This window comes from Microtus pennsylvanicus, chromosome 5 (assembly GCF_037038515.1).
Source record: "Microtus pennsylvanicus isolate mMicPen1 chromosome 5, mMicPen1.hap1, whole genome shotgun sequence".
Lineage (NCBI taxonomy): Eukaryota > Metazoa > Chordata > Mammalia > Rodentia > Cricetidae > Microtus > Microtus pennsylvanicus.
In genome coordinates this window covers 118556520-118618661 of record NC_134583.1, presented here as the reverse complement: position 1 = coordinate 118618661, position 62142 = coordinate 118556520, and the positions used below count along the sequence as shown (strand labels likewise).

At 37.9% G+C, this 62142-nt stretch overlaps 1 protein-coding gene across 3 annotated transcripts; it reads right to left on the bottom strand.

Annotated features, from left to right (window-relative positions):
* Positions 1 to 13765: 13765 nt before the first annotated feature.
* Positions 13766 to 61507, bottom strand: LOC142850437 (cytochrome P450 2C26-like). 3 transcript variants are annotated; one of them, XM_075973986.1, is made up of 9 exons: positions 61332 to 61507; positions 59470 to 59632; positions 59143 to 59292; positions 54300 to 54460; positions 52648 to 52824; positions 30965 to 31106; positions 29742 to 29929; positions 25729 to 25870; positions 13766 to 15268 (listed from the first exon to the last, which is right to left on the bottom strand). In XM_075973986.1, the coding sequence occupies exons 1-9, from the start codon at positions 61497 to 61499 to the stop codon at positions 15087 to 15089; spliced, it is 1473 nt and encodes a 490-aa protein (XP_075830101.1). In that variant the 5' UTR covers positions 61500 to 61507; the 3' UTR covers positions 13766 to 15086. The 3 variants fall into 3 exon arrangements, with proteins under 3 accessions (XP_075830101.1, XP_075830102.1, XP_075830103.1); XM_075973987.1 differs by having other exon boundaries at positions 52648 to 52743; XM_075973988.1 differs by lacking the exon at positions 59470 to 59632.
* Positions 61508 to 62142: the final 635 nt, after the last annotated feature.

Here is a 62142-nt window from a genome sequence, read left to right as displayed (position 1 = left end):
TGGGGCATCCATCTTTAGCCTACAGGACCATTGTATCTAGCACACTTTTCCATTAAGCAGGAAATTTGAAAATCTGTTTTATTACAATGTCAAATCCACCAGTGTTTTTCTTCTGTGTTTTACAGAATGTCTGGCAGCAGACAATTTCACAAAGCAAGAATCCCAAAGACTGTCTCCACTTCTTTAGGAAGATTTAAAAGTCATTTTTTTTTGTGGTAATGAAAGTCCATTCAAGCAACTCAGTCCAAAACAGTTTCTTGCCCAAATGGCTCACAAACTCCATTAGGGGCCTATTAAAGGCCCATCATTGTCTTGAAGTAGATTAGTGCTGCCAGGAGCAGATGTGTCTCATTGTCATAAAAAGTCCTAAGTTTTTAAAACATTTTAAATGCCATATTCTGTAGTCTTTGAAAGGTTTTTTTCTTTTTATTTATTTATTAAAGATTTCTGCCTCCTCCCTGTCACCACCTCCCATTTCCCTCCCCCTCCTCCGATCAAGTCCCCCTCCCTCGTCAGCCCAAAGAGCAATCAGGGTTCCCTGCCCTGTGGGAAGTCCAAGGACCACCCACCTCCATCCAGGTCTAGTATGGTAAGCATCCAAATTGCCTAGGCTCCCAAAAAGTTAGTACATGCAGTAGGATCAAAATCCCATTGCCATTGTTCTTGAGTTCTCATAGTCCTCATTGTCCACTATGTTCAGCGAGTCATGTTTTATCCCATGCTTTTTCAGACCCAGGCCAGCTGGTCTTGGTGAGTTCCTGATAGAACATCCTCATTGTCTCAGTGTGTGGGTGCACCCCTCGCAGTCCTGAGTTCCTTGCTCATGCTCTCTGTCCATCTGCTCCTGATTTGAACCTTGAGATTTCAGTCTGGTGCTCCAATATGGGTCTCTGTCTCTGTCTCCTTTCATTGCCTGATGAAGGTTAATATTCAGAAGGATGCCTATATGTTTTTCTTTGGGTTCACCTTCTTATTTAGCTTCTCTAGGATCATGAATTACAGGCTCAATGTCCTTTATTTATGGCTAGAAACCAAATATGAGTGAGTACATCCCATGTTCCTCTTTTTGGGTCTGGCTTACCTCACTCAGGATAGTGTTTTCTACTTCCGTCCATTTGTATGCAAAATTTTAAGAAGAAATATCCATCTGAAATACATCTTTGTACATCTGGAAAACCCAGCTAACATAACTACAAGCTTGACTATTATAAATGACTATCTATTAGCCTGAATTTCTTTTTTTTTAATATTTATTTATTATGTACACAATATTCTGTCTGTGTGTATGCCTGAAAGCCAGAAGAGGGCACCAGACCTCATTACAGATGGTTGTTAGCCACCATGTGGTTGCTGGGAATTGAACTCAGGACCTTTGGAAGAGCAGGCAATGCTCTTAACCTCTGAGCCATCTCTCCAGCCCCCAGCCTGAATTTCTTAATTATAAATTACAGTTTAAATGAGCTGCATTATTACAATACATTGATAAAGAGCAGAAATATACATATAACAAAATTGACCTTAAATTTGTATCAATAAACCAAGATCCATACCAATGCAAAGTATTGATCTCTATATCATATCCCTCTCTAAATGAAAACACATATCTATAAACAATTATTTAAGGAATTTGGGCATACTTCTCTTCAATCTGCTTCCTGCTTTTTGTTGGGTAAAGTATGTTTGGGGGTGTACATTTCAATGTTTTAGAGGGTCTTGTTCCATCAAACTACAGTTTCTCATCCTTTGTGGAAACAAAAGCAGAACCTCCTTTCCAAAGAAATACATCCTTAGACCAAAATTTTGGAATTAAGATACCTCTCAAATATATATGTTGGTTTAGCTTTAGCAGTCCATACAATGAAATATCTCTGTGTACTTAGCTCTTTCATAGTCAAAAAATAAAGAAAACACAATAATATACACAATCCAGACTCTCTGTGTATATTCAATCTTTATGTGTCTTATTGTTCTTTATTCCTTTAATCTATAACTGTCTGCACTGTCTCTGAAAGACTTTGTTTCATTTTTTAAATGTTTTACTTCTTTTATAACTCTCTATACTTTTTCTTCTCTCTCCCAAGTCTATGCACATTTACCCAATATTGTGACCCATTTAGAGAACTTTTTCATCTGAATCTCTCTTTTTTCTTTTTTAATCTTTTAAAAAACATTTTATTATAAAAAAGTTCTTTAAATTTTATTATACATACCCTATCAAATTCCCACTCTCTTTCCTCCTTCCATTCTCTCCATTTACTCCCCCACCTCCATCCACTCCTAAGAGAGGGAAAGGAACATTGCTTTATGGAAGGTCTAAGGTCTTCCCTACTATATTTAGACTAAGCAAAGCATTCATCCATAAAGAATAGGTTCCCTAAAGCCAGGACAAGCGGTAGGGATAAAACCTGAAGCCATTGCCATTGTCCCTTCAGTCTGCCCCAGAAATGCAACTGTCTACAACATTCAGAGGGACTATTTTGGTCCTATGCTTCTTCCTTCCTTGTCCAGTTGATGTTAGTGAGCACCCATTAGCTCAGGTACTGATTCAGTGGGTGTACTTATTAGGGTTTTGGTCAAATTCTCATTTCTCCCACTCTTCAACTGGACTTTAAGAACTCAGTTCAGGGCTGCAATGCAGGTCTCTGATTCTGCTTTCATCAGTTGCTGGATAAAGGTTCTATGGTAATATTTAAGATATTCATCAGTCTGAATACAGGGCAGGGCCAGTTTAGGAACCTTCTCCTTTATTGCTTAGGGTCTTAACTGTGGTCATCCTTGTGGATTACTGGGAATTTCTCTAGAACCAGGTTTCTTGCTAACTCCATAATGGTTCCCTCAATCAGGATAATCTCTTTATTTGCTCTCATCTCCATCCTTCCTCCATCTTAACTATCCCAATTTCTCAAGTTCTAATCACCACTTTCCTTCACCCTTCCTCTTGCCTTTTTACCCTCCTTTTTTCCCCCAACCCCTATGCTCCAATTTTGGCTTGATCTTGTCTATTTTAAATTTCCAGGTGGATATATTTATATTTTTCTTAGGTTTCACCTTGTTACTTAGCTTCTCTAGGATCATGAAGTATAGGCTCAATATCCTTTGTTTATAGCTAGTAAGCACTTATGAGTGAGTAGATACCATATTCAACATTTTGGTTCTGGATTACATCACTCAGGGTGGTGATTTCTAGTTTGATCATTTGCATGCAAAAGTCAAGATGTCATAGTTTCTTACCACTGAGTAGTACTCTAATGTGTAATTAAATGTGCCATATTTTTTTATCCATTCTTTTGTTGAGGGGCATCTAGGTTGTTTCCAGGTACTGGCTATTACAAATAATACTGTTATGAAGAGAGATGAACATATGTATTTGTAGTATGATTGAGCATCTTTTGGGTATACCCAAGAATGTTACTGCTGGATCCTGAGGTAGGTTGATTTCCAATTTTCTGAGAAACCACCATACTGATTTCCAAAGTGGTTGTACAAATTTATAATTCTACCAGAAAAGAATGAGTATTTCCCTTAGTCCACATCCTCTCCAGCATAGGCTATCATTGGTGGTTTTCATCTTAGCCATTCTGACAGGTGTATGATGGTGTCTTAGAATTGTTTTGATTTGCATTTTCCTGATGGTTAAGGATGTTAAACATTTCCTTAAGTGTCTTTTGGGCATTTTGATTCTTCCTTTGAGAATTTTCTGTTTAGTTTTGTATTCCATTTTATCAATTGGGTTATTTTAAATATTGATTCTCTAATTTTTTGAGTTCTTTATGTATTTCTGTCTGATGTGATGATGGTGTAGGCTGCCTTTTCTTATTCTTTGTCCTTTGCTTTAGAAAAGCTTCTCAGTTTTAGGAGGTCCCATTTATTTATTCTTGTTCCCAGTGTCTGTGCTACTGGGTTTATATTTAGAACATGGCCTCCTGTGCCCATGCATTGAAGGCTACTTCTCACTTTCTCTTCTATCAGGTTTAGTGCAGTCAGATTTATATTGAGGTCTTTAATCCATTTGGGCTTGAGTTATACACTGGGATAGATATTGACCTATTTTTATTCTTTTACAGGTTGACATCCAGTTATGAAAGCACCATTTGTTAAAAATGTTTTCTTTCTTTCCATTGCATAATTTTAGCTTCTTTGTCAAAAATCAAGTGTTCATAGGTGTGTGGATTAATATCTGCGTGTTTAATTTGATTTCATTGATCAACCTCTCTGATTTCATCCTAATACCAAGCATTTTCCACTACTGTAGCTCTGTAATGTAGCTTGATATCCATTCTGGATGAATGGTGATGCCTCCAGAAGTTCCTTCATTGTACAGGATTGTTTTAGCTATCCTGCAGATTTTTGTTTTCCATTATGAAGTTGAGTATTGTTCGTTCAAGGTTTGTAAATAAATGTTATGGGATTTTAATGGGGTATTTCATTGAATGAAGAGATAGCTTTTGGTATGATTGCCATTTTTATTATGTTGATCTTATCTATCCAAGAACAAGCAGAATCTTTTCATTTTCTGATATCCTCTTCAGTTTTTTTCAAAGACTTAAAGTTTTTGTTAAATAGGTCTTTCACATTTTTGGTTAGTGTTAGCCCAAGATATTTTATGTTATTTGTGGCTATTATGATAGGTGATGTTTCTCTGATTTCTTCTCAGCCCCCTGATCATATGTATATAGGAGGGCTACTGATTTTTTTTAGTTGATCTTGTATCCTGCCACATTACTGAATGTATTTATCAGCTGTAGAAATTTCCTAGTAGAGTTTTTGAGGTCGCTTATATATACTATTATATCATCTGCAAATCATGAATGTTTGACTTCTTCCTTTCCAATTCAAAGCCCCTTGGTCTCCTTTTGTTGTCTTATTGCTATAGCCAGAGCTTGAAGAACTATGTTGAATAGATATGGAGAGAATTAACAGGCTTGTCTTGTTCCTGATTTTAGTGGAATTGCTTTGAGCTTCTCTCTATTTAATTTGCTGTTGGTTATCAGCTTGCTGTATATTGTTTTTATTATGTTTAGATATGGAAGTAGCGGCACTAATCAAAACAAATCAAAGTCTGAACTAAAAGAGTATCAGAAAAATTTCAAATCATAAAATTATCTCTCCCCACTTCTTTTCCCCTTCTGTGTTTCTGTCTCCGTCTCTGTCTTTCTCTCTTGCTGTCCTCTCTCGCTCTTTTCCCTTCTCCCCTTCCCTTATATAACCCACTTAAATATCCAACCTCACTCTTCATGGCATACTTATTCATGTCTCTGTCTCTTGCCCACTGTGTGGCTCCCTGTCCAGGACCAGTCACCTTCAGAGACCTGTGGTGTGGTCTCATGGCATGCCTCTCCATCTGTTTCTCCTTGTGGGTTTTGATGCACCTTGTAGCCCACTGCAGCCATTGGAGAACTGTGATATCCCTGCTTGAGACTGGCCAATCTCCGGACCCACTACCCGCCACTCGGGAACCTGTAGCATTTTACTTAATTCATTACAGGAGGTCCCTCTGTCTATGTGTTGCTTTTATTGGTTTATGAATAAAGAAACTGGCTTGGCCTGATAGGGTACAACAGAGCTAGGTTTGGGAAACTAAACTGAATGCCGGGAGAAGGGAGCCAGAGTCAGAGAAATGCCATGTATCCCTGCAAGACACAGATGCTGGAACTTTACCTGCTAAGCCACAGCCACATGGAAATACACAGATTAAAGGAGATGGGATAGTTTAGGATATAAGAGTTAGCCAGAAATACACTTTAGCTATTAGCCAAACAGTGTTGCAAATAATATGGTTTCTGTGTGATTATTTCAGGGCTGAGCAGCTGGAAACAAAAATATGGCCCTTTACAACAATTATTATTATGCTTAGTTTTATTTTCAAGCTCTTGCTTGTTCATTGACTGATTGATTGATTGATTTATATTTAGTGTGTGTGTGTGTGTGTGTGTGTGTGTGCATGCTATGGCACACGTGTAGAGATCAGGTGACAGGGAAGAAGTACAAAGATCCAGTGACCCTTCTCACCAAGTACATCAGCTGGGTTTTCCATCCTAAAATTAGGGCTTAGGTAAAGAATCAGAGTTATCATATGTCAGTAGTCTGCAGTTAAGGAGGAGATCTCACTTCTGACATATGACATGCCCCTGTCAAGTCATCTACCATGTCATACATCTCTCTCCAAGAAAATTTTCTCCTCTGGATGTCACATGACTTAGGCTTTCTCTTCTCCCAGCAAAATATTCTTGGAGGAATTCAGTACATTGATATCTCTTCTCTTGATAATCTCATATGCAGTACAAAAGGCACAAGTGTCTTTGTGTATCTTCATCACTGCCAGGTCATTTACAAGTCCCTAATTTCTGTTTCAGTGCCTCAGTCTTGAGTTGAGATGATATAGTAATCTACTTTTTTTGATCATTTCTATATCATATCCCTTTTTATCTCTAGAAGGATTAACCATTTATAACCAAACCCTTTTAAAAGAAAACATACATTTATAAGCAAGATTTGGGAATTTGGGCATAGTTTTTTTAAGCTATTTTCTGCTGATTGGGAGTGTTGGCAATCTTTTGGGAATCCTGAAAAAATTCAGAATTATGATTAAAGCTTAATTATTGTAGTTTGTGAGACTGTATCATCTCATTCAGTTGCCTTGAAACTGTTCTGGATGTTGGATCACCTGGACCATTCCTTCCATTGGAGATCTCAGAAGATATTGCTTGATCAAACCATACTAACCTGGAAGGAACCCACAGCTTCTAATCTTCTGTGGAAAGAAAAGCAAAACCTCTTTTCCAAAACAGCATATTCTTAAACCTAAATTTTGAAGTAAAGATACCTTTATGTTGGTTTTGCTTAGCAGCTCCCACAATGAAATGTCTTTCTATAGTTAGCCCATTGAACAGTCAAAAAATTGAACAGAAAAATAGTATACACAATCTAGCCTCTCTGTGTATTTTTCTTCTTTCATGGGTTATTATATTTTTTGTTAATTTATTTCTTCTTTAATTAATATTTTATTTAATTACTCTTTTAATCTATGACTGTTCCTCTTCTCTCTCAAGTTTATACCATTTATTAAATGTAGTATGATATATTTAGAGGTTTATTTTTGTATGAATCTGTCTTTATTGGATATCTATAATCACTTTCTGACAAGGAGATTTTGTAAATTGCTAAGCAGGCATAGCTAGTACCAAAGTGGAGCCTTTGACAGCTGACTTCCCCCACTCAGATTTCCAACATGGCAGAGGTTTGTCTACTGCCAGTTCTTATTTCCATGTTTACCGCCCCCACTCTGAGAATCAGTGGGTCCATGCAGCCACCATGCAGCTTGCAGCATGCTGCCCCAAAAACCATTTAAGTACTCTATAGTAGGTCCTCCAAAATGTTATTTCCATTCTGTCCGCACAGACCAGAAAGTTGTTTCTTAAAGGAACCACACATCTGCTCTTTGCCAATGTTGAGAGCCTGTCCGAAAAAAATGAGGCTACAGTGATGCCATTTCTGACTCTGTTTTTGTGTACCTAGAATTCTTTTTTTTTTAAAGTTTTTCAGACTTATGTGTATGTAAGTGATCTGCAAGGGCACCATATGTAGTTGAAAGTTTATCTCCTGCCTGTCTGTTTCTGAATAACTATTCAGAGGCTTATGTTAGTTACAAACTGTTTGGTCTCTTAGCTCAGGCTTATTATTAACTAGCTCTTACATCTTAGATTAACCCATTTCTATTATTCTATATTTTACCATGAGTTTTATAGCTTGTTAACACACATCTAGTTTCCCCGGTGATTATTGCTATCTCTCAGACTCTGTCTACTCCCTTAGACTTCCTACTTGGCTCTATTCTGTCTGGCTATTGGCCAAATCAGCTTTTTTTTATTAACCAATGGTAATAAATTCACAGCATACAGAAAGACTTACCACATCAACTAACTTATTGAATGCTATTAAAGACAATTAAGCCAAGCAAGTTACGAGTCATCTTATAAATTACCATGTTTTAATGTGTTCAGCACTTTCATCTTAATCACTAATGTAGTTAATTACTGGAATAAGCATAGTCTCCTCTGCATGTTTATTTTTTATTTTATTTTACTTATTATTTTTCAGCTGGACTGGAACTGAATGAGCATGTGATCAAACCAGACTCTCTGAACGTGGCTGACAATGGGAGCTGACTGAGAAGCCATTGATAATGACACTGGGGGGGGGCTTGTTTCTACTGCATGCATTGGCATTTTGGGACCCTAGTCTGTTTGGATGCACACCTTCCTAGGCCTCGATGGAGGTGGTAGGCTAGAACTTCTCACAGGGCAGAGTACCCTGCCTTCTCTTAAGACTGGAAGAGGAGGGAGGAGGGTGAGTTGGGGAGTGGGACGGGAATGGGAGGAAGTGGAAATTTTTAATGGAAAAATAAATAAATAATAAAAAACTTGAAATATCAAAAAAAGAAAACTTGAAATTTCATTGTAGTATCCATTGCACATTGTAAAATTATGTAAGGCATACTAATGTACCTTTATAATAAACACTAAACTCAATTCTGAGATACTTTCTGACTTGACCCTTTCTCTAGCCTATGCCTCCCATTCATCCCTCTTTTCTCTAGATGGTTTTACTTCTATTTTCATTTTAAATTCTTTTTCCATTTCACATACCAACTACAGTTCTCCCTTCCTCCCCTCCTCCAGCACATGCCCTACCTTGCCCTCACCTCACTCCATTCACTCCCAAGAAGGGGTAAGCCTTCCTATGGAGAGAAAACCAAGCCTGGTTTATCAAAATGAGGCAGGACCAAGTTCCACTCCACTCTCCCCCCTCCTTCCCCTGCATCAAGGCAGAGCAAGACATCCTACTATAAGGAATGGCATCTAGAAAACCAGCTCAAGCATCAGGGATAGATCCTGGTCCCACCATCAGGGACCTCACAAACATACCAAGCCTCACAACCATTACTCACTTGCAGAGGTCCTAGTTCAGTCCTGTGCAGGCTCATCAAGTGTCAGTCAAGAGTCCATGAGATTCCACGAGTTTACATAAGCAGTCTCTGGGAGTTTCCCTGTCATGGTCTTGACCTGTATTCCTTATATAATCCTTCCCCTCTCTTCATCTGGACTTCTGAAGCTCAGCCCACTGCTTGGCTGTGGATTTCTGCATCTGCTTCCATCAGTTACTGGATGGAGGTTCTATGATGACTATTATGGTAGTCACCAATGTAATTAGTGGAGAAAGTGAGTTCAGGCATCCTCTCCACTATTGCTAAAAAATCTTAGTTAAGGTTATCCTTGTGGATTCCTAGGAATTTCCCAGGTAATAGGTTTCTTCTTAACTCCATAATGGCTCCCTCTATCAAGATATCTCTTTCATTGTTCTTCCTCTCTGTCCCTCCTCCAATTCACACATCTCATTCCCTCATGCTCCCAGATTCCATTCCTCCCTGAGCTTACCCAGAAAATCTCATCTACTTCTACTTCCTAGGATAGCCATGTGTCTCCTTTAGGGTCCTCTTTGTTACCTAGCTTCTCAGGGACTGTGGATTGTATCTGATATCCATTCAAGAAAACAGTATAGAGCAGTGGCTGATCCAGCTGTCGCTGTCTTGTTATTCTTCCAAGGGTGATGAAGATCAACCACAAGGCATGCTCCAGGTCAGAATACCCAAGAGAGCATGTACAACCTTTCTTCTGCATTTTATCCAGTCTCATCTTCATAAAAAACCATGCCGATGACAAGTCATCCCAAAATACATTGGCCAAACAGATCAAGCTCCACCACTGTTTTTGGCTATTAAAGAGGGCTCTAATTCAACATCAGTTATATACAGTAAGAATTATCAAGTATTATCCAGATGAAAGAACAAAAATGAACAAAAATGAAACTACAACAAAAACAACATTAAGCAAGAAATACATTCTAAATGTCCAGACCATAAGTAACACTCCAATAGCTGTCCTATTCTGAAGAATCCAAGTCTTGTATCTAATATGCCTTTAGCTAAGGTACAAGAGAATTGTAACAATAACTATCTAGTCTTCAACTCCATCAAAGATCTGAGAAGGAAAATAATATTACCTGAATAGGCAGGAAGTCCAAGCAAGTGACTACCAAAAAATATAGGAAATAACAGAATGAGTAGCCTCCTGAATAGACAACAAATGTTTCTCTCTAACATTAAGGCATATAGCTTAGGCTATAGGACTAGAATATTTCATTATTGTATTCAGCCTCACCAGTGTCAGCACAGACTTTTCTTCTGGAGGAGATAAGAACACACTAGAGGAACAGATAAGTAATCAGTCAGTGACTCACAGCTCCTGAAGCAGGGGAATCTACAATGGACCTTTGGAGGTTGTTTTCTTCAGGGTGATGAATGCACTCAGTTTATTATTGTTAATCTTAGGGTACTGGGTCAGGGTTAGCCTCTACCATTATGGTTCTCTACCATTTGGTTTCTCTTTAGGGTAAATTCAAAATTTCTCAATTTTAACATTAACCAATGCAATTTTGGTAAGATATTAATCTAGTTCTGTTGAGTACTACTATTATCATAGTCTCAATCTCAAGATTTTAAATTTCCTTCAATTGTTTAATATGATTAGACTTAAAAGTGGTTCTCATGGTTCTTAAAGCATCTCTGTCCCATCTATATTATTGTAGGAGTTGTGGGCCACTTCCCGCCGCCCTGCTCCCACACGGCTAGCTTTACCTGAAATAACTACACGGAAACTGTATTCTTTTAAACACTGTCTGGCCCATTAGTTCCAGCCTCTCACTGGCTTATTCTCACATCTTGATTAACCCATTTCTAATAATCTGTGTAGCACCCTGTGGCTTACCAGGAAGGATTCTAGCCTACATCCGTCTGGGGTTGGAGAATCATGGCGACTGACTGACTCGGCTTCTTTCTCCCAGCATTCTGTTCTGTCTACTCCGCCTACCTAATTTTCTGTCCTATTAAAGGGCCAAGGCAGTTTCTTTATTTAACCAATGAAATCAACACAAAACAGATGACTCTCCTCCATCAGTATATCTCTATCCCTCTGGAATGAGTGCTAATGCTTCTAACCCAGAATTATATTTTCCACCAAAAACCTTCAGAATGAGTCAAAAGCATGAATATATTGCCTTTTTTATAATGTGTATTAAGCACAAATTACACATAGTTGGACTGATAAAGTATCTAAAATTTTTATCTCTTTTTGTAAACTTAAAAAACAAATCTTAAGAGAGGGCAAGACCCTCCCCCTTACATCCAGGCTTAAAAAGGTATGCATCCAAAGAAAAAAGGATCCCAAAAAGTCAGTACATGCAGTAGAGACAAGTCCCAGTGCCATTATCATTGGCCCCTCTGTCTGCCCCAAATGTCAACCACATTCAGAGGGTCCAGTTTGATCCCATGCTCATTCATTCCCAGTCCAGCTGGAGTTGTTGAGCTCCCATTAGCTCAGGTACACTGTCTCAGTGGGTGAACCAACCCATCATGGTCCTGACTTTTTTGCTCATATTCTCCCTCCTTGTGGTCTTCAACTGGACCTTGGGATCTCAGTTCAATGCTCTGATGTGGGTCTCTGTCTTTGTCTCCATCCACAGGGCTGGGTGCCTTGTCCTCTTTTAGGATTGGAGGGTGGTGGAGGAGAGGGTGTGGGGGGATTAGGAGGGAAGTGGGAAGAGGAGAGGAAGTGGGAATTTTGATTGTTATTATTTATAAAGTAAAAAATAAATCTTAAAGAAGAGAAAAAAATCTTGCATCCTTTAGGAAATCAACCTTAATCCACCTCTCAAAGGTCAAATGGACTCCAGATAAGTTATCCTGTCAACCAACAGTCTATCTTTTCACACCTATTGTCTATGCTTGTTGATGGGATCTCTTCCTCCTTCCTCTGCTTATGGAATTACCCTTCCCCAAGTAACAAAACTCTGAGACTAGAGGTTTCAAATGCACATCTAGGATAAAAATATTCCCTAAACTCCTTAACTTCACATTCCATCACTCCTATGTATCTGTTCCAGCAGATTTTACATTAGTTAAAGGCTACAAACATCTCAAATGCTGCCTGCTCTTACCAGGCACTGATGGTACCACAGAACCTGGGCAGTGAGTGAAACAGCCTGCTCTTTCTGACCTTGGTGAGCATTCCAGCTTTCTTGGATTCCCAAGGATATTGATGCCCCCAGATAACAGGAAACAGTCTAAACAATAAGGTGTCCCCACTCCTACCTGACCAATCACCCCTTCCTATTTACTTACCTCTTATAATAAAATATGAATGAAAGTTTTTCAACCAAGAACTAACCATATTCTAGAACCATGGAGCTCCAAACATTGTCTCCACTAAAGGCCAATGTGGCATGTCATTACCAAAGTCCAATGGTACACAAAATACCTAAAGGCCAATGGGACCCAAAATAAATATAGGCCAAATTTACAAGTTTCCATTATCACCAGTGTTTTGTGTTTTCCTCTATCTATCTATCTATCTATCTATCTATCTATCTATCTATCTATATATATATATATATATATATAAAATCTTTCTCTCTCTCTCTATCCTTTGATATTATTACCTGTTCTGAGGTCGTCATTTTCACGTTGTTTTCCCAATAAATATCTTGTTTATGTCAATTGCACGGTGTGATTTTCTGGCATTCATTGACTCTATAATTGATAGGATAACCTTTAGATAAAAATTCCGTATGCATTTATTGTACACATTTATTATATACATGTTCCTAATAATAAATACAATTGCCATAGTCTGTATACTGATACTTGTATGTATATTTACAAGTAATATTATATGTTTTTACAGATGTAATTAAATTTTTGTGCATGTGTTTGTATATACAGTTTTGAGCAGGCATCTGAATAAGCCCTAGAATAGTGTTGGAAGTGTATCAGTGTTGTTGTAGGCAATTGTGAGCCTCCATATGTGAGTACTGAAAACCATGTTGCAGCCCCTTTCAAAAGCAGTAACCCCTTTATCTCCTTATTTGTCTCTCTTGTCCAATTTATTATACATTTTCTTAAAATTAAACTATGTAAAAGATTATTCTGTGTTGTTTTAAGTATCTTGAAATATTTAGTGTCATATGTTTTAAAAGAAAAATTTAATTGAACAAAATATAAGTATCTTCATCCAGTATTACAGAAACCCTTATTTTAAAACATTCTATCTGTGCATAGATTGCACAAGTTGAATGAACATTTGCTTCTGCACTGACACTGATGTATATATAGACGTATGTCTGCATTCACCACTGCTATAGTGGCTAAGAAGGAACAGACAAAATGGCTTTCTTTGGAATTGATGGGAAAGCTTATGAGTGATGTCATTTGCCATGAGACATAAAAAAATAACAGCAGATGGAAATTGATATTTTAGTGGTAAGCCCACCAGGAAGAATCACTCTGAGGGGAAAACATCCTGTGAAGTGACAGACAGAAACAAATGATTTTAAAGAGTTTATAACCTCGTGCTTTATAAGACTACATCTCTAATAGATAACAAAATGACTGCTCCTTTCTTGGCATCTGTAAGGTACAGCTCACAAATTAGGGAGCTGACTGAGAAAAATGTTCCATCCTTGCTATGTGATGAGTTATTTATATTTATTTCATGTGAGTTATTGGAATAACTCTGTTTTTATCATTTACCTAAGAATTGAAATGTGACAATCAAATGTTGCTCTTGGATCACTTGATAGATTCTGTTGGGTAAATATATCTGTAAAGAACAAAGAAGAACTGAAGAATTCAACATAAGAGAATAAAAAAGGATCCACCAAGAGAATTTATAGGTATCTTTTCCCCCAAAATATTACGGTAGAAGTCTTAGTTGATTTATTTCATACACTGGGCAGTTTAGGAGTTTGATCTCTCTAGGTTATGATTGTTATTTCTCATTTAATAACTTCCAGTGCTGTTGGGAGAGAATATAGCCACTAAAATAATAAAAATGATGCTTCCTCTTACTGTTATTCTTGCTATAGAGAAGACGGAAGCTTAGAGATATGATAAGCAATATGGAATTGAAATACATGCCCAGGATTAAACATGAAGAAACAAGTCAAACACATATTTAAAATGTTTGTATTTTGTATAAGAGCAAAGCATAAAATGACCTTACTCTTCCTGTATATTATACCTCTTTCTCTACAGCTTTCTGCTGATTCTGTTCACTGTGTATCTCTTTCAAATGCAAGTGCTTCCAGTAATTGTAAGGGATCCCCAGCTAAAGAGTGTTCTCACCCCATCCTCTTCAAAAATTTCTTTTCATATGTGTGTTTTGGGGAAGAGTATAGGCCTGTGTGTGTGCATGGTAACAAACTTCTTGTACAAATAGTGAGTATTTGCCTCTTTGTGTGTTGTGTATGTAAGTGTGTACACCTGCAAGTTCATGTGGATGTCTGCGTTCAGTCTTTGGTGTTGTAACAGGGTATCCCAGTGAGACTCAGAGCTGGGCAATCGTACTAGATGAGTTGGCTCTATCCAGGGATGCTTTTGACTAAATCTCCCATTGTAGTATAAATAGTAATCACCACGTTTTCTGACCTTTAAGTTTTGTTTTGAATATAAAAGTATGTACTTGAACCGTGTATGACAAGAACATTGCTGTCTGAGCCATCTCAACAGTATTCCCACTTTACATTCTGAAAATTTCTTGTTATATATTCCAGCAGGAACTTTGGAAATACCTTTTTCTTTCACCTCTTATTAAAACTGATGGAAAGTCTGTTGGAATCAGAAATACAAATTTAATAAGTGTTGTCAAGGACGTACAAGAGACAGAAACATGATTGTGAATTATTATATAGTTGGACACTATACATTTTAAGTGGAAGCCATGTTAATTACAGGTTTAGCTACATGTGAGTACAAGGGATAGTCACAGTGCTACAGAGAATACGAAATGACAAATATCTTTGACGATGACTTCAGAGACTTTAAAATGAAGACCTGATGATTTCCATGGGAAATTAGAGAGCAGAAGCTGTGAGAATGTGGAAGGATGCTGTATGCCTTCCAGGAAAGTGTTAAATACAAGGTTTGAGGGTGATTTCTGAGAAGAACACAGCAGAAACCAGGCATCTGATCTTCATTAGACAGGAATGAAGCAGAGCTGGAAAAAGGGAGGTAATACAGCAAATCCATTGACCTGTAGGGTATCATTGATATCTTTTGGGGGAACCAGAGATTTCAGCTTGAAGTTCTGTAAAATGGTGGTCAGGAACAGAAACAGCTCCATGCGGGCCAGACCTTCTCCTAAACACACTCGTTTTCCTGTAGGGGAAAAAAGTCAAAAAAGGTAACTATGCATTGAAGGTGAGTGAGTATGGGATGCAGTATGTTTGGAACTAGCATAAGAACTAATGTAAGTGCTGAGTTATTGGACGGTTGGTTAGCTGTAGGGGTGGGTTAGAGGACAAATGTATAAGCAAATAAATAAAGATGGTGTGTCAGGAGCAGTGTATTCCAGAGTCAAATCAGTATATATAAGCAAGTCCTATGGGTCTCTGCAAAGGAAGTCCAGTGGAGATAGTATGTAACTTGTCAGGAAACAGTGGATCTGGGCATAGAAGAATAGTGACATATTTGCTAGGCCTGTGTGCACTTTTCTCTTTCATTATATTGATGAATCTTTTGGTGATTTTTAGTTTCTCTTTGGCAGTCACACATGCAACAGCTCTAATTTTCCCTAGAAACTCCATTCTTTCTCAAATGGTTTCCTCTAAGTTTCATCAGGGGCTTAACACTTCTCAATGTTCTTATTTGGAAATATTAACTGCAGTGCCTTATTGTGGAAACTTTCCTGACTCAGTAGAGGCAGGAAAAATTAACTGGATATGCCTCATAATTGTTTTCAGGGAAGGGTAGATAGCAATACACTGAAGAAAGGAACTCAGAACGTTAATGGCAAGAAATAATGGGTTCATGTGAGGAAACAACACCGGGAACATTAACCATACCACACAGTTCTGAGAAGGAGATTGAGGAAATCAATACACAAGAAAGGGAATTACACAATACCAACAGTTGAGGATATGGTCCCTGGATACCGAGTAGGATATGGTATACTACAAGAGGACAAAATATAATGTAAAGTCTGGGATGGATAAATCATTTTAACCACACACAGGGGTAATTTGTTGGTGGAAGCAGAAAGGTACAGTGAAAATGGGAGAAGAGTGTGTTGACAAACTTTGTCTTTTATAGAGAGAATGAGAGCAATAGCACCTTCTTGAAGGCCAGAAAAAGATATAAAAGTATTTCCTAGAGACACAAAAGAATTGCTGAGGTTTAAATATTGTTGTCATTAGAGCAGTGTACCCATGTCTATAACCTTTAACTTTTAAACTGCAAGTAGCTGTCTGCTTAAATATATGCTGTGAGAACCGTATGTGCTTGGCTAGATAGTTAATTAAACTTGCAAAAATGTCAGACTGTATGCCTAGACTGATGTTGTATAAAGGATGAAAATATGTGTTTGGGTAGTAGATGAGGGGATAAAGAGTTTTTATGATGTGTATGATGTAATTCTTAGAAGACAATAATAGAAACCAATAATAAAACTATTCATGGAATACTAGTAGAACAAGCTCAGATAATGTATAAATAAAGATGGCTCATATTATTTGGTGCTAATTGTGTGCATTCATTATATAGTCATTAAGTGGCCCTTACCTTGAGGCAGGATGCTGGCACTGAGTACATGTTTTTCCCAAATAACATACGATCTTAAGAAGGATAGTGTTGAAGACAGGTTATTCAGAAAGACAAACAAACCAGAGTAATGAATGAGCCATATAATTATAAAGCAACGTAAATCAAATTAGCATAGCAGATTTTTTTTCTGATCATTTCACATAATCATTGATGATCTACCTTATTCTGAGCAGTTCATGAACCTTTCCCTAAAACTGAATATATTCATGGACACAAAGCATTTTCAACAGATGCAAGAAAGTTAAAAGGAGACCTTGCAAGCTATCTGATTGCCATCGACGAAAGACAAATACCACCACCTAAAGAAACTCTTGAATGTTTAAAAACTCATGGAATCTGAACAAAGCTCTGCTGAATGAAAAATGGGTCAAAGGAGAAATTAAACACTTTTAAAGTTGAATAAAAGTGAACATTGAAAACTAAGACCCACAAAGAAGTCCCTCCTAAAAGGTTAAGTCATAGACCTCATTGTCCAACAAAACAAAAGCAAGGGAGAAAAGAAAGGGTTGTAAAGAGAAAGAGATACAGAGAGAACTCGCATTAACTGCACACCTGAATGCTCTAGAGGAAAATGAAAAAAAATATCCAGCTCTCTCTTCCTATCCCACCCATCTTGCATCCAGACTCCCCCCCTCCCAGCCCAGCCTGTTTGGGCGCTGGGATCGGACCGAATCCGAATCCCACCGAGAGGGCGGTAGTTCCTTTGTCTCTATAGCCTGCCTGCAGCAAGCAAGGTAGGCCCTCTGTTTACAAGCTACCCAAGCAGCACGGAGATCCAGATTCAATCTGGGCACCGGGAGAGCCTTCTTTTTGGGTTGAATGAGTGTGAGTGTGGCAGCAGCCCGGAGCAGGGAACTCAGACATTCCTCATCCCTCCTACACTTCCTGGTCATCCTGCAGGGGCTATACTGCCCAATACCACCTCTCTCTTCCTATCCCACCCAGCTTGCATCCAGAAACCCCCCGTTTGCCTCCCTCCCCTCTTGGGCCACATAACATCTCCCAGCTCAGCCTGTTCGGGCACTGGGACCAGGACCAATTCCAAATCGGGAGGGCAACCAGGAGGGCTGTAGTTCCTTTGTCTCAATAGCCTGCCTGAAGCAAGCAAGGTAGGCCCTTTGTTTATGCGCTATGCAAGCAGCATGGAGATCCAATCTGGACACCAGGAAAGCCATCACTGGGGAGTGACATCACTGGGAAGGTACATCAGTAGGCAGGAAGACCTGATCCTGTAAAAGAAGATCCATAGGGGAGCATTCGGAGGAAGAGATGGGCAGGCACCAATGCAAGAATTCACCCAACAATCTGAAAAACAACATGAAACCACCAGAACCCAGTGACTTCACAACAGGAGGACATGAACACCTTAATCAAGAAGAAGTAGAAAAAAATTGTCCTTATGAAAGTGATAGAGGCCCTTAAACAGCATGTAAAAAACGCCCTTATAGAAATGGATGAGAAATATAACAGAAAGTTTGAAGAATTGAATAAATCAGTGAATGATACCCAAGAAAACCAAGGCAAAACAATCAAACAGATTATGGAAACAGTTCAAGACTTGAAAACTGAAATGGAGGGAAAGAAGAAAACACAAACAGAGGGCCGGCTGGACATGGAAAATCTAGGTAAACAAACAGAGACTACAGAAACAAGCATAACCAGCAGAATACAAGAGATAGAAGAAAGAATCTCAGATTCTGAAAATAACATAGAGAAAATAAACGCACTGATCAAAGAAAACAGCAAGTTCAACAAACTCTTATCACAAAACATTCAGGAAATATGGGACACAATAAAAAGACCAAACGTAAGAATAATTGGAGTACAAGAAGAAGAAGTGCAGCTCAACAGTCCAAAAAATATATTTAATAAAATTATAGAAGAAAACTTTCCCAACCTAAAGAAAGATGTACCTAGGAAGGTTCAAGAAGCATACAGAACACCAAATAGGCTGGATCAAAAAAAAATCCCCTTGCCATATAATAATCAAAACACAAAGCATACAGAATAAAAAAAGAATATTAAGAGCCACAAAGGTAAAAGGCCAAGTTACTTATAAAGGTAAACCTATCAGACTTGCACCTGACTTCTCTATGGAAACCATGAAAGCCAGAAGGTCCTGGATAGATGTACTGCAAAAACTAAGAGACCATGGATGCAAGCCCAGACTACTATACCCAGCCATGCTTTCATTCACTATAAATGGAGAAAACAAAATTTTCCAGAATAAAAACAAATTTAAGCAATACGTAGCCACAAATCCAGCCTTACAGAAAGTAATAGAAGGAAAATCACTAACCAAGTAGTCCAACAATGACCACATTAACTCAGACATCTAGAGACCCTTTAACAGGGCAACTCAAAGAAGGGAAACACACAAACTCTACTACTAAAAAAGTGACGGAGTTAACAACCACTGGTCATTAATATCACTTAATGTCAATGGACTCAACTCACCTATAAAAAGGCACAGGCTAAGAGATTGGATATGAAAACAGGATACAACATTCTGCTGTTTACAAGAAACACACCTCAACCAAAAAGACAGACACCTACTCAGAGTAAAGGGCTGGGAAAAGGCTTATCAAGCAAATGGACCTAAGAAACAAGCAGGTGTGGCCATACTAATCCCTAACAAAGTTGACTTCAAACTTAAATCAATCAGAAGAGATGGAGAGGAACATTTTATACTCATAACAGGAAAAATTCATCAGGATGAAGTCTCAATCCTGAATATCTATACCTCTAATATAAAAGCACCCATGTATGTAAAACAAACATTAATAAAACTCAAGGCAGCCATCAAACCGCACACACTAATAGTAGGAGACTTCAACACTCCTCTCTCACCAATGGACAGGTCAATCAGACAGAAACCTAACAGAGAAATTAGAGAATTAATGGAGGTAATGAATCAATTCTACTTAACAGACATCTATAGAATATTCCACCCAAATAGGAAAGAATATACATTCTTCTCTGCAGCTCATGGAACCTTCTCGACAATTGACCAAATATTCGGTAACAAAGCAAACTTACACAGTTACAAAAAAATATTAGAAATCATCAGTGCCTTATCAGATCACCATGGATTAAAGTTAGAATTCAACAACAAGGCTACCCCCAGAAAGCCTACAAACTCATGGAAACTGAACCATCAACTACTGAACCATACCTGGATTAAGGAAGAAATAAAGAAAGAAATCAAAGTCTTTCTAGAATTCAATGAAAATAAAGACTCAACATTCTCAAACTTATGGGACACTATGAAATCAGTCCTAAGAGGAAAGTTCATAGCACTAAGTGCCCACTTAAAGAAAACAGAGAAAGCACACATTGGAGACTTAACAGCCCACCTGAAAGCTCTAGAAAAAAAGAAGCAGACTAAACTAGGAGAAGTAGAAGACTGGAAATAATCAAACTGAGGGCTGAAATCAACAAAATAGAAACACAGAAAACAATCCAAAGAATCAATGAAACAAAAAGCTGGTTCCTGGAGAAAATCAACAAGATTGATAAACCCCTATCCAAACTAATCATATGGCAGAGAGAGAATATGCAAATTAATAAGATCAGAAATGAAAAGGGGGACATAACCACAGACACAGAGGAAATTCAGAGAATCACTAGATCTTATTAAAAAAGCCTGTATGTCACAAAACTGGATAATGTAAATGAAATGGACACATTTTTAGATAAATACCATATACCAAAGTTAAACCAGGACCAGGTGAACAATCTAAACAGACCTGTTAGTCGCGAAGAATTAGAAACTGTTATCAAAAACCTCCCTACCAAAAAAAGCCCAGGACCAGATGGTTTCAATGCGGAATTCTACCAGAACTTCCAAGAAGAACTAATACCTATACTCCTTAATGTATTTCACAAGATAGAAATAGGAGAGTCATTGCCAAATTCCTTTTATGAAGCTACAGTTACTCTAATACCAAAACCACACAAAGACTCAACCAGAAAGAGAATTACAGGCCAATCTCACTCATGAACATCGACGCAAAAATCCTCAACAAAATACTGGCAAACCGAATCCAAGAACACATTAGAAAAATTATCCATTATGATTCAAGTAGGCTTCATCCCAGAGATGCAGGGCTGGTTCAACATACAAAAATCTATCACTGTAATCCATCATATAAATAAACTGAAAGAAAAAAACCATATGATCATTTCATTAGATGCTGAAAAAGCATTTGACAAAATTCAACATCCCTTTATGATAAAAGTATTATAGAGATTATGGATACAAGGGTCATACCTAAATATAACAAAAGCTGTATACAGCAAGCCGACAGCTAACATCAAATTAAACGGAGAGAAACTCAAAGCCATCCCACTGAACTCAGGAACACGAGAAGGCTGTCCACTCTCGCCATACCTCTTCAATATAGTTCTAGCAATAAGACAACATAATGGGATCAAGGGAATTCGAATTGGAAAGGAAGAAGTTAAACTTTCCTTATTTGCAGATGATATGAGAGTGTACATAAGCAACCCCCAAAACTCCACCACAGAACTTTTACAGCTGATAAACACCTTTAGTAATGTGGCAGGATACAAGATCAACTCCAAAAAATCAGTCGCCCTCTTATACACAAAGGATATGGAAGCAGAGAGGGAAATCAGAGAAGCTTCACCTTTCATGATAGCCACAAACAGCATAAAATATCTTGGGGTAACTCTAACCAAGGAAGTGAGAGATCTATTTGACAAGAACTCTAAGGCATTGAAGAAAGAAATTGAGGAGGATACTAAAAAATAGAAGGATCTCCCTTGCTCTTGGATTGGGAGGATCAACATAGTAAAAATGGCAATTCTACCAGGCAATTTATAGATTCAATGCAATACCCATCAAGGTCCCATCAAAATTCTTCACAGATCTTGAGTGGACAATAATCAACTTTATATGAAAAAACAAAAATCCCAGGATAGCCAAAACAATCCTATACAATAAAGGATCTTCTGGAGGCATTATCATCCCTGACTTCAAACTCTATTACAGAGCTACAGTGATGAAAACAGTGTGGTACTGGCAGAAAAACAGGGAAGTTGACAAATGGAATCATATAGAAGACCTGAATTTTAACCCACAAACCTACGAACACCTCATTTACGATAAAGGAGCTAAAAGTATACAATGGAAGAGAGAAAGCATCTTCAACAAATGGTGCTGGCATAACGGGATGTCAACCTGTAGAAGAATGAAAATAGACCCATATCTATCACCATGCACAAAACTCAAGTCCAAATGGATTAAAGAGCTCAATATCAGTCAGAACATATTGAACCTGATAGAAGAGAAAGTGGGAAGTACCCTGCAACAGATGGGCACAGGAGATCGCTTCCTATGTGTAACCCCAGCAGCACAGACATCAAGAGCAACATTGAATGAATGGGACCTACTAAGACTGAGAAGCCTCTGTAAAGAAAAGGACATTGTCACTAAGACAAAAAGGCAACCTACTGACTGGGAGTTCTTCACCAATCCCGCAACAGACAAAGGTCTGATGTCCAAAATATATAGAGAACTCAGGAAACTAGACTTTAAAATGCTAACTAACCCAATTAAAAATGGGGCACTGAACTGAACAGAGAATTCTCAACAGAAGAATTTCAAATGGCCAAAAGGCACTTAAGGTCATGCTCAACCTCCTTAGCCATCAGGGAAAAGCAAATCAAAACAACTTTGAGATATCATCTTACACCTGTCAGAATGGCTAAAATAAAAAACTCCAATGATAGCATTTGCTTGAGAGGCTGTGGAGGAAGGGGTACCCTCATCCATTGCTGGTGGGAATGCAATCTTGTGCAACCACTTTGGAAATCAGTGTTTCGGTTTCTCAGGAAATTCAGGATCAATCTACCCCTGGACCCAGCAATACCACTCTTGGGAATATACCCGAGAGATGCCCTATCATATGAAAAGAGCATTTGTTCAACTATGTTCATAGCAGTATTATCTGTAATAGCCAGAACCTGTAAACAACCTAGATGCCCTTCAATGGAAGAACGAATGAAGAAAGTGTGGAATATCTACACATTAGAATACATCGCTGCGGTAAAAAACAATGACTTCTCAAATTTTACATGCAAATGGATGGAAATAGAAAACACTATCCTGAGTGAGGTAACCCAGACCCAAAAAGATGATCATGGGATGTACTCACTCATAATTGGTTTCTAGCCATAAATAAGGGTCACGGAATCTACAATTGTTGAACCTAAAGAAGCTAAGTAAGAAGGTGAACCCAAGGAAAAACATATAGTTATCCTCTTGGCTGTGGGAAGTAGACAAAATTGCCGGGGAGAAAATTGGGATCTTGGGGGTGGGGTTGGATGGGGGTAAGGGGAGATGGGGACAGTAAAAATGAGAAGGAGAGGATGGGGGGAACTTGGGGAAAAATGATGATTGGGATAAAGGAAGGTTGGATAAGGGAGTACGGAAGCACAATTCTTTGTTAAGGGAGCCACTTTAGGCTTGGCAAGAGTCTTGAACCTAGAGTGGCTCCCAGGAGCCCAAGGTGATGTCCCCAGTTAGTTCCGTCGGCAGCTGAGGATAGGGAACCTGAAATGACCCTATCCTATAGCAATACTGACGAATATCTTGCATATCACCATAGAACCTTCATCAGGTGATGGATGGAAATAGAGACAGAGACCCACCCTGGAGCACTGGACTGAGTCCCAAGGTCCCAATGAGAAGCAGAAGGAGGTAGAACATGAGCAAAGAAGTCGGGACCACGAGGGGTGCACCCACCCACTGAAACAGTGGAGCTGATCTATTGGGAGCTCACCAAGGCCAGCTGGACTGTGACTGAAAAAGCATGGGATAAAACTGGACTCTCTGAACATGGCGAACAATGAGGGCTGATGAGAAACCAAGGACAATGGCATGGGGTTTCGATCCTACTTAATGTGCTGGCTTTGTGGGAGCCTAGCCAGTTTGGGTGTTCACCTTCCTAGATATGGACGGAGGGGGGAGGACCTAGGACTTACCACAGGGCAGGGAACCTTGACTGCTGTTTGGACTGGAGAGGGAGGGGGAGAAGAGTGGGGAGAGGGGGAGAAGGGTGGGAGGAGGGGGGAAGGGTGGGAGGAGGGGGAGGGAAATGGGAGTCTGGTTGGAGGTGGAAACTTGTTTTTTTTTTCCTTTTTTCAATAAAAAAAGAAAAAAAGAAAAAAAATCACGCGATCCATGAAGGAACATCCATGTCAAGTTATATATCAGAATATATATTGTAAGTGTGAAGATGCAATATATGAGACCAGCACCCTACTTGGTACAGTAGCAGAGACCAAAAGCTTCCAAAGAGTCTCTTGCCACAACTACAAGGATTCCATGACCTCTTGGGAACCTGTTATTTACTTACGCCTAGACCTAGGATTGTATATGTGTGTGTGTGTATGTGTATGTGTGTGTGTGTGTGTGTGTGTATATATAATGAAATTCTCTATTTTCTTTTAAAAAATTAAACATGTTTGAATATGTGCGTGAATGAATATGTCAAAGTTACTTGTTTAGGAAGTTCAGAGGATGGCTCCAGGTCTCCTGGAGCAGGGAATACAGGTGGTTCTGAGCTTCCCAGGATTAGTGCTGGGCAATTGATTCAGGTTTATGGCAAAGGAAGCAAATTCTCTTAATTGTTGATTCATTTACCCAGCCCTTTATTACCTTTGCAATAATGGCTAACATTAGCCAAAATCCCAGCCAGGACTGGGAATATGCTCAAAAATTCTCCTCTCTAATGAAGAAATACAGGCAGCTAGAGGCTACTCAGAGTAGATCCAGTTTTCAGTCATGAATTTTGCCAATTATAGGTTATACATTCTTCAGAACATGTAACTAAACTTAAGCACACTAGGAGGACATAGTGCACTTGCTGCTTTAAGAGTGTGTTTCATTGCTGGTGGACACTATGGGGCTATGGCACCAGGATTTATCCCTACTGCATGTATTGGCTTTTTTTGCGATCCTATTCTTATTGGATGTATACCTTGCTCAGGCTAAATATAGTAAGGAGGGCCTTGGACTTTCCACAAGGCAATGTGCCTTGCCCTTTCTGAGGATTGGTTGTGTCTTGGGTGAGACGGTTTGGGAGGGGAATGGGCAGAGGGGAGAGAGTGGAAATTGGATTGGTATCTTTTATTTTTTTTAAACCTAATAAAATAAAGAAAAAGAAAAGGGGTAGAAACTGGAAGAGGCATAAAACTGCTGTATGCTAGTTGTATACTAAAAAAAGAATGTGTATGAACTTGTAGTAAGAGAGAATAGTGGAGGGTGAGAATTAAAGGCATTTGATGTCTGGGTTGAAATATAGGTGTGGTTTTGAAGAGAAGTGATTGTGTAAATATATAAAACTCAAACAATAAATGAGATTGTAAAATAATAATAATTTTGGTCTTTTATTTATGTCCTTTTTGTCAGATAGAAAGTCATAAATTACAATGTTGATTCATATTTGTGTTTTATATTTGAAGTATTAAAGAGAAAAATTGTGCCTATTTCTCCCTAGCAACTGTCTTTGGCAGGGATGGGTGATTCTCTCTAAACACAAGTCCAAGCACATCAACCTCTTTTTCATCTGTTTTTCTGAGTGGGCTTCATCCCATTGGAACTTTTCTGTATTTTTTTAATGTGTTTCTACATAGCTGAGCCTGGAGAAGTGTGAAAAAACAAAAAAAAAGCAACATTATGGCAGTCTTTATTTAATGTTGATTGCTCAAAGGCTAGGTTACATTTATTCTCTATGATGATGTCTTTTGTATAAATGACATGTACACATAAAGGAAGACTGCAAATTGTATAACTACTAGCATTCTTTACTTTATTGAAGTGTGTAAGTGTAACCTCCAAATTTGATCCTAGCAGGGAAGAGGTGTCAAGGACAATGCATAGGTACTAATCACACGCAAAATACAATTTTATGAGTCCCTTAGGTGTCACTGTAAAATTTCCCACAGTTCCTCTTTTCACCAAAGTCGTGAAAATGAGGTTATATTACCTGCTGAGAAAGGCATAAAGTAGTCACTTTTCTTAAAGTTTCCTTTTGCATCCAGAAAATGACCAGGATCAAATGTCTCTGGGTTGGGGAATTCGTTGCTGTCATGCAAAACTGATGATAGTGATGTAATAATGGTCGTTCCCTACAAAAAATTCACACAAAGCCACCAAGTTACAAAGATATCATGGCTCCATAAAGTAGGTACAAAGAAGATCAGGGGCATCTCAACAGACAGAACATGCAGGGAACAGGGAGGATTCTGAGAGAAGCCACAGTGCTATGGCTAATATGCCTCTACTGAATTTGAAGTCAGCACTTAAGTTTTGGACTAATCCTTTGAGTCTGTTCCCTTTCCCTGTATACTTGGACATGGGTGTTTCAACACCTGCTGCTCTAGTTTATCAGTTGCTTTATATAAGTCACATTGGTCATGATATCAAGTGGAGAGCTGGACTGTATGTAAATAGTATAGGAACTAATTCATGATGGGACACAAACAAAGTCTAGACACACAAACATCAATTGGTTTCTCTCATGGATAGAATTCAGATATAGATGCATTCCTACAGGTCAACGATGGAACAGCCTCTTCTCACATATACTGTCTATGTATATAAACACGCATATACAAGCAGGAGGGATGCTGTTTATGAGGGACCAGTACTAATGGAACATGAAAGGAAGCAATGTAATTTTTTATTCATTCTTCTTTCATATTCTGTATCCTCATCTCCTTCCAATCCCCCTATTCCCATAATTAACCCTGTGTTTCAGAACCACTGCCACTCTGATCCCCTTCAGAAAAGGCAGGCCTCACAGAGATATCACCTGAGCAAGGGATAACAAGATGCAATACAGCTATGCAAAATATCCATGCCAAGACAGGAAGATAAAACATAATAGGAGGAAAAGTGTACCAAGAGCAAGAAAAAGTGCCAAAGAAGCCTGTACCGCCAGTGTTTGGAGTTTCACTAGAAACCCAAGATAAACAACTAAAGCTATTTTCAGAGTACATAGTGCATGCAGATCCATACAGGCTCCATGATGGCTGCTTCGGTCTCTGTGAGCACCTGTAGCCCTCCTGAGCTAATTCTGTGGGCTGTGTGCTCCTGCCATCCTTGACTCGTCATGTTCCTACCATCCTCCCTCCTCTTCCACAAGAATTCCATAACTCCGCCTAAGGTTTCCCTGTCGGTCTGCATCTGTTCACATCAACTGCCAGAGGAAGTCTCACTGAAGACCACTGATCTATATAGCAGATTTTCTTCAAAGAACATCTATTATTTTTCATTTTTGTTTTATGCCAGTTCTTTTTCATTCTACCCTAGGTCTCTGGGTGGTTTAATTGTTTACTGTGCTTCCATCCAGGTGCGTTTGACTTGGGTCTCCTATCCTGGCATGGGCCTCTATTAGACAATTCATTGGTTGGCCACTCCCTCAAGTTCAGAGCTTCCATTAAAGCATAACATCTTGCAGGCAGGACAAAGTGTTGGTTAAAGTTTTTGTTGCTGAGTTTGTATTCCAGTCCCTCACTTGAAGCTTTGCCTGCTATTAGAAGATGGATGGTTTGGGCTCCTTAGCCCCTATTACTAGGAGTCCTAAAAACATACTTACATATTCCAGGGATTTTCCCTGAACAAGGTTCCCACCATGATCCCCAAATGCCACTAAATTTTAGTCATTTTGTCCCATGAACTCTTCTTCCATCACCCAACAAACATGATCCCTCCCTTTCCCATTCCCAATAGACTTCAGCACCCACCAAATTTATTCTACTTTTCTTCCCAGGTTCATCCATGAAATTCGCCTTGAGCCCTCCTTGTTATTTTGCCTCTCTGGGTCTGTGGATTAACAGTTATCCATTAACTAATAGCTAATATCAACTTATAAGTGAGCAAATACCATGTTAGTTTATTCTGACCCTGGTTACTTTACTTGGGATGAATTTTTCTAGTTGCATCCATTTGCCTGCAAGTTTCATGATATAATATTTATAGCAACTGAAAATATTCTACTAGTAAATAGACCACAATTTTTCTATGGGGTCTTAAAATAGGGGCAATCTATAGTTTTTCCTGTTCATGGATCTTATCTGCTAAGAACATAGTTGTGCAAGTGTGGTTTTGGTAGGATGGATCATCTTTTTCAGTGTTTGCCCATCAAGTGGAAAATTTGGTTCCTGAGGTAGACAGATTAACAATATTCACATCATCATGCATATTAATTTTTGTAGTGTATTAAAAGATTGTACTCCCACTAGCAATGTAGGAGCATCCAGATTGCTACACATTTTGTCAACATGTGTTGTTACTTGTGCTATTGATCTGACATTCTAACAGGTATAAGATGAAATCTTAAAATACTTTTGGTTTACATTTCCCTGATATCCAAGGATCTTGAAAATATAAGGTTTGCTCAGTAACTTATGATTCCTCTATTGAGGAATCTCTCTCTCTCTCTCTCTCTCTCTCTCTCTCTCTCTCTCTCTCTCTCTCTCTCTCTCTCTCTCTCTCATATATATATATATATCCACTTAAATATAGGAGATATATCTCCTGTATTTAAGTGTAGTTTTTTATTTCTTATTTATAGCTCTTTGAATTCTTTATATATCTTGGATTTTGGCTGTTAGATGTGAAATAAGTGAAAACCTCTTACAATTCTGTAAGCTTCTGTGTTCTCTTATTGATGGTGTCCTTTGTCTTACAGATGCTTTTCTGTTTCATGAGGTCCCATTTATTAATTGTTAATCTTAGTGACTGGGCTATCAGTTCCTGTATAGAAAATCGTCTCTTGTGCGAGTATGGTCAACGCTAATATGTATTTCCGCTTGTATCAGGTTTAGTGTGTCCGGTTTCATATTGAACTATGTGATCCCCCTTGTTTTAGTAATAAGTCATTTCTGTCCCATTATTTTAGTTTATTTACTATTATTTAGTTATATGTAGAGTCATAAATTAAGTGTTGTTATATTATGCTAGACTTCAGTACTAAAATCCACAATTCATATCTCAGGAAGATTCTTTTGCCACAACTTAATCAGATATAAATAAATCCCAAATATTCCAAAGGCATTGGTTTGAAAGGTGGATATTGCAGTTACATTGATCAGAAATAAAATGCGTGTTCCCTATTCACTCACTCAACTTCATCACATATTTATGTCAACTTCATCTGTGCTCTAAATGAATCATGAATTGAAAGCATAATTTACATTTTGAGTTTCCCAACTCCCTTCTAGTCTCCAATTGCTCACACATTCTGAGTGTACTGACAAAAATTTTAAAACATTCTATTGCAGTGAGGATAGAAATTAAAACCCAGTTTTATTTCATGCTATCTGTAATTCATCTATTAGTTCAATAATAACATAAGCAATAGTATAGAAAAAAGATTAAAAATAAAAGTATACATAAAATATTACATGGAAAAGTTAAGTATAATGTACATTCTACATATATTTTAAGATAAAGCATTTGTTCAACTAGCAAAATAGATGAGTTTGAGTAAAGTACGATCAATATAGGGATTAAATCAATTTTTACAACTTTATTTAAAAATACAATTACAAGAATATTCATTATTCATTGAAACTCAAAGAAAATATATTCAAACTACATCAGTGAAACCAAATCATTTTGCAAAAAAAAACAAAGCACAGGTAAAAGTATAATTTTTTTCTATTGCTTGAATAATGCAGGATATAACCTCCTCAAAGTTTTCATTAATTTTTTTCTCTATGATAAATATCACAAAATTTTATTGAATGAATTTGAATAAAAATTGGAAAATTATGTGGAAATATAAAACCCCAATCCTAGTCCAAGCAAAATATAGAAGGCTGAGCAAAGTAGAATTATCACTACTGTGTCCCTGCCTGCTGTAGGACTAACTTCCTGGTTATGAAGCAGCATAAGGAACCCAAAAAACAGTTTGACTCAGAGACACAGAACCACACTGTGACCTGGGAGCATCACTAGCACAGAAGTGCAGTACAGAAGAAATAAACTTACCTTGGGGATGAGGTAGTTCCTGAATTTAACATCGCAGGTCACTGCATGAGGTAGGCTGTTAGGGGCGATATCAATGAATCTCTGAACCTCATGAATCACGGCATCTGTGTAGGGCATTTGCTTCCTGTCCAGCAAGCAGGGGCTGCGTTGTCTGCCAATCACACGGTCAATCTCTTCCTGGACTTTAGCTGGTTAGGAGCAATGACAAATGTTGAAGTAGGAGAAAAGTAACAGGGTATGTGTGGGTCTCCGTACACTTTTACTTCAGTTATCTCTTTAATCATCAGTGGGCAGGGTCAACACCAAACACTACTGGATATGTATTTGTATTTTAACAACAACTGTTTTTATATTGAGTTATTGGTATGGAAACACATTCTAGTTAAAATTGCATATCTATTAATACAAACACATATCACACACATGTCAGCACACATGTCTACATGCATCCTTTCACTTCTCGATAATAGATCTTAGATTATCATACTCAGTAATATAGACACTCATTGTGGAAAGAATTGCAGATACATAAATATCATTCCCTATAACAAATATTAGAGTTAGGTTTCATTTTTGATACTTATTTTGATTACTTCATGTCTTTTCACTTTAGTTTGTACTTTTCCCTTTTGTCGTTTACAATATATTAAAGGTCTTGCCTGCACCACCAGACAGGGAAACTTTTGTTATGCTTAAAAGATTATTGTTCAGCAGAACTTTTATAGACTCTAGAAAACTTCCAAATACTGATTTAATTTCAACATCATTGAAAATATACTTCTAAATGTCCAAACAGTCTTGATTTCTTCACAGAATGTAAAATTTCACAGGAAAAAGCATAAAACACTAAGATTACTTATTAACTAAAATGAGGTGATTTCTTTTTTCTTTACCACATAACTAAATTTAAAGAATAAAGAAAGTAGTTCCAAGAATTCATCTTTTCTAAAAGCCTGAAATTGGTGAAGTCAATATTCACCTACAGCTCCATATAGCTTTAGGAGCCTAGAACAGACTGCCTGCCAGGAAGCACAAACAAAGGACAATCTTTGATGGACATTTCTTCAGCTGTGGTTTCTTCATTTTTCTCAGTTGTGCTCCCCTTTGCAGACAGTGGAACTGCAAGTTAAATATTGAGATTTTTGAATAACACCACACAGGGTGCTGGCAGCATCTTGCCAGCAGCTTCCCAGAATGCATTGATTTACCACATACAATCTCACCTGTGACATGTGGGTGCTTCAGCAGGAGCAGGAGAGCAAATCTCATTGTTGTCTTTAAAGAATCTGTTCCACCAAGAAACAGATCAATCAACGTGGCTGTCAGGTTTTTACGTGTATATATCGAATGCTGATTGCGATTCTCCTAAGGATGATTTGATATTGTTACCTATCAAATTCTCCCCTGCCACAGCTAGGCTACAATTGAATATACAATATTGTACAATTCTAGATTGTTGATATCACAGAATCTAGAAGGTACAGCAGTGGCTGAAATAAATGGCATTCCGGAGACTGTGGTATAGATATCTAAACTTCATTATTCATACTTATATTTCCTGTTGGTCAAAATTGCACTTCTAAGATTATATACCTGTGTGTGTGTGTGTGTGTGTGTGTGTGTGTGTGTGTACAATGTTGAACTGTAAGATTGTGGAGAATTTTATATGGACATAAGAAGACTCTTTTGTAAGAGGAAACCCTGTATAATAAGGATGGTAAGAACATTGGCAGGTACTTGACTCTAATGCTTCATGTCTACTGTACGACAACAACATGAGGCTTACAAGTCTTTATACCTGAGTTCAGTAGACATTTGACTTAAGGCACTCGTAACTCATTTTCCCCTTTAATAAAGAAACATAATTTGAATTAAAATAAATAGGAGAATTGGGGACACAATGCTACCTTTCCAAAGCTCTTTCAAGATATTTAAAATATTGTCAATGTTTTTATGGACTAAGTATAGCTGTACATTCATTACTGAGTTCAAAGTGTTTAAAGAGATGAAGCACAGCTAGAAAGATTAGGTTCCCAGTCAAGATGACTTAGCTCCATTCCATTAAGGAGTAAAATAGCAACATGATCTATGAATTAAGGAATGGTGAATGAGATACAAATGAGATACTAAGTCATGAAGCTAGAACATGACCCAGTCATGGCCTGCATGGAATAAATCAAAAGGCTGAATATTGATTTGACTAAGCTGTAAAGATGCTGTGCTACAGGATTGTCAACAATGTCACATCTTGAGATGCTGAGGCAAGTTTAGTGATGAATCATCATTATTTTATAATTATCAAATTGATAACATTTTCATGACTACAAGATGGCCTCTAGTGTATTAATATTGTATAGCTAACACTATTAAAATAATTTACATTCTCTTCACTGCAACTTCCCAAGAAACTCATCTATTTCCCTTTGTAATACATCTTCATGTGATTTTCTAACCATAAATTGGCATTGCTTATGTCCAAATTAACTTTAATTAACTCTAAAGAAATATACTTAAAAACTAACAATTATATTTATATATGCTTAAATGCATTTGGATATACAGTGGTGCAATTTTGGCTCATATTTTGTTCATAAGTACCACTAGTTGAGAGTAAGGATTGTTCAACAAAGGGAACACATACATGCTAGAACCTTAGTTTCTTACTCTAGTAAGGAAATAGTTCTAAGAGAATAGCACCCTGAATGCAATTTGACAAACCAGTAAATTTCTTAACTGTGTTAAAAATATTTATCCTAATACCCACATAGTAGTGATGTGGGATATCCTTCTGTATATTTGTTGGTTTTATAATTGGGGAATTAATAAAGTGGCTTTGGCCTATGGCAGGGCAGAATATAGCAAGGGTTGAAGTGCTATATACAGGGAAGGGCGGGGAGGGAGAGAGAGAGAAGGCAGAGTCAGGGAGAAACCATGTAGCTGCTGAAGGATAGGAAGCCAAAACCTTACAGGTAGGTCATAGCCTCATGGTGATACACAGATTAATATATATGGATTAATTTAAGATGTAAAAGTTAGTTAATAAGAACCTGAGCTAGCTGGGCAGAGGCACATGCCTTTAATCTCAGAATACAGAAGGCAGAAGCAGGCAGATCTATGTGAGCTTGAGGTCAGCCTCGTCTACAAGAGTGAGTTCCAGGACAGGCTCCAAAAACTACAGAGAAACCAGGTATTGAAAAAACTGAAAAATAAAAGAAATCTGAGTTAATAGATCAAACTCTATTATAATTAATACAGTTTCAGTGTCATTATTAGGGTGTGTGCTGCCAGGAAACAAATATATAGTCCTTGTTTACAAAATGGCACCCACTCTCTGGGGCTTGGATCCACATAAGTCCTAAAAAAACTTAAAGAAAATAGGGCATCTAGAACTACCAAAACGGGAGCCAAGCACAGCTTCTTGGTAGCCACATTTTTTTTTTTAGATTTTTTTCTGCTGGTGGTGTGCAGAGGCATAGCTAGGCTCTTTTAATAGAAGGCTTCCTGACAAATCATTAGCAGCAAAACCTGCAGAGCCCTTTTAAGAGCTAAGACCCTATTTCATTCTGGCAGCACACAAATAGCTCTATATTTGATGGAAGGTCTTGTTATGGTGCATTTAAATGGGGTTTGTAAGCAGAGTGCTTCAAATTGCTTAATGGCAACATAGACCCACTGTTTCCCTATAGCTGGGGTAGTAAGCATGGCTGACAGAGCCTGTGAACATGATTCCATCATGTTGGACTGGGCAGAGCACACAGTCAGGGCCATGAAGTTGATCCTATTCATGCCTGCTTAAAATTTAAAAAAGTGATTCTGGTCAGAAAATGATTACAGACAAACAGTAAAGAAAGATACAGATAGAAATAAAACTCTGAACGGGTCATAATGTGTTTAAAAAATGTACGTAGGTTTGAGAGAAAGAAGAAAAAGATTATTGTTATGAAAAGAAATAGTTTAAAAATAAAACAGCTTCTATAAAGAGACTATAAAAGTAATATAAAAGAGTATAAACAGTTGTGTAGATGGAACAGTGAGCTGCATTCTGCCACCTGGTTCCTAGCCGCCTGGCTAGCTTATGCCTCGAAAACAACACACAAATTGTATTCTTTTAAACACTCCTTGGCCCATTATATCTAGCCTTTTCTTGGCTAACTCTCACATCTTGAATAACCATGAGGTGGTAGCTTAACAGGAAGATTCTAGCATATGTCCATCTTGGGCTGGAGCTTATCCTGTCTGCCTCAGAGAGGAGAGCTATGGCATCTGGCTCACTTCCCTTCTTCCCAGAATTCTGTTCTGTCTACTCTGCCTACCTAATTTTCTGACCTATCAGACAAAGCAGTTTTCTTTATTGATTAAACAATGAAACAACAGATTGACAAATGACCTTCCCACATCACAGTTGTAGATTAAAGGAGTAAAAACGAGGTTTTCGATCAGGGCACCTAGTGAGACATCATTGTGGTGAGTGAGTGCTGCGGCACCGGGGAACAGCCCGCCTACACTTCCTGATCAACCTACAGGGCTACACTGCCCGGTATCTCCTCGCTATTCCTATCCCATCCAGCTTACATCCAGATCCCCCCACCCCCTGTTTCTCTCCCCCCTCCCTTCCTTGGTGGCAGAGCGCCTCCCTGCTCGGCCTGCTTGGGAGCTGGGTCCTAACCCAAAGCATAGGGCAAAGGGGAGCTCGGGGGCTTCTTTGTCCCCATAGCCCGCCTGCAGCAAGCAGGGTGGGCCCTTTGTCTGCGAGCGAACCAAGCAGCAAGGAGTTTCGATCAGGGCACCTAGTGAGACATCATTGTGGTGAGTGAGTGCTGCAGCACCGGGGAACAGCCCGCCTACACTTCCTGATCAACCTACAGGGCTACACTGCCCGGTACCTCCTCGCTATTCCTATCCCATCCAGCTTACATCCAATCCCCCTACCCCCTGTCTCCCTCCATCCCTCCCTTCTTGGGGCAGAGCGCCTCCGTGCTCAGCCTGCCTGGGCGCTGGGACTGAACCCGAAGGTGAGTGCAAAGGGGAAGGTGGTAGCTCCTTTGTCTCCATAACCTGCCTGTAGCAAGCAGGGTGGGCCCTTTGTTTGCGAGCTAACCAAGCAGCAAGGAGATCCGAACTGGACTCCAGGAGAAACATCACAGGGGAGTGAAATCACTGGGAAGGTACATCAGTTGGCAAGAAGACCTGATCCTGTAAAAGAAGATCCATAGGAGAATATTGGGAGGAAGAGATGGGGAGACGCCAATGCAAGAATTCACCCAACAATCTGAAAAACAACACGAAACCACCAGAAGCCAGCGACCTCACAACAGGAGGACATGAACACCTTAATCAAGAAGAAGGAGAAAAAGCTGACTTCATGACAGGGATTGACACCCTTAAACAGCATATAAAAAACGCCCTTATAGAAATGGAGGAGAAGTATAACAGAAAGTTCGAGGAATTGAGTAAATCAGTGAATGATACCCTAGGAAAGCAAGGAAAAACAATCAAGCAGATAATGGAAACAGTTCATGATTTGAAAAATGAAATGGAGGCAAAGAAGAAAACACAAACAGAGGGCCGGCTGGACATGGAAAATCTAGGTAAACGAATAGAGACTACAGAAACAAGCATAACCAGCAGAATACAAGAGATAGAAGAAAGAATCTCAGAGTCTGAGGATAACATAGAGAAAATAAACGCACTGATCAAAGAAAACAGCAAGTCCAACAAACTCTCATCACAAAACATTCAGGAAATATGGGACACAATAAAAAGACCAAACCTAAGAATAATTGGAGTAGAAGAAGGAGAAGAAGTGCAGCTCAACGGTCCAGAAAATATACTTAACAAAATTATAGAAGAAAACTTTCCCAACCTAAAGAAAAATGTACCTATGAAGGTTCAAGAGGCATACAGAACCCCAAATAGGCTGGATCAAAAAAAAAACATCCCCTCGCCATATAATAATCAAAACACAAAATATACAGAATAAAGAAAGAATATTAAGAGCCGCAAAGGAAAAAAGCCAAGTTACTTATAAAGGTAAACCTATCATACTTACACCTGACTTCTCTATGGAAACCATGAAAGCCAGAAGGTCCTGGATAGATGTACTGCAAAAACTAAGAGACCATGGATGCAAGCCCAGACTACTATATCCAGCCAAGCTTTCGTTCACCATAAATGGAGAAAACAAAATTTTCCAGGATAAAAACAAATTTAAGCAATACGTAGCCACAAATCCAGCCTTACAGAAAATAATAGAAGGAAAATCACTAACCAAGGAGTCCAACAAAGACCTCAATAACTCAGACATCTAGAGACCATTCACCAGCGCAACTCAAAGAAGGGAAACACACAAACCCTACTACTAAAAAAGTGACCGGAGTTAACAACCACTGGTCATTAATAACACTTAATGTCAATGGGCTCAACTCACCTATAAAAAGGCACAGGCTAAGAGACTGGATACGAAAACAGGATCCAACATTCTGCTGTCTACAAGAAACACACCTCAGCCACAAAGACAGGCACCTACTCAGAGTAAAGGGCTGGGAAAAGGCTTATCAAGCAAATGGACCTAAGAAACAAGCAGGTGTGGCCATACTAATTTCTAACAAAGTTGACTTCAAACTTAAATCAATCAGAAGAGATGGAAAGGGACATTTTATACTCATAACAGGAAAAATTAATCAGGATGAAGTCTCAATCCTGAATATCTATGCCCCTAATATAAAAGCACCCATGTATGTAAAAGAAACATTGCTAAAATTCAAGGCAGCCATCAAACCGCACACACTAATAGTAGGAGACTTCAACACTCCTCTCTCACCAATGGACAGGTCAATCAGACAGAAACCTAACAGAGAAATTAGAGAATTGATGGAGGTAATGAAGCAAATGGACTTAACAGACATCTATAGAATATTCCACTCAAACAGGAAAGAATATACCTTTTTCTCTGCAGCTCATGGAACCTTCTCAAAAATTGACCACATACTAGGTAAAAAAGCTAACTTACACAGCTACAAAAAAATATTACTAACCACCTGTGTCTTATCAGACCACCATGGATTAAAGTTAGAATTCAACAACAATGCTACCCCCAGAAAGCCTACAAACTCATGGAAACTGAACAGTCAACTACTGAACCATACCTGGATTAAGGAAGAAATAAAGAAAGAAATTAAAGTCTTCCTTGAATTCAATGAAAATAAGGAAACAACATACTCGAACTTATGGGACACTATGAATTCAGTCCTAAGAGGAAAGTTCATAGCACTAAGTGCCCACTTAAAGAAAACAGAGAAAGCACATATTGGAGACTTAACAGCCCACCTGAAAGCTCTAGAAAAAAAAGAAGCAGACTCACCTAGGAGGAGTAGAAGACTGGAAATAATCAAACTGAGGGCTGAAATCAACAAAATAGAAACACAGAAAACAATCCAAAGAATCAATGAATCAAGAAGCTGGTTCCTGGAGAAAATCAAGAAGATTGACAAACCCCTATCCAAACTAGTCCAATGGCAGAGAGAAAATTTGCAAATTAATAAGATCAGAAATGAAAAGGGGGACATAACCACAAACACAGAGGAAATTCAGAGAGTCATTAGATCTTACTACAAAAGCTTGTATGCCACTAAACTGGAAAATGTAAAAGAAATGGACGCTTTTTTAGATAAATACGATTTACCAAAATTAAATCAGGACCAGGTGAACAATCTAAACAGACCTGTCAGTCGCGAAGAACTAGAAGTTGTTATCAAAAACCTCCCTACCAAAAAAAGCCCAGGGCCAGATGGTTTCAATGCGGAATTCTACCAGAACTTCCAAGAAGACCTAATACCTATACTCCTTAATGTATTTCACAATATAGAAACAGAAGGGTCATTACCAAATTCCTTTTATGAAGCTACAGTTACTCTGATACCAAAACCACACAAAGACTCAACCAGGAAAGAGAATTACAGGCCGATCTCACTCATGAATATCGACGCAAAAATCCTCAACAAAATACTGGCAAACCGAATCCAAGAACACATCCGAAAAATTATCCATTATGATCAAGTAGGCTTCATTCCTGAGATGCAGGGCTGGTTCAACATACGAAAATCTATCAATGTAATCCATCATATAAATAAACTGAAAGAAAAAACCATATGATCATTTCATTAGATGCTGAAAAAGCATTTGACAAAATTCAACATCCATTTATGTTAAAAGTCTTGGAGAGATTAGGGATACAAGGGTCATACCTAAATATAATAAAAGCTATATACAGCAAGCCGACAGCTAACATCAAATTAAACGGAGAGAAACTCAAAGCCATCCCGCTTAACTCAGGAACAGGACAAGGCTGCCCACTTTCGCCATACCTCTTCAATATAGTGCTGGAAGTTCTAGCAATAGCAATAAGACAACATAATGGGATCAAGGGGATTCGAATTGGAAAGGAAGAAGTTAAACTTTCATTATTTGCAGATGATATGATAGTGTACATAAGCGACCCCCAAAATTCCACCAAAGAACTTTTACAGCTGATAAACTGCTTTAGTAATGTGGCAGGATACAAGATCAACTCCAAAAAATCAGTCGCCCTCCTATACTCAAAGGATATGGAAGCAGAGAGGGAAATCAGAGAAGCTTCTCCATTCACGATAGCCACAAACAGCATAAAATATCTTGGGGTAAATCTAACCAAGGAAGTGAAAGATCTATTTGACAAGAACTTTAAGGCATTGAAGAAAGAAATTGAAGAGGATACCAAAAAATGGATGGACATCCCTTGCTCTTGGATTGGGAGGATCAACATAGTAAAAATGGCAATTCTACCAAAGGCAATTTATAGATTCAATGCAATCCCCATCAAGATCCCATCAAATTTCTTCACAGATCTGGAGAGGACAATAATCAACTTTATATGGAAAAACAAAAAACCCAGGATAGCCAAAACAATCCTATACAATAAAGGATCTTCTGGAGGCATTACCATCCCTGACTTCAAACTCTATTACCGAGCTACAGTAATGAAAACAGGGTGGTACTGGCATAAAAACAGAGAAGTCGACCAATGGAATCGTATAGAAGACCCGGACTTTATCCCACAAACCTATGAACACCTCATTTTCGATAAAGGAGCTAAAAGTATACATTGGAAGAAAGAAAGCATCTTCAACAAATGGTGCTGGCACAACTGGATGTCAACCTGTAGAAGAATGAAAATAGACCCATATCTATCACCGTGCACAAAACTCAAGTCCAAATGGATTAAAGACCTCAATATCAGCCCGAAAACACTGAATCTGATAGAAGAGAAAGTGGGCAGTACCCTACAACAGATGGGCACAGGCGATCGCTTCTTAGGTATAACCCCAGAAGCACAGACATTAAGGGCAACATTGAATAAATGGGACCTACTAAAACTGAGAAGCTTCTGTAAAGCAAAGGACACTGTCACTAAGACACAAAGGCAACCTACTGACTGGGAGAAGATCTTCACCAACCCCGCAACAGACAAAGGCCTGATCTCCAAAATATATAGAGAACTCAAGAAACTAGACTTTAAAATGCTAATTAACCCAATTAAAAAATGGGGTGCTGAACTGAACAGAGAATTCTCAACAGAAGAAGTTCAAATGGCCAAATGACACTTAAGGTCATGCTCAACCTCCTTAGCGATCAGGGAAATGCAAATCAAAACAACTTTGAGATATCATCTTACACCTGTAAGATTGGCTAAAGTCAAAAACACCAAGGATAGCCTTTGCTGGAGAGGCTGTGGAGGAAGGGGTACCCTCATCCATTGCTGGTGGGAATGCAATCTTGTGCAACCACTATGGAAGTCAGTGTTTCGGTTTCTCAGGAAATTCGGGATCAACCTACCCCTGGACCCAGCAATACCACTCTTGGGAATTTACCCAAGAGATGTTCTATCACATGTCAAAAGCATTTGTTCAACTATGTTCATAGCAGTATTATTTGTAATAGCCAGAACCTGGAAACAACCTAGATGCCCTTCAATGGAAGAATGGATGAAGAAAGTGTGGAATATATACACACTAGAGTACTACGCTGCGGTAAAAAACAATGACTTCTCGAATTTTGCATGCAAATGGATGGAAATAGAAAACACTATCCTGAGTGAGGTATCCCAGACCCAAAAAGATGAACATGGGATGTACTCACTCATAATTGGTTTCTAGCCATAAATAGGGCTCACGGAGTCTACAATAGGCGAATCTAAAGAAGCTAAGTAAAAAGGTGAACCCAAGGAAAAACATATAGTTATCCTCTTGGATAAGGGAAGTAGACAAAATTGCCGGGGAGAAAAGTGGGATCTTGGGGGTGGGGTGGGATGAGGGTTAGGGGAGATGGGGAGAGAAAAGGTAGAAGGGAAGGAGGGTGGACTTGGGGAAACAGGAGGATCGGGATAAAGGAAGGTTTCGATAGGGGAGCACGGAACCACAATTCTTCGTTAAGGGACCCACTTTAGGGTGGGCAGGAGACTTGACTCTAGAGGGGCTCCCAGGTGCCCAAGCTGAGGTCCCCAGTTAGTTCCCTGGGCAGCTGAGGATAGGGAACATGAAATGACCCTACCCTAGAGCAATACTGACGAGTATATTGCATATCATCCTAGAACTCGCATCTGGCGATGGATGGAGATAGAGACAGAGACCCACACTGGAGCACTGGACTGAGCTCCCATGGTCCCAATGAGGAGCAGAAGGAAGGAGAACATGAGCAAAGATGTCGGGACCACGAGGAGTGCACCCACCCACTGAGACAGTGGAGATGATCTACTGGGAGCTCACCAAGGCCAGCTGGAGTGTTACCAGAAAAAGCATGGGATAAAACTGGACTCTCGGAACATGGCGAACAATGAGGGCTGATGAGACGCCAAGGACATTGGCACGCGGTTTTGATCCTACGCAATGTGCTGGCTTGGTGGGAGCCTAGCCAGTCTGGATGTTCACCTTCCTAGATATGGATGGAGGGGGGAGGACCTAGGACTTAACACAGGGCAGGGAACCCTGACAGCTCTTTGGACTGGAAAGGGAGGGGGAGAGGTGTGGGGGGAAGGGGAGAGGGGTGGGAGGAGGGGGAGAAGAGTGTGAGGAGGGGGAGAAGAGTGGGAGGAAGGGGAGAAGAGTGGGAAGAGGGGGAGGGAAATGGGAGGCTGGTGGGAGGAGGTGGAAATTTGTTTTTTTTTCTTTTCTCTATCCTCCTTTTATCAATAAAAAAAGATTAAAAAAAGGAGTAAAAACGATAAAATAATCCACAAAAATGGAATATACACAGGGAATCTAGATGATGTATATTATTGTATTTCCCTTGACATTTTTGACTGAAGAGAAACATTTGATTCTGGGACCTTCTAAATTAAACCAATATAAAGTCTCTTGAATTGAAAATTTGAGTCTAAGATTATGTTGCTTTGGAAAGAGCTTCTGCTTTCGTATTCACAGTAGATGAGAACCTGTGGATTCCTCTCAGGCTAATAGGTTTTGATGGGACAAGATTCCCTGAAATGTCTCTGTGAACCCTAAAAATACATTTCCCAATGAATAGAAGGAAGCAGTTTGAAGAAAACTGTGCCCAAATTTCCCAAATGATTAATTATAAATATTTGTTTTCATTTAAAGGGGGATATAATATAAAGATGAACACTTTGCATTGGTATGGATATTAGTCTATTGACACAATTTAAGGTTGATTTTGTTATACTTCGTATGTGTATTTCTATTCTTGTTTAAGATAATATGTTTGCACAGCTAATTTGAAAATATATTGTATAATTAAAAAATACAAGTTAATTAGATTGTCGATTACAATAATCAAACTTCAGTCTTATTAGTTAAGTTTTCTAGATATATAGAAATATATTTCATTTAGATAAATAAACTTCAACACTTCAAAGACCTACAGAATATGGAATTTAAAATGTTTGAAGAACTTAAACTTTTCTTGATAATGATATATGTCAGCTTGGGGGAAGCAACAATCGATTTAAAGAGGTTGATGGGCATTGAAGAAACTCCTTATGGAATTTGCCCTTCAGTGTGACAAGGCTAGCACTTTGGGTAAGAAACGCTCTTAGGTGGACTTTGTGATGGTAGCTATATGCAGGACCCAGAAAAAAATTGATTGCCGATCTTGCTAAAAGAAGATGAGACAGTACTTCAGTGTTCCTGCTTCACCCCAGAAAATGCCAGACATCATGATGGACACAAAAGAAAGTGACTGATGAAGTACCAATATAGACTAAGTAGTCTTTCAAATTTCCTGCTTCATGGAAGTGTCTGCTGGATACTATCAATGTATATGCTGAAGGTGGATGCCTCAACATTAGAGAAGAACCTTGGGTGATTGTCCGGGCAGCAAGATGTCTCTGTCAATTCTAGAAGTTTGGAAGCTGCTTGCAATGCACTTCCTGCTTACTTAGGTAAAATTATATCATTCTGGAGTCTTTGAAGATTTAAAGACAGATATTTACAGTTACAGTTTTCCTTATTTATGATAAAGGATAAACTAGATATAAAACTTTTTAGACTCACAAAGATAGGTTAGACAATAAAGTTATTTTCTTAATTTGCCAAATGTAAATGGACTAAATATTGTAACTATTATTCTTGCTTGATAAATGTTTTGTACATTTTATTTTTACTGTGTTAAAATTAAAACTTTCCTTTTTATTTAGACAGAAAAGGGGAGATGATGTGGGATGTCCTCCTGTATATGTGTTTCTTTTATTGGTTAATGAATAAAGCTGCTTTGGCTTGTGGCAAGGCAGAATATAATCAGGATGGAAGAGATATATAGAGAGAATAGTCACAGTAGGGGAGAGATCATGTAATTGCTGAAGGAGAAGGAGACCAGAAACTTAGCAGTAGGCAACAGCCTTGTGGTGATACACAGATTAGTAGAAATGGGTTAATTTAAGATGTAAGAGTTAGTTAATAAAAATCTGGAGATAATAGGCCAAATTGTTTTGTAATTAATATAGCTTCTGTGTGATCATTTGTATCTGGGAAGCTAGGAAACAAATGAACAGTCTCAATTTACACTGTAGTATAGGATTCACATCTCACAAGTGATATGTTTTTTTCGTAGCAGAAGGAGAAATTATCACCTATTAGCTTGTGGAAAACAATTGTCTATGGGATGTTCAGCCCCAGTTATAACATTCATGATAAACCCATTACACTTGAGGCTCAAGGTATATCTTAGAATATGAGGGAGAATGATAGAAATAATCAGATGGTAAGGAACTTTGCTACAGGATGACTTTTCTAGATATGACAGTGCAGCTACACCCATTAATTCTCTAAAATATGGCTGTTGAATATAACCTAAATAGTTATAACGCCAAGTGAATTATGATGTTGCTGAGAAGAATTACTTGGGACGACAAGACTAGATGATGAGTTACAATTAAACTCCTTGGAGAAAGACAGATGAGCACCAGAAAAGGTTATCCAATGTTAAGTGGTCAATCCTAAAATATACAGATGCTGAGTATTAAATGTGATCTCACTATTGAATTTATGTAATTATCCTTATGGACTTACACATGTAGCCACAATCATTAAAGAACATTGGATCTTGAATATCAAAGGAAGGTTGGTGCATGGTAGGTGTTGGTCGAAGGAAAGGTCAGGAAGAAGTGGTGTAATTATATTATATTTAAATAACATACTAAAAATAATACTGACATTCTTTAGATCAATTAAAAATAAAGAACAAAAAGTAGTAGAGGAGTTAGATAACTCTGTAAAGGCCTATAATAAATTAAAGAAGATATATAAAGATAAATCAGGAGAGCACTTGAGCAATGGTAAGAAACCCAGCCTTCAGAAAGTGTATATAGAAAAAGACTAACACAGCATAGATCACATTCTTTAGAATATCTTGGTAGATATTTCCCAAAACCTGAGTGGGATATTATCATCTATGTATAATAGGTGTAGAGATATGGAAATACAGAGACAAGATCAGGATCTGGCATGAGAATATATTCAAAATATCATAAAATTATCATATAACAAAATCAGAAAAGAAAGCAACTAAAAGTTTTAAGAGAGAAAAATAAAATTACTCTTATGACAGGGCTTTCAGAATTACATCAGGGTTTTTAACACAAACATTTAAAACCAGAGGGGTGCAGAATGATATATTCCAGATTCTGAATGACAGTTCTCAACCCAGAATAATATGCCCAGCAATGTATTAAGGAGAAATACATACTTAATAAAATACCTTACATATCTTTTTTTTCCTTCTGTTTGTCCATATACTCTACTTTCATCCTCACCTCTGTAGGAGAATACCTGTGGCAGCCTCCCCTGACCCCACTTTGATCCCACTGATTTTAGCTTTTCCCAATTGTTACTTTATCCCAGAAACCAAGTCCATCAGGTCACCAGTTGTTGCCGGAGGTCCTCCCCTTCCTCCAGCCTATAGCTGCTGAGATACCAGCCCATTGGGGCATGGTCTCTCTCTCTCTCTTTAAAAAAGCGGCAACTTCCCTCTCCTGTCTCTCCTCACTTCCTGCTCTGCAGGCGACTAGACTCCCTTCCTGGTTGCGCAGAGGGCTGACAATGATCTATAAGATTTTTTCCCCTTTAAATAAATACCACTTTATTAATCATAATTCCAAACTGTTGTGGCATTGTTTATGACTTACGCCTTCAGTTGGCAACCAACGTGTGGTGTTAGGACCTCTCCTTCCCCCACTCGGCTGCCGGCTGTGAGTTCTGCTTGGCACAAGCCTCCCTTCCTCAGCTGCCGTGGCCGGCAGGTGACCTTGTGGCCTGTGTCTTGTGCGTGGAGCCAGCAGCTTAATATAAATCATCACGCACTGGCTTTTATTGCTGCAATTCTTTATATTTTCTCTTTAGACACCTCAGATTGACTTCCAGTCCCCACGCACCCTATCGTCTGCCTCCCCACATGGATTTAAACTCCACAGGCCTGCGTAGTCTCCGCCCGCATGGTTTGCTCTTTTCTGAGTCACTTTTAAATCTCCCTTGCAAGCACAGCTCTCAAGTGGCGCGAACCAGAGCACGTGGTTGCTGAAAGCTGCAACCCCTCAGGGTGACTCTGTCACATGGAGGCATAAGCGGCTTCCAGGTTGCTCTTCTCTACCCCTGGATTCTGGGTTTCTGGTTCCGTCTCTGGAATTGATTTAATTACATTTACTTTGTTGAGCAACTTACATTTTCCAGTTTTTAACAAATACTAGGCAGACTCTGAAACAGGACCCTGTTTTCGTCACGACTTGGCAACAGCGCCACCTGCTGGATAATAGGTAATATGGCAGTTTTCGTTTCCAACGCGAATTTTACTGTTCTGGTTAACAATACAATGGGTTATATCATGCAAGGTTTATATGACTATGGGGCTAACTTAATTTACTGCTTACTAGGTTTCAGTATTCTTTTGCATATTCTATCATTTAGGAAGAATATGGCACTCCTAAGAACCATACAACTCACGCAGGTCAGGAGATTCAGGATTCAAAAGAGACAATAATAAAGACAATAATAAAAAGACTTGAAATGATTGAAGAAATGATTGGAGCTGGTGAACAGAGTAATAAGGCACAAGGACAGGATACAATGCCAACACCAGCTATTAGAACTGGCTTACCCAAGGTTTTAGTGGCATACCCTATACTTAATTCTGACAAAGCGTCAACTTCTAAAGGCTCAAAGGGAGTCAGAGAAGCTAGATGGACGCCAATAGCAATGAATGATCTAAAAGAAATTAAGCAAGCTATTGTTAATTTTGGCTTGCACTCTGCATATGTAAAGGAAATGATAAGGACTTGGGCTTCTAATGCTAGAGCTACCCCCCCCCCCCCATGATTTCCATCAGTTAGTGTCTGCAGTTTTAGATAATGGACCTTCCTTGATGTTTGGAATTTATTTCAGAGAAGAATCCAAACATATGGAACAGCAAGGAAGAGCAAAAGGTGTCGAGGTTTCCCAAGATCAAATTCTTGGTGCGGGAGAATATGCTGACCCACAGGTCCAAGCTCTTTATGACAATGAAGTACTGTGTCTATGTCACCAAGCAGCTTTACATGCTTGGAATAGGATACAAGATCCAGCAAAAAGGGTTGAATCATATACCAGAATTAGGCAGGGACAGAGAGAACCCTTTATTGACTTTTTGCAAAGATTAATTAAGGCTCTGGACATAGGGGTAACAGACCCAGAAGCTAGACGAATACTTCTTGAATCTCTAGCTTTTGAGAATGTAAACATAGAATACAAAAAGACAATTGGGCCTTTAAAGTCTAGATCAGCACCTATGGATGAATGGATTCAGCATACGATGAATGTTGAGACGTTTAGCTATAACGATGAATCTTGGGTAGGAGAAGCGATTTCCACAGCAATGAGGAGACATCAAACTGCCAGGTGTTTTAATTGTGGTAAATTAGGACATCTGAAAAGGGATTGCAGGCACAGAATTTCTAGGAATAATATCTCCTCTGGGAATGACAAAAATAGGAGACCTAGGCCTTCAGGTATATGTAGGAGATGCGGTAAAGGCCAACATTGGTCCAACGAATGCAGGTCAACAACAGACAAACAAGGCAACCTGATACCATCGGGAAACTCCTTGAGGGGCCTCTCGCAGGCCCCCAAGCCAACAGTGGCCCAGTCATTCCCAGTCACAGTGGAGAACGTGCCTCACCAAGCAAATTTAAAGCTCCAATTTCTGCTGTAAAAAGTAATACTGGTCTAAATGATGAATTACGTGTGGAGGATGAGTCAAAAAACCCAGTAGGACAGAGTAAACGTATATTTTGGCAGACTTCTATTAATGATCAAAGACCAAAGCTAAGAGTCTGTATAAATGGCACTTTTATTGAAGGCTTATTAGACACAGGTGCGGATGTAAGTATCATTACCCCAGAATCTTGGCGTCCGAATTAGCCTCTTCAAGAGGTAGATGTTCATTTCCTGGGAATTGGAACCCTATCTCGTGTAAAACAAAACACAAGATGGGTTGAATGCATAGGGCCCGAAGGACAAATAGGAAGACTAAGGCCATATATAGCCAATATTGCCATAAATTTATGGGGCCGTGACCTGCTACATCTGATGGGATAACACCTGATCAAATAGTTCATTTAAACAAAACCTTAGATGGTGAAAAAGATTTGAATAGTCAAAGAAAACTGACAGCTGAAGCAGAAAAGGAACTGACAATGATTGAGGAAAAATTACAGGAGGCACATGTGGATAGGGTGAACCCAAATCTTAGCTGCATCCTAGTCATATTGCCTTCCAGAATTTCTCCTACAGGGATTCTAATGCAGGGGGAAGATATTATTTTAGAGTGGATATTTATACCTAATAAACCAAGTAAAAAATTAAAAACTTATGTGGAAAAAGTCTCTGAATTAATTATAAAAGGTAAGCTGAGACTTCATCAACTAGCAGGTATAGACCCAGCAGAAATTATAGTGCCTTTTATTACTGAAGAAATAAAAAAGTTATGGGAAGACAATGAACCGTGGCAAAGAGCTTGCGCTAATTTTTTTGGGAGAAATTAATAGCAACTACCCCAAAAGTGGTAGACTTAACCTTATAAAAAGAACTTCTTGGATTCTTCCTAGAATTGTACGTGATGCTCCAATAACTGGAGGCCATACTTTCTATACTGATGCAAATAAATCAGGGAAAGCAGGTTACAAGTCAGATGAATTGAGTAAGGTGGAACAAAGTCCTTATAATTCTGTCCAGAAGGCAGAATTATATGCCATTCTTATGGTGCTAAGGGATTTTAAAGAACCTCTTAATATAGTTACAGATTCACAATATGCAGAAAGAGTTATCTTGCATATTTAAACCGCTGAATTTATACCAGATGACACAGAGTTGACTTCATTGTTTATGCAGGTACAAGACATAATCAGGAATAGGCTTTGTCCAATGTACATAACACACATCCGGTCCCATACAGGTCTGCCTGGTCCTCTAGCCCAAGGAAACACTGAGATTGATCAATTATTGATTGGAAGTGTGTTGCAGGCCTCAGAATTTCATAAGAAGCATCATGTCAATAGTAAAGGCCTAAAAAAAGAATTTTCCATTACTTGGCAACAAGCTAAGGACATTATAAAGAGATGTCCTACTTGTTCTTTCTATAATCAAACACCGTTGCCTGCAGGGAGTAACCCAAAGGGCACTAAAAGAAATGAAATCTGGCAGATGGATGTGTTCCACTTTATGGAATTTGGTAAATTAAAATATGTACAACACACCATAGACATGTATTCAGGTTTTCAATGGGCTACTGCCCTGAGCTCAGAAAAGGCTGATTCAGTAATCAAACATTTATTGGAAGTTATGGCCATCATGGGTATACCTGCGCAAATAAAGACAGATAATGGTCCAGCATATGTATCTAAGAAAATGAAACGCTTTTTTGATTATTATAATATAAAACCATTACATGTATACCAAATAATCTTACAGGTCAGGCAGTTATAGAAAGATCAAATTGTACTATAAAGGATATGCTGAACAAACAGAAAGGGACCGAAAATATCCCCAGAAATAGATTACATAATGCTTTATTAACCTTGAATTTTCTTAACGCTAATGAGAAAGAAACAACAGCAGCAGAAAGACATTTGATAATGGAAAAGTCTGCTGAACTAAATCAACCGATTTATTTCAAAGATGTGCTGACCTCTCAGTGGAAGCCATGAGATGTGCTACACTGGGGAAGGCGTTTGCTGTTGTTTCCACAGGAGAAGAAAAATTGTAGATACCATCAAAATTAATAAAGTTTCGATTTGAAGAGGAGAAACCTCTTGGAAAGGAGAAATGACAACTCACCCACAATGATGATATTCATACAGGTGGTAAGAAAAACATATAAAGTGGGGGCAAGGTTCTGTTCTTATCTCCACAGGAAAACACTCATCTTTGAAAAATTCAAGGGACCCTGGATGTTTGGATACTGACAGATAGAAAAATACCTGCCCAATAGGAAATATCAAGAAAACTGAATGAGTTGTGTAAGTAAAATATATTAAACCATATTTCTAAATTTATAAAGCTGGTTTTGAAGTTGGACTCTGGCTCAGTCCCTCTCCAATTCCAAGCCTGTTAGTAAGAGAAAAACCCAGATTTCTGGAGTTTCTGTCTCATATCAAGAGCCATGATATGGGACAGAAAGAAATATGAGTTTAGAAAACATCTTTGCTTTTCTTCATATCTATCATACTTTTCATTGAATATATCTATCACACCTTTCAGTGAATATATATATATATATATATATATATATATATATGATTAATGTTTAAGTTTTTTACAATGAACAATGAGTTTTTCCTGAAATGACATTTGAAATTTTCAGGAAGAAGATGGGGCCCCATAACAACAACTCCACCTGGTTGATATGACGTCATGATACTGATAGCGCTACTACAAGACCTGCTTTCGGTACGAGCTGCACAAGACAGTTCCAACTTGGTTAGCTGAAATGGTGCACATCTTATACAACATTTTGGCCAGACCTGCACAAAATACACAGAGACTATTGGCAATTTTAAAAGACGTTGATCTTGAAATTTAACCATCATTTTACTTTCACAGGATCCCCCAGAAAGAACGTTGCCCCCATGACAGCTGGAAGTAATTCTAGAGGGCGATGTCCCCTCTCCCAGTAAAGTTTGCCCTTGGGTTTAGGGACATCATTTAGGGGTTGATTATAATTAGTATACAATTGAGGGTTGGGGGAGGAATTTTATAAGCTCAGGGATAATTTTGAAAAAACAAAGAGGGATGATGGGATAATAGATTTGTAATTGTGAGTTACTGTTTTTAGACAAATATATTGGTATAGATTCTTGTATATTGATACAAAGTTAAATTATATTGACTGTTGTATGCATGCATGTTTCTACCTCTGTTTAAAACATTTTTATGTATTGACATATATTGTATTGATATATATATTGTATATATTTACCATATTGCAGTGTACATTTCTACCTCTGATTAAGATACTTATATAATGTTTGTGTATTGATAAATATTTACCTACTGCAATGTATATTTGTACATTGTTTATATTTGGAGGTCATTGTCCTCATTTGTTTCACAGTCGTTTATTGTCTTAGTCTTTAAGTTAGATAGATATTTTGAATTATATAGACTAATAGTCATCTAAGTTTGTCATTTATAATTAGACTAATCAGGTTCTTTAGATATATAGAGATTATACTAAGTATAGATAGATAATCTTCAACTTCTTCAAAGAGCTGTAGAAAATGGCCTTTAATCTAACTCAGAGTTTTGTGGTAGTGAGACACAATTGCTCCTGGCAACACCACTCTATTCCCGAGAGAATGTTGAGCACCAAAGACACTCCACCTGGAGCCTTTCTTTTTGGCAGAACTGGCCTTTGGGCAAAGAAATGCCCATACCTCAACCACTGACAAAGATACAGAGCGTGCATCAATGGATAAAACAGGACTGTCATATCCTGCCAAGACAGGGTAAGATAGTTTTGAAATTTGCTTACCTTTGAAAATGGTATGTCAGTTATGTTAGGCCTTAGACAAAGTTGGTTGCTTCAACACTGCTAATGTGACTTTGGGTGATTGCCCAGGTAGCTAGTTGTCTCTGTGATTTGTTGCATGTTTTGGAAGTTGTTTTACTGAACTTCCTAATTACCCAGGTAAATTATTTCCCTTCTCAGATCTTTGATGGGGTTGATGACTATATAAATGTAGTTACTTTCTCTCATGACTTGGCCAAGTTATTTATTATACAAGACCTAAGCTAGTTAGAATAGGATATTTGTACTTATTGTATATAATTTCATAGTAGGTTTAGAACTCTCTTATTCAAACAAAAGGGGGAGGTGTTGCGGGAGGTCCTCCCGTTCCTCGAGCCTATAGCTGCTGAGATACCAGCCTATTGGGGCGTGGTCTCTCTCTCTTCAAAAAAGCGGCAACTTCCCTCTCCTCTCTCTCTTCACTACCTGCTCCACCGGCAACTAGACTCCCTTCCTGGTTGCGCAGAGGGCTGACAATGATCTGTAAGTTTTTTCCCCTTTAAATAAATACCACCCTAATAATCATAATTCCAAACTGTTGTGGCATTGTTTATGACTTATGCCTTCAACCAGTAAGTTCCCCTCAGGCTTTGCCTGCCAGAAAACTAAGGAGTCTGTATGCAGATATTCTCTTCTCTTTTGTTCCCCCACATTCAAGCTCTCATTCTTATCTCCAGCACTGTAGCAGGATACTTGTTGCTGCATTGCCGACTCCCTTCTCTGACCTACTATAATTGCACAGACCCCCGTCCTATCCTCCATCTCCTTACTTATTTCTTTATTCAAGACAGCACTTCCTGCTAACACACAGACAACTCCTGCAAAGGAAGCAGGTAGGCTGACTGTGTATCTTCTACCGTCCCTCTGTTGCCCTATATCTAATCACCCAGTCTCATTTCCAGGAACTACATATGCTAACTTTGCCTACTCTCCATAGTAACTGCATCAAAGTCATATAAAGAAAATATCACAAGTTACCAAAAAAAAAATCCTCATGTTCATGTTGGGGGAAGGACGGAGTGGAGAGAAATGAAAGAGATATCACAACAGAGGGAATCATGGGGTTATGGAGAAACCTGGTGCTAGGAAATTCCAAGGATTCCACAGAAATGACCCATAGCAGTAGTGGAGAGGGTGCCCAAACTGACCTTCCTTTGTAATCAGAATGGTGAATACCCTAACAATCATTATAGAAACTCATCCAGTAACTGATGGAAGCAGATGCAGAGACCACAGCAAGTACCAGGATGTGCTATATGAGTCCGGTCAAAAAGAGGGAGGAAGGTTTATATGAGAAAATGGCGTGAGGCCCAAAATTGTGGAAACTCAAGAACTCTAGACCAACAGCTGGGGAGCCTGCATGGGACAGAACTAATTCCTCTTTATGTGGGTCACAATTTCGTAGCCTTTTTTTCCATGGGACCCCTGTCAATGGAGCCAGGATCTGTCCCTCAAGCATGAGCTGGCTTTCTGAAGGTAACTCCAAATGGTGGGATATCTTTCTTAAACTTGATGCTGTTGGGGAGATGCTTAGTCTTCAATTGAATGTGCCAGGCCTTGTTGACTCCCCATGGGAGGCCTTACTCTTTCTAGAGTGCATGGTGTAAGTTAAGGAAAGGGGGTGTAACAGAAGGATGGAAAAGATGGGGAACTGTAGTTGGTATAAATTAATAAAAAATAGAAAAAGAAAAATTTACCAAATCGAATAAATTCCATGAGTGTAATTTGAAGTAAAAAATTAAACTTAGGTATGACCTGTACTATAGAAATTAGTGAAGAAAATGAAATCAAAAGCAATCACATTTAAACTGTTGGAAAATATTTAGTATTGCATAATTATATGCATGAAAGATTGACACACTTAGAACCATTTCTGGATCTAAGAAGTTGAAAAATAAATAAATAAGTGGAAAATCAATTCATGCACAGTGCTGAAATTTGGAGTAACTTTAAAAGTTTGGAGGTATTATTCCTCAAAGTAATCTAATGAGTCACTTCTATCTGTACTAAAAATCAAATAGGAAAACAAGTCCACAGATCAAATGAAACTATGGAGAAAGATCTGAACCCTCAAAATGGAAGCTTACAGCAATGAATCTAGTACTATGCTAGATTTTTATGAATTTTTCTTTTTTGGTTTTAAATAAAAAAACGGGGTCAATGGGCTTTTATTAACAATTTCAACCATTTTTTTCAGGCTTACACACACATAAACATTACTAAATTGTTTTTCAAATGATACTGACATGGTTTTAAACATCTCTTCAATGAAGTATAAAATACTTTACCAATTTAATAACTGAACAAATGAATATTAGCACTTTACCTGCTTTCCTTTAATTAGGAAATAATCAATAAAGTCCCGAGGGTTGGTAGCATCCAAGGATTCCTCGTGTTCTTTTATTTTTGCTGAAAGGTAACTCTGAATAGAAGTCAAGTTTTTATAAAATGTATTATGTGTCCCTGGACAATAATCAATCAGAACAGGGAACATATTGCAAACCTGCAAGGAAATGCAAGAATTTACTAAAAATAGATGCTGTGTTGACCTAAGTAAAATATATTAGTAATGTGTCATATAATGATTTGAATTGCTAGATTCATATTCATCATAAATTCATTATTTACATTCTTTATTCTAATAGAGAGATTTGAGGAAGAAATTTCTCCAATAATAGTTAATGATCTTAGTATAATTTCCATATTCACCATATCTCTTAACAAAAATTTTGTTCATATAAACTCACTGAAGGCTCAAATACATTCTGTCCTACAGTTTGAAATACATGTGATTTAAACACTCACACACTTTCAATGTGACAATAGAAGTTAAAAATTTGGGTGTAACATTTACATAAATATCTAGTGCCCCAGACTCAATATCTATTGATTATTTTCAAAATGCAATGACTCTGTAGTGGTGGGTTTGGCTCTAAGAAATGTGTTTGGTAAAATTAATTGCACCACATAGGCCTTAGGGTTTTCTCTTTGATCAAACAATCATTTTGTAGGCAGAGAGCAAGAAATTTTTGTTCATACTAGAACAATTCTATGAGGATATTTATGGTCCACATAGCATTAAAACATACATCTTTCCATTTTTACTGACGATCTATAAACTAGAATCCCAACTGACCCATTGAATGACAGGAGTACTCAGTGTTTACTGTCAGCGTTCTTTGCCATTAGTATTCTTCCTTTTTTGAGAGAAAATTCTTCTATACTGAAATAAAGCTCCCTAGTATTATGTTCAAAATTGGCTTAATGAAAAGAAGATAAAGTATTTGGTTAGTAAAAGGTCCTTTGAATAGGTGTAGGAGGTCCTTCTGTCTATGTGTTGCTTTCATTGGTTGAATAAATAAACTGCCTTGGCCTTTTCATGGGGAAGAACTTATGTGGGTGGAGAAGACAGAACTGAATTCTGGGAGAAAGAAAGCAGAGTCAGAGAGCCACCATGGAGTTGCCAGAGTCAGACATGCTGAATCTTTCCCAGTAAGCCACGACCTCATGGTGACATACAGATTATTAGAAATGGGTTAAATCAAGATGTCAGAGTTAGTCAATGAGAGGCTAGAACTAATGGGCCAGGCAGTGTTTAAATGAATACAGCTTCTGGGTGATTATTCCATGTGTAAGCTAGCTTGGACAAGACAGAACAAGGGGCCCTGCTCTCCCTACAACAGTGAATGACAGATCACTCTTATAAAAACAAATGCAGTGTTTTAAGAAATAATTCTGTAGTAATCAACAGGAAGATTCGTGGATAAGAAACAATTAGGCTTGAGTTCGTTGGCATCAGGATCTAAGTTTTTGCTATTTGTACACTTATGGGTTTAGACCTCCCTTCCAAGAATTATTTCCATAATACATTAGCCCTTCTCAGCTGGTTACCTCCTTCCTTCATGATCCATATTGAATTTGAGCTGTAAGGAAGAAAGACCATAAGTGGTTCTCATAAGGAAAGGATATTGGCTTTACCTGTGCCCAGAGAGAGCTCAGAATAGTACTGTTCACATTCAGTTTTTCTATCAAGCTAACAAAAACTTGATCATTATATTCAAAACGATTTTGGAAAATAATGGAGCAAATGACATTGCAGGGAGCACAGGTCAAGATAAAGGAGGGATCATATGGTGAGCCTGAAGAATTAGAAACAAATACCAAATATTACTAAAAGATATGAAGAAGAAATGTTGCTCTTTGTTAACTACTGAAAGTAATTTAAACATTTTAAATGGAATTATAATTTTGAATATTCTTAAGTGCTATATATTTACCTGGTGAATAATACACCATCATATTTACCTTACTTTTCAGTTAATCTTCAAACTCAGTAGTTAAATAAGAAGAGATCTCGTCTATTTTACTGGCTGGTTTTACCTGAATTATGTGCTATTATCTGAAAAATGATTTTTATTTACTTATTTAATTCTGACTTTGGTTTTCCCTTCAAAAAAGACAATTGGGGATCGTGGAATAAATAGTATTATGTTACAATTATTTTGGCAAAATTGTAATCCAAACATGAAGTACATACAGGCTATTATATATAAAAATAATATAATATAAAAATTAAATTGTAGGTTATTCTAGGGAGTAAGGGGAAGCATACCATATACAACATACAGTATGTCTAAACATACCAAAATTCTATTATGAGATTAAAATGTGAAAATCTCTACCCACTTCTGCTAGAGAGTAAATGCTCCCTTTTCTGGATTCTCCTAAGTAGTAGTATTTATTGTTTACATTTAACCACACATCAAAGCTTTACTCTCAGGACAAAGCAACCACAGAACACATGAAAAATGTTTGTTGGTTTATAATTACCCTGGATCATCCAATGTGCAATGAACACAGTTACAAGCAATGAATACAGTTACAAGCCTACTTTGAGGTGGCCGTATGCCAACTGAAAAGTCATAACTCGATGACTAAAAATTTTTTTTGTTAAGATATGCAGATCATTTTTATTTCTCGTGAGGATGTCACACTGTCATTTGATCATCTGAATTGCAGGAATTACCCGTTTCCCATTTGAAAGGATACTGATGACACTTTTAGAGCATTCTGTATCCTAATAGGTAAGGTCACTAGAAAGTGTTTCTTTGTATTCTACAAGGTTTGTTTCAGAAAAACCTACCAAGTTCAAGGATCTTACAATAAATGGCACTACATCCTAAAAATTAACCAATTACATTAACAGACTATTCACAGTCCAAAGATGGAATAATGACCAATATTAATTATTTATTTTGTTAGCTATATAAATGAGGTATGATGAGTCCAATACTAGTGTTCTAAAACATTTGTCAAATGAGCAAACTTCCATTACTCAGTAATGCATAAGGACTCTCTAGCTATCTTATTGGGCTTACTTCTAGATCATTCACAATAATAGCATTTTCATATAAATTATAGCATGATATTAAACCATTTCATCTCTTGTATGTACATGGGGCATTGCTGGCTTATAATAAAAAAGGTTTTTTGGCAGTACGTTTTTAAGTTAAGTTACATCATTCTATATATGTGGCACCAACCTCAATGTCTTCATCTCATTTTTGGCAGATAACACCATTTTAATCTTTGGTATACTTACATTTTTAAATATACCACATAAATATGTTCAACACTATCTTTTCTTTTATTGTGAGAAGATACATTCACCACATCCTTCAAAATTTTATTATTGATCCTATTTGAACACAAATCACTTTTGCAAATCCTTTTGAAATATATATTTTTAGAGTCTATTTCCATCCATCTGGGAAAGATTTGTACCACTTAAAGGTCTGCATCACACATCCCCTTTATGATATGTCGTATCCTTGTCTTCTTCACTTTTCTTTTACTTCTTCAATTGTTGTCACCATTCTCACTAGGATTTTTGACAATGAATGTCTAGAGTTTATGATGTATGTGAAACCAATTTGATACCCATGGACATTATAAGAATCAGCTATTATTTGTTCCTTTGGCAAGATATTCAGATCTGTTTCAAGATTCTCACACTTAGGTCAGAAAAAAAAAACATTTATAAATCCATCAAAAAGTCTTGCAGCTTATTTGTCTTATAAGAGCCAATGAAAATATAGTAGTGATTCTTGACATCAAAATGGGTCTGTGCTCCAAGGTCACAAACTAAATATTTAGGTGGAACTACTGTAGGCCTTTGGAATATTATCCATGTTGATTATAACTGATTGAGATATAACTGAGTTGATTACAGCTCTTTTCATTCTAGTCTTTTTCCTCATCCTTGACAATCAAATGAGGCAAGTTATTGTAATAAAAGAGTTTGAGACAGTGCGATTGACTTTGATAGGTACTTTGGCATATCAGTTGTTTTAACATACAGGTGAATGTTTCTTTCATTGTAATTTGTTATGTTCTGTTTTTCTAAAGAATAAGGTCTTGTAGCTCCTGCAGCCAGGACTGACATAATTTACTTCTAGTGTTCTTTCTAACTTACATGAAAACATTTTTTACTACTAATTTTTAATCATTTGCTTCTGTGAAATGTTTTCTGAGAATAGGTACCAGTGACTACTCAACATCTCCTTTCTCAAATAAAGATATAAGCCCTTGTGGCTCATCATTGATAGGGAAAAGAGTCCCTGGAATCTGTCTGGATTGGCAGAGTTTCTGTGCTTGTGTGTGCAGGGCTGAGAAGGCGATGGGCCAATCTCAGCAATGCTCCCATCTGTGTCAGATCCTGGAAAACTGGAGAGGACAATTCTGTGAGCCATAGGTGAATCTGAGTTCCAGGCAAGCCTTGTTTACACATCTACTTCCAGGCCATTCAGCTCTACACAGAGACATCCTATTTCAATAAGCAAGCCAGAAAAAAAAAACCAAAGCAAAACAAAAAATTACAATCTATTGTGCTAGTAATTGGAATATATGGAATCATGTAGAAACATCAAAGAATTAGGAGAAAAAATGAAAAACAGGGAATATCAGTGATCTATGGGAAGAAAATGTAAATGCAACATGTTTAACTATGCCATGATCTGTTTACATAACTAAACTGTATCAGAGCCTATATTTGCAAAGTCCACAGGTAAAGCAAAAATCACGAGAAAACTATTGAAGACTCTCCTTTTCACATATTCATGATTAAAACTGTGAATTTTGCTGCTTACAAAAGAATTATTTCATGTTAATACCTGTAGTGAAAGTATGGTAAAAGGAAAACTGGATGGTAAGTAGAAAAAATAGAAGAAAATGGAGGAGAAAAAAAATCAGTGTGACTTAAAACAAAGTTCATGATCTGTCATTAGAAACTTGTCTCCATGGTCACATCCCAGAATCCAGTGGATTTTCAACAATATAAAGAAATATTACTTATTATGCCAAACTTCACATTCAATACATTTGGGCAAACTGACAGTTGTGGATATTTTCATTGCTATTTTAGAGTAAGTATCAAGATAGTGTATCCAGAAATGACTAAAACGTATATATTACATAGATCATGTGATTGATTTCACCAGTATAGAAAATGAGTAATCAGGTTCTGTGTTGATTAGTTTTAGTCAAGTTGACACAAACTACAGTTAGCACAAAAAAAATCGGATGAGTAAATGCTCCATCAACCTAAACTGAGTTCTTATCTTTTCATGCTGTTCCTTCATATCTGATGATGTGGAAAGAGTCGACATCCTATGGATGATATAACACACCTGGCTAGATTATTTTATGATCACACAGAAGAGAATAAATAGGAGAAATGATTATTTCTGTTTTAATTCCTTACAATGGACAAAAGTATTTGTATTGAAGTTGATCCTAATTAATGTATACTCAAATAAGGGCAATTGATTCAACAAAGTTGGTTAGTAAGCATAAGAAATTCTTAGAACTTACTGATATTTTACTGTACAATTAACATAATACAGTACTCTAATCGATATGCTTTGTTTAAGCAGAGCATATGGAAGGTAAGACTTTGAGATTGTTATTGTATGTGTGTATGTCAATCATATATACAATCTGATAGCCAGTCTTTTATTATATTTTTCAAGAATGCTAAAACAAATTCATTTAATGATGCACAGACATAATAAGATTGTTCATTCATAAGCAACAGGAGTAGCATCCAGAGTGTTGGCAAAGAAACAACCATCACTTTTCTAACACAAAACCTTAAAGGGGAAAATGACATGAAGACTGAAGACACACAGGGAAATGCTAGAGAGCCAACAATGCCAACTTTTTAAGTAAAATAACTAAGTTTAGTTATTTCCAAGTGTACATTTATTTTGAATATTTGTGTTGATACACGTTTTATTAAGGCCAGAAATCAAACCCTAAATGTTATGCAAGAAAGAATAACAATATCATTCTGATACCATGCAAACAGCTGAGATACACTAATTAAAAAGAATTCTACTACACTCATATGAGAAATGAAATTATTACATCATGCCACAGTTGCCAAAAACTACAAACAAAATACAAGAAGGACCCTTAGACACTTTAGAGAAGTCTAGATCATTGTTGTTCAAGAAAGAAAGGAAAAGTGTAAAAAAGGAATGTGAAGGAAAGAAAGGTAATTCAAACTTTGCCAGGGTTCTTATGTTTTATCAGTTACTATTGCTATTGGAAATTGTATTGTGGTGAGATGATAAGTAAAGCAAAACCCTATTTTTGATGAGTGGAATGTATGGCTCCATAATGCTATAGAAAATTAACATGAGACCCATACCCATGACATCTCTTTAGAAAACAATGCTTTGAATAGGATGGGAAAAATTGACTGATGTAGATATACATAGAACACGATGTAAACGTCAGCTTATAAACCTGCACTTACCATTGGTTTTCTTCAGTTCCTCCACAAGGAACTGTGCTTCTTCTTGAATTTTGTTCTCAATACTTCTTTTCCCCATACCCAGTTTTCTCAGGGTTAAGAGTGAAAAGTGCTTTGTTTCTTTCCATATATCTCCATTGCTAAAACCAATGCCTAAAAAAATTGGAATAGAAGACTAGGGAGTATGTCTGAGAGATAGATAAAGGAACAGATTGGTCACACATATAGAGTCCCAAACTTATTCCTGAAGAGCAAACATGACGTCTGCTTTCCACCCTCCGTCTCACTACATACACTACCCAGTATACACAGAAGCACATGCCTACTTACCAAAGCCTTTCAAAACCATCTGAAGAATCGGGACACTTCCCCTTCCACTAAACTCTTCCCCATGACCTATGAGAGCTTCTTTTATTGCCTCATAGCCATGCAACACCACAGCGGGTTTCATGCCAAAATACAGAGTGAACACAGGGCCGTAAATTTTAGAGAACTGTAATGATAATAGAAAACACAAATATTCTAAAATTGTCACTGTAGTTGACCTCTTCATACTGGCAATAGAACTGTGTTAAAATATTTTTATGCAGAAAAACTAAGTTTGAAGTTTGTATATACCTTTCAATATGATGATTGTTTCATATAAATGACCTTCTGGGTGCCAAGCAATATCCCAGGCCACTTATAGTCTAAAGAGAAAGAACCACCTTACTATGATATTCAACAGATCACTTTGTCATATTTTACAAAGTACCTGAAGTAAAAATTCCACACTCATTTCCTGGGTTCTAATGCAAACGAGTAGAGCCTTCAAATCCACACTATGCTTATCCATTTTTTGGATAATGCAGATCATTCTCTCGCTAACTACACACTGAATCAATAGTCACATGACTTCTGTGGACCCAGCTGTGAATACTTTCTGTTAAAAATTACAAAACCTGTGAAGAAGGGTAAACATCTAAACTCTTGTGTCAGCACAAGAGTTAAAATTCAGTCCTCATCTATTGTTAGAAAAGTACAGAGTAAGCGTCACAGAAGCTGCACCACAATATACAGAACTGTAGAAAAAATATTCTCATCATGAAGTATTTTTGGTCCCAGGCATAGGCTCTGTATGGAATCAAAGGAGATTGGGAAACCAAAGTATAAGCTAAGCCACACTGTTTATGGTTTCCTTTTCCAATATGATATCATGCCCATTGCTTTACTTTTAATCAGGATCCAATTAATTCTACAGAGTAAGGCATGAGTGAATAATCCAAGAAAAATGTATCTCTACAATTATGACTCATTTAAATAAATATTCATTGTAATGCTAATTCCAATTAGTCCTAATATTAAACACCTAGAGTCAGATATTAGGGGGTGAAAGCTGAGAGATCAGAGAAGCAGTGCAGCCAGCCACTAGAGGGACTTTTACCTCTGTAGAATTCTCAGATTCAAAGGTGTGATCCTGTCTTTTGAACCTCAAACTGCATCTCCAGACTGAATCCTCAGACTGAATGCTCAGACTGCATCCTCAGATGGCATTCTCAGAGCACATCTGAGCTCTTGTTTCCTCCCGCCTTGAGTTCTCTCTCTGCCCAACTATATCACTTCCCTTCTCTACCTCCCTGGTACTTGATTTAAAGGTGTGAGCCACTACCACATGGCTCTGTTTCCTTTGAGACGGGACCAGTATAGTCTAGCCCAGGTTGGCTTTGAACTCACAGAGGTCTGCCTGCCTTTGTCTTCTAAGTCCTGGAATTAAAGTTATGTGCCACCACTGCACATGTCTTTAATTAGTTCTAATTTAATTAACACATACCTGAAATTAGTTCTATACTTTGTTCTTTAGGCAATGTTTATTTGTTAGATCACAAAATCTCACTATAATCCCTCAGTCTTCACCATCAATAAAATAATAGAAAATGTTTATGAAAGAAGGATTTAAAACAGTAGATAAAACTTTTAATTCTGTGATTATATTATAAAATCAGTGTCCTTAATATTCTGTATCCTGAAATCTTGTTTATTACTAATTCCAACTGCAGTACTATAGGCAAGTCTCAGAAAAGACAAAAACAACTTTACTGTTTTTCACTTTACACCCATTTAAAAATATGTTCTCTAGTACTAGAGTTTCTCTGACAGCAGCATCACTTACATCTCTCTATACAAAGTGCCAGACAAGCATGAAGTGTACTCACATTGGTAAAGGCTTGGTGAACATTTTTTACATCTATCTGGTGGATGTTGCCAATAATTGGCAGAGGAGTAGGTCCAGGAGGTAGCTTCCTTTGCGTAGAACTTCGTTTCCAGTGTGAGAAGAGAAGCAGACATGTCAGAATGAGCACTGAGACCATGACTAGATCCATGGTTAGCCTTCCCACAGGCACAAGTGTGATCACGTAGTACAGAGGTTTTATAATGCGGCCATGGGAACTGACCTCTTGTACTTTGGAGCATCACTGAGGAACCAACTAGGCACTGTTTGAGCTCTCTTCCAAGTAGACTCTGTCCCTGTGATAACAAAAGTTAAAAGTGAACAGTTATTTCACCATGTCCTCTTTCAGCGTGCCTCTTAGTGATTTTCACCTATAAATATTGGTGATAAATATGAACAATGAAATTGATATTTTGAAATTCTGTCTTTATTTGAAAATAGTCAATTTTTAGGATATTTTATTCTGAAACTACAGAATAATTTTGTTATTTTAGAGTTTCATTTTCTTCATCCAAAAGTGTCCATGTTTGCATTTCCTTGTTATCTTTCTACTGTGTGTCCTCTTTTGTTTTCTTAGTTTATAAAATAAGATTTATTTATTTTGTATACAGTGTTTTTTCACTTATTTTGCATACCAAACACAGTTTTCCCTTCCTTCTTCTCCCAGTTTCCCCCTGCTTTCCATCTACTTGACTCCCTTCAACTCCTCCCCTTTCTACATTTAGAAAGGGGCAGAACCCACAGGCTGGAACAAAGCATGGCACATCAGGATGAGGCAGGACCTAGCTCCTCCA

Bases quoted from the DNA above. Each gene is read 5' to 3' on its own strand.
- LOC142850437 (XM_075973986.1), bottom strand. From the start codon at position 61,499: ATGGATCTAGTCATGGTCTCAGTGCTCATTCTGACATGTCTGCTTCTC. The intron at 59,293-59,469 runs GTAAGTAGGCAT...CAATTTTTTTAG, and splicing joins GATGGTTTTGAAAGGCTTTG to GCATTGGTTTTAGCAATGGA. The intron at 15,269-25,728 runs GTAATATAACCT...TTTCCCCTACAG, and splicing joins CTTTATGCCTTTCTCAGCAG to GAAAACGAGTGTGTTTAGGA.